The sequence below is a fragment of the Triticum aestivum genome, chromosome 7A (assembly GCF_018294505.1).
Source record: "Triticum aestivum cultivar Chinese Spring chromosome 7A, IWGSC CS RefSeq v2.1, whole genome shotgun sequence".
NCBI lineage: Eukaryota > Viridiplantae > Streptophyta > Magnoliopsida > Poales > Poaceae > Triticum > Triticum aestivum.
In genome coordinates, this window is record NC_057812.1 from 267,367,682 (window position 1) to 267,439,770 (window position 72,089).

General features: G+C 43.3%; 1 protein-coding gene and 1 non-coding gene across 2 annotated transcripts; one reads left to right on the forward strand and one right to left on the reverse strand.

Moving 5' to 3' along the window:
* The first annotated feature begins 32,998 nt into the window (after window positions 1-32,998).
* On the forward strand, window positions 32,999-34,799 carry LOC123150292 (cysteine protease 1). Its single transcript, XM_044570128.1, has 2 exons — window positions 32,999-34,440; window positions 34,576-34,799. Exons 1-2 carry the CDS (start codon window positions 33,118-33,120, stop codon window positions 34,675-34,677), a joined length of 1,425 nt encoding a protein of 474 aa, XP_044426063.1. The 5' UTR covers window positions 32,999-33,117; the 3' UTR covers window positions 34,678-34,799.
* A 2,192-nt stretch (window positions 34,800-36,991) lies between these two features.
* On the reverse strand, window positions 36,992-37,072 carry TRNAL-AAG (transfer RNA leucine (anticodon AAG)). The gene has a single exon. It is a non-coding gene; the product is annotated as a tRNA-Leu (tRNA).
* Between the last annotated feature and the right edge of the window lie 35,017 nt (window positions 37,073-72,089).

Consider the following 72,089-nt stretch of genomic DNA (forward strand, 5'->3'; position numbering starts at 1 on the left):
CCATTGCGAAGGTTCGTTGTTTCGAAGCACCACATGATGATCGGGTGTGGTAGATTCTAATGTTTGCATACAACGGGTGTAAGACAGATTTACACATGCGAAACACTTAGGTTGACTTGACGAGCCTAGCATGTACAAACATGGCCTCGGAACACAAGAGACCGAAAGGTCGAACATGAGTCGTATAGTAGACGCGATCAACATGGAGATGTTCACTGTTGATGACTAGTCCGTCTCACGTGATGATCGGACACGACCTAGTCGACTTGGATCATGTATCACTTAGATGACTAGAGGGATGTCTATCTGAGTGGGAGTTCATTAAATAATCTGATTAGATGGACTTAATTATCATGAACTTAGTCTAAAATTATCTTTACAATCTATCTTGTAGATCCAATGGCCCATGCTAATGTTGCCCTCAACTTCAACGCGTTCCTAGAGAAAACCAAGCTGAACGACGATGGTAGCAACTATACGGACTGGGTCTGTAACTTGAGGATCATCCTCATAGCTGCCAAGAAAGCATATGTCCTTCAAGCACCGCTAGGTGACGCACCTATTTTCCCAGCAACTCAAGACACTATGAACGCCTGGCAGTCGTGTAGTGATGATTACTTCCTGGTTCAGTGCGGCATGCTTTACAGCTTAGAATAGGGGCTCCAAAAGCATTTTGAGCAACACAGTGTTGGGGAACATAGTAATTTCAAAAAAATTCCTACACACACTTAGGATCATGGTGATGCATAGCAACGAGAGGGGAGAGTGTGTCCACGTACCCTCGTAGACCGAAAGCGGAAGCATTATCACAACGCGGTTGATGTAGTCGTACGTCTTCACAATCCGACCGATCCAAGTACCGAACGCACGGCACCTCCGAGTTCTGCACACATTCAACTCGATGACGTCCCGCGAGCTCCGATCCAGCAAAGCTTCACAGGAGAGTTACGTCGGCACGACGGCATGGTGACGGTGATGATGATTCTACCGACGCAGGGCTTCGCCTAAGCACCTCTACGATATAACGGAGGTGGAATATGGTGGAGGGGGCACCGCACACGGCTTGAATAGATCAACTGATCAACTTGTGTGTTCTAGGGTGCCCCCTACCCCGTATATAAAGGAGCAAGGGGGGAGGCGGCCGGCCAGGAGGAGGGCACGCCAGGGAGGGAGTCCTACTCCCACTCGGAGTAGGACTCCTCCTTTTCCTTGTTAGAGTAGGAGAGGGAAGGAAGGGAGAGAGGAGGAGAAGGAAAAAGGGGGGCGTCACCCCCCCTCCTTGTCCAATTAGGACAAGAGGGGGAGGGGGCGTGCAGCTGCCCTGGCCGCCCCTCCTCTTCTCCCACTAAGGCCCATGAGGCCCAATTAACTCCCCGGTGGGTTCCGGTAACCCCTCAATACTCCAGTTTTTATCCGAAACCACTCGGAACACTTCTGGTTTCCGAATATAGTCGTCCAATATATCGATCTTTACATCTCGACCATTTCGAGACTCCTCATCATGTCCGTGATCATATCCGGGAATCCGAACTACCATCAGTGCATCAAAACACAAAAACTCATAATACCGATCGTCACCAAACTTTAAGCGTGCGGACCCTACGAGTTCGAGAACTATGTAGACATGACCGATACACGTCTCTGGTCAATAACCAATAGCGGAACCTGGATGCTCATATTGGTTCCTACATATTCTACAAAGATCTTTACCGGTCAAACCGCATAACAACGTACGTTGTTCCCTTTGTCATTGGTATGTTACTTGCCCGAGATTCTATCGTCGGTATCTCAATACCTAGTTCAATCTCGTTACCGGCAAGTCTCTTTACTCGTGCCATAATGCATCATCCCGCAACTAACTCATTAGTCACATTGCTTGCAAGGCTTATAGTGATGTGCATTACCGAGAGGGCCCAGAGATACCTCTCCGACAATCGGAGTGACAAATCCTAATATCGAAATACGCCAACTCAACAAGTACCTTCGGAGACACCTGTAGAGCACCTTTATAATCATCCAGTTACATTGCGACGTTTGGTAGCACACAAAGTGTTCCTCCGGTAAACGGGAGTTGCATAATCTCATAGTCATAGGAACATGTATAAGTCATGAAGAAAGCAATAGCAACATACTAAACAATCAAGTGCTAAGCTAACGGAATGGGTCAAGTCAATCACATCATTCTCCTAATGATGTGATCCCGTTAATCAAATGACAACTCATGTCTATGGCTAGGAAATATAACCATCTTTGATCAACGAGCTAGTCAAGTAGAGGCATACTAGTGACACTTTGTTTGTCTATGTATTCATACATGTATTATGTTTCCGGTTAATACAATTCTAGCATGAATAATAAACATTTATCATGATACAAGGAAATAAATAATAACTTTATTATTGCCTCTAGGGCATATTTCCTTAAGTCTCCCACTTGCACTAGATTCAATAATCTAGATTACATAGTAATGATTCTAACACCCATGGAGCCTTGGTGCTGATCATGTTTTGCTTGTGGAAGAGGCTTAGTCAATGGGTCTACAACATTCAGATCCGTATGTATCTTGCAAATCTCTATGTCTCCCACCTAGACTTGATCCCGGATGGAGTTGAAGCATCTCTTGATGTGCTTGGTTCTCTTGTGAAATCTGGATTCCTTTGCCAAGGCAATTGCACCAGTATTGTCACAAAAGATTTTCATTGGACCCGATGCACTAGGTATGAAACCTAGATCAGATATGAACTCCTTCATCCAAACTCCTTCATTTGCTGCTTCCAAAGCAGCAATGTACTCCGCTTCACATGTAGATCCCACCACGACGCTCTGTTTAGAACTGCTCCAACTGACAGCTCCACCATTCAATATAAACACGTATCCGGTTTGCGATTTAGAATCGTCCGGATCAGTGTCAAAGCTTGCATCAACGTAACTATTTACGATGAGCTCTTTGTCACCTCCATAAACGAGAAACATATCCTTAGTCCTTTTCAGGTACTTCAGGATGTTCTTGACCGTTGTCCAGTGATCCACTCCTGGATTACTTTGGTACCTACATGCCAAACTAATAGCAAGGCACACATCAGGTCTGTTACACAGCATTGCATACATGATAGAGCCTATGGCTGAAGCATAGGGAACATCTTTCATTTTCTCTATCTTCTGCAGTGGTCGGGCATTGAGTCTTACTCAACTTCACACCTTGTAACACAGGCAAGAACCCTTTCTTTGCCTGATCCATTTTGAACTTCTTCAAAACTTTGTCAAGGTATGTGCTTTGTGAATGTCCAATTAAGCATCTTGATCTATCTCTATAGATCTTGATGCCCAATATGTAAATAGCTTCACCGAGGTCTTTCATTGAAAAACTCTTATTCAAGTATCCTTTTATGCTATCCAGAAATTCTATATCATTTCCAATCAACAATATGTCATCCACATATAATATTAGAAATGCTACAGAGCTCCCACTCACTTTCTTGTAAATACAGGCTTCTCCAAAAGTCTGTATAAAACCATATGCTTTGATCACACTATCAAAACGTTTATTCCAACTCCGAGAGGCTTGCACCATTCCATAAATGGATCGCTGGAGCTTGCACACTTTGTTAGCACCTTTTGGATCGATAAAACCTTCAGGTTGCATCATATACAACTCTTCTTCCAAAAATCCATTCAGGAATGCAGTCTTTACATCCATTTGCCAAATTTCATAATCATAAAATGCGGCAATAGCTAACATGATTCGGACGGACTTAAGCATCGCTGCAGGTGAGAAGGTCTCATCGTAGTCAACTCCTTGAACTTTTCGAAAACCTTTCACAACTAGTCGAGCTTTGTAGACAGTAACATTACCATCAGCGTCTGTCTTCTTCTTGAAGATCCATTTATTCTTGATGGCTTGCTGATCATCGGGCAAGTCAACCAAAGTCCACACTTTGTTCTCATACATGGATCCCATCTTAGATTTCATGGCCTCAAGCCATTTTGCGGAATTTGGGCTCATCATCGCTTCCTCATAGTTCGTAGGTTCATCATGGTCTAGCAACATGACCTCCAGAACAGGATTACCGTACCACTCTGGTGCAGATCTTACTCTGGTTGACCTACGAGGTTTACTAGTAACTTGATTTGAAGTTTCATGATCATCATCATTAGCTTCCTCACTAATTGGTATAGATGTCACAGGAACCGGTTTCTATGATGAACTACTTTCCAATAAGGGAGCCGGTACAGTTACCTCATCAAGTTCTACTTTCCTCCCACTCACTTTTTCGAGAGAAACTCCCTCTCTAGAAAGGATCCATTCTTAGCAACAAAAGTCTTGCCTTCGGATCTGTGATAGAAGGTGTACCCAACTGTTTCTTTTGGGTATCCTATGAAGACACATTTTTCCGACTTGCGTTCAAGCTTATCAGGTTGAAGCTTTTTCACATAAGCATCGCAGCCCCAAACTTTAAGAAACGACAACTCTGGTTTCTTGCCAAACCATAGTTCATAAGGTGTCGTCTCAACGGATTTTGATGGTGCCCTATTCAACGTGAATGCAGCCGTCTCTAAGCATAACCCCAAAACGATAACGGTAAATCAGTAAGAGACATCATATATCGCACCATATCTAGTAAAGTACGATTACAACATTCGGACACACCATTATGCTGTGGTGTTCCAGGTGGCGTGAGTTGCAAAACTATTCCGCATTGTTTCAAATGTAGACCAAACTCGTAACACAAATATTCTCCTCCACAATCAGATCGTAGAAACTTTATTTTCTTGTTACGATGATTTTCCACTTCACTCTGAAATTCTTTGAACTTTTCAAATGTTTCAGACTTATGTTTCATTAAGTAGATATACCCATATCTGCTCAAATCATCTGTGAAGGTGAGAAAATAACGATACCCGCCGCGAGCCTAAATATTCATTGGACCACATACATCAGTATGTATGATCTCCAACAAATCTGTTGCTCGCTCCATTGTTCCGGAGAACGGCGTCTTAGTCATCTTGGCCATAAGGCATGGTTCGCAAGTACCAAGTGATTCATAATCAAGTGATTCCAAAAGTCCATCAGTATGTAGTTTCTTCATGCGCTTTACACCAATATGACCCAAACGGCAGTGCCACAAATAAGTTGCACTACCATTATCAAATCTGCATCTTTTGGCTTCAACATTATGAATATGTGTATCACTACTATCGAGATTCAACAAAAATAGACCACTCTTCAAGGGTGCATGACCATAAAAGATATTACTCATATAAATATAACAACCATTATTCTCAGATTTAAATGAATAACCATATCACATCAAACAAGATCCAGATATAATGTTCATGCTTAACGCTGGCACCAAATAACAATTATTTAGGTCTAAAACTAATCCCGAAGGTAGATGTAGAGGTAGCATGCCGACGGTGATCACATCGACTTTGGAACCATTTCCCACGCGCATCGTCACCTTGTCCTTAGCCAGTCTTCGCTTAATCCGTAGTCCCTATTTCGAGTTGCAAATATTAGCAACGGAACCAGTATCAAATACCCAGGTGCTACTGCGAGCTCTGGTAAGGTACACATCAACAACATGTATATCACATATACCTTTGTTCACCTTGTCATCCTTCTTATCCGCCAAATACTTGGGGCAGTTCCGCTTCCAGTGACCAATCTATTTGAAGTAGAAGCACTCAGTCTGAGGCTTAGGTCCAGATTTGGGTTTCTTCTCCTGGGCAGCAACTTGTTTGATGTTCTTCTTGAAGTTCCCCTTATTCTTCCGTTTACCCTTTTTCTTGAAACTGGTGGTCTTGTTGACCATCAACACTTGATGCTCCTTCTTGATCTCTACCTTCGCTGCCTTTAGCATTGCGAAGAGCTCGGGAATTGTCTTATTCATCCCTTGCATATTATAGTTCATCACGAAGCTCTTATAGCTTGGTGGCAGTGATTGAAGAACTCTAGCAATGGCACTATTAACAGGAAGATTAACTCCCAGTTGAGTCAAGTGATTATGATACCCAGACATTTTGAGTATATGTTCACTGACCGAACTATTCTCATCCATCTTGCAGCTATAAAACTTATTGGAGACTTCATATCTCTCAGTCTGGGCATTTGCTTGAAATATTAACTTCAACTCCTGGAACATCTCATATGCTCCAAGACGTTCAATACGTCGTTGAAGTCCCGGTTCTAAGCCGTAAAGCATGCCACACTGAACTATCGAGTAGTCATCAGCTTTACTCTGCCAGACGTTCTTAACATCATCAGCAGCATCTGCAGCAGGCCTGGCACCCAGCGGTGCTTCTAGGACGTAATTCTTCTGTGCAGCAATGAGGATAATCCTCAAGTTACGGACCTAGTCCGTGTAATTGCTACCATCATCTTTCAACTTTGCTTTCTCAAGGAACGCATTAAAATTCAACGAACAACAGCACGGGCCATCTATCTACAACCAACACAAACAAGCAAAATACTATCAGGTACTAAGTTCATGATAAATTTCAGTTCAGTTAATCATATTACTTATGAACTCCCACTTAGATAGACATCCCTCTAATCATCTAAGTGATCACGTGATCCAAATCAACGAAACCATGTCCGATCATCACGTGAGATGGAGTAGTTTTCAATGGTGAACATCACTATGTTGATCATATCTACTATATGATTCACGCTCGACCTTTCGGTCTCAGTGTTCTGAGGCCATATCTGCATATGCTAGGCTCATCAAGTTTAACCCGAGTATTTTGCATGTGCAAAACTGGCTCGCACCCATTGTAGATGAACGTAGAGCTTATCACACTCGATCATCATGTGGTGTCTCGGCACGACGAACTTTGGCAATGGTGCATACTCTGGGTGAACACTTTTATCTTGAAATTTAGTGAGAGATCATCTTATAATGCTACCGTCAATCAAAGCAAAATAAGATGCATAAAAGATAAGCATCACATGCATTCAATATAAGTGATATGATATGGCCATCATCATCTTGTGCTTGTGATCTCCATATCTGAAGCACCGTCATGATAACCATTGTTACCGGCGTGACACCTTGATCTCCATCGTAGCATCGTTGTCGTCTCGCCAACTATTGCTTCTACGACTATCGCTACCGCTTAGTGATAAAGTAAAGCAATTACAGGGCGATTGCATTGCAAACAATAAAGCGACAACCATATGGCTCCTGCCAGTTGCCGATAACTCGGTTACAAAACATGATCATCTCATACAATATAGCATCATGCCTTGACCATATCACATCACAACATGCCCTGCAAAAACAAGTTAGACGTTCTCTACTTTGTTGTTGCAAGTTTTGCGTGGCTGCTACGGGCTTAGCAAGAACCGTTCTTACCTACGCATCAAAACCACAACGATAGTTCATCAAGTTAGTGTTGTTTTAACCTTCTCAAGGACCGGGCGTAGCCACACTCGGTTCAACTAAAGTTGGAGAAACTGACACCAGCTAGCCACCTATGTGCAAAGCACGTCGGTAGAACCAGTCTCGTGTAAGCGTATGTGTAATTGTTGGAAATATGCCCCAGAGGCAATAATAAAAGCATTATTATTATATTTCCTTGTTCATGATAATTGTCTTTATTCATGCTATAATTGTGTTATCCTGAAATCGTAATACATGTGTGAATAATAGACACCAACATGTCCCTAGTAAGCCTCTAGTTGACTAGCTCGTTGATCAACAAATAGTCATGGTTTCCTGACTATGGACATTGGATGTCATTGATAATGAGATCACATCATTAGGAGAATGATGTGATGGACAAGACCCAATCCTAAACATAGCATAAGATCGTATAGTTCGTTTGCTAGAGTTTTTCCAATGTCAAGTATCCTTTCCTTAGACCATGAGATCGTGTAACTCCCGGATACCGTAGGAGTGCTTTGGGTGTACCAAACGTCACAACGTAACTGGGTGACTATAAAGGTATACTACGGGTATCTCCGAAAGTGTCTGTTGGGTTGACACGGATCAAGACTGGGATTTGTCACTCCGTATGACGGAGAGGTATCACTGGGCCCACTCGGTAATGCATCATCATTATGAGCTCAAAGTGACCAAGTGTCTGGTCACGGGATCATGCATTACGGTACGAGTAAAGTGACTTGCCGGCAACGAGATTGAACGAGGTATTGGGATACCGACGATCGAATCTCGGGCAAGTAACATACCGATTGACGAAGGGAATTGTATACGGGGTTGCTTGAATCCTCGACATCGTGGTTCATCCGATGAGATCATCGAGGTGCATGTGGGAGCCAACATGGGTATCCAGATCCCGCTGTTGGTTATTGACCGGAGAGCAATCTCGGTCATGTCTACATGTCTCCCGAACCCGTAGGGTCTACACACTTAAGGTTCGGTGACGCTAGGGTTGTAGGGATATGTATATGCAGTAACCTGAATGTTGTTCGGAGTCCCGGATGAGATCCTGGACGTCACGAGGAGTTCCGGAATGGTCCGGAGGTAAAGAATTATATATAGGAAGTGCTATTTCGGCCGTCAGGACAAGTTTCGGGGTCACCGATATTGTACCGGGACCATCGGAAGGGTCCCGGGGGTCCACCGGGTGGGGCCACCTATCCCGGAGGGTCCCATGGGCTGAAGTGGGAAGGGATCCAGCCCAAAGTGGGCTAGGGCGCCACTTCCCCTAGGGCCCATGCGCCTAGGGTGGGGGAAACCCTAAAGGGGGGGCGCCCCCTTGCTTGCGGGGCAAGCCCCCCACCCCGTGGCCGCCGCCCCCCTAGGAGATTGCATCTCCTAGGGCCGGCGCCCCCCTAGGCCCCCCTATATATAGTGGGGGGGATGGAGGACCTCTGACCTTTGGTGCCTAGGCCCCCCTCACGTAGGTAAGAAAACGTTCTTGCTAGAACCCTATTGCAGCCACGTAAAACTTGCAACAACAATTAGAGGACGTCTAACTTGTTTTTGCAGCAAGTGTTTTGTGATGTGATATGTCCAAAGTTGTGATGAATGATGAGTGATATATATGTGATGTATGAGATATTCATGCTATTGTAATAGGAATCACGACTTGCATGTCGATGAGTATGACAACCGGCAGGAGCCATAGGAGTTGTCTTTATTTTTTGTATGACCTGCGTGTCATTGAGAAACGCCATGTAAATTACTTTACTTTATTGCTAAACGCGTTAGCCGTAGTAGTAGAAGTAATAGTTGGCGAGCAACTTCATGGAGACACGATGATGGAGATCATGATGATGGAGATCATGGTGTCATGCCGGTGACAAGATGATCATGGAGCCCCAAGATGGAGATCAAAGGAGCTATGTGATATTGGCCATATCATGTCACTATTATTATTTGATTGCATGTGATGTTTATCATGTTTTCTACATCTTGTTTACTTAGAACGACGGTAGTAAATAAGATGACCCCTCGTAATAATTTCAAGAAAGTGTTCCCCCTAACTGTGCACCGTTGCGACAGTTCGTTGTTTCGAAGCACCACGTGATGATCGGGTGTGATAGATTCCAACATTCACATACAACGGGTGTAAGACAGATTTACACTTGCAAACACTTAGGTTGACTTGACGAGCCTAGCATGTACAGACATGGCCTCGGAACACAGAAGACCGAAAGGTCGAACATGAGTCGTATAGAAGATACGATCAACATGAAGATGTTCACCGACGTTGACTAGTCCGTCTCACGTGATGATCGGACACGGCGTAGTTAACTCGGATCATGTTATACTTAGATGACTGGAGGGATGTCTATCTGAGTGGTAGTTCATTAAATAATTTGATTAGATGAACTTATTTATCATGAACTTAGTCTAAAATATTTACAATATGTCTTGTAGATCAAATGGCCAACGTAGTCCTTAACTTCAACGCGTTCCTAGAGAAAACCAAGCTGAAAGACGATGGCAGCAACTACACGGACTGGGTCCAGAACCTGAGGATCATCCTCATAGCTGCCAAGAAAGATTATGTCCTACAAGCACCGCTAGGTGATGCACCTGTTCTCCCTGCAGAACAAGACGTTATGAACACTTGGCAGGCACGTACCGATGACTACTCCCTCGTTCAGTGCGGCATGCTTTACAGCTTAGAGCCGGGGCTCCAAAAACGTTTTGAGAGACACGGGGCATATGAGATGTTCGAAGAGCTGAAAATGGTTTTCCAAGCTCATGCCCGGGTCGAGAGATATCAAGTCTCCGACAAGTTCTTCAGCTGTAAGATGGAGGAAAACAGTTCTGTCAGTGAGCACATACTCACTATGTCTGGGTTGCATAACCGCTTGACTCAACTGGGAGTTAATCTCCCGGATGACGCGGTCATTGATAGAATCCTTCAGTCGCTTCCACCGAGCTACAAGAGCTTTGTGATGAACTTCAACATGCAGGGGATGGAAAAGACCATTCCTGAAGTGTTTGCAATGCTGAAATCAGCAGAGGTAGAAGTCAAAAAGGAACATCAAGTGTTGATGGTGAATAAAACCACTAAGTTCAAAAAGGGCAAGGGTAAGAAGAACTTCAAGAAGGACGGCAAGGGAGTTGCCGCGCCCGGCAAGCAAGCTGCCGGGAAGAAGCCAAAGAATGGACCCAAGCCCGAGACTGAGTGTTTTTATTGCAAGGGAAGTGGTCACTGGAAGCGGAACTGCCCCAAATACTTAGCGGACAAGAAGGCCGGCATCACAAAAGGTATATGTGATATACATGTAATTGATGTGTACCTTACCAGTACTCATAGTAGCTCTTGGGTATTTGATACCGGTGCAGTTGCTCACATTTGTAAGTCAAAGTAGGAGCTGCGGAATAAGCGGAGACTGGCGAAGGACGAGGTGACGATGCGCGTCGGGAATGGTTCCAAGGTCGATGTGATCGCCGTTGGCACGCTGCCTCTTCATTTACCTACGGGATTAGTTTTAAACCTCAATAATTGTTATTTAGTACCAGCTTTGAGCATGAACATTGTATCAGGATCTCGTTTAATACGAGATGGCTACTCATTTAAATCCGAGAATAATGGTTATTCTATTTATATGAGAGATATGTTTTATGGTCATGCTCCGATGGTGAATGGTTTATTCTTAATGAATCTCGAGCGTAATGCTACACATATTCATAGTGTGAGTACCAAGAGATGTAAGATTGATAATGATAGTCCCACATACTTGTGGCACTGCCGCCTTGGTCACATAGGTGTCAAACGCATGAAGAAGCTCCATGCAGATGGACTTTTAGAGTCTCTTGATTACGAATCATTTGACACATGCGAACCATGCCTCATGGGTAAAATGACCAAGACTCTGTTCTCAGGGACAATGGAGCGAGCGACCAACTTATTGGAAATCATACATACTGATGTGTGTGGTCCAATGAGTGTTGAGGCCCGCGGTAGCTATCGTTATGTTCTCACCCTCACTGATGACTTGAGTAGATATGGGTATATCTATTTAATGAAACACAAGTCTGAAACCTTTGAAAAGTTCAAGGAATTTCAGAGTGAGGTTGAGAATCAACGTGACAGAAAAATCAAGTTTTTGCGATCAGATCGTGGAGGAGAATACTTGAGTCATGAATTTGGCACACACTTAAGAAAATGTGGAATAGTTTCACAACTCACGCCGCCTGGAACACCTCAACGTAATGGTGTGTCCGAACGTCATAATCGCACTCTATTAGATATGGTGCGATCTATGATGTCTCTTACCGATTTACCGCTATCTTTTTGGGGCTATGCTTTAGAGACTGCCACATTCACTTTAAATAGGGCTCCGTCGAAATCCGTTGAGACGACAACGTATGAATTATGGTTTGGGAAGAAACCTAAGCTGTCGTTTCTAAAAGTTTGGGGATGCGATGCTTATGTCAAGAAACTTCAACCTGAAAAGCTCGAACCCAAGTCGGAAAAATGCGTCTTCATAGGATACCCTAAAGAAACTATTGGGTATACCTTCTACATCAGATCCGAAGGCAAGATCTTTGTTGCCAAGAATGGATCCTTTCTAGAGAAAGAGTTTCTCTCGAAAGAAGTAAGTGGGAGGAAAGTAGAACTTGATGAAGTATTACCTCTTGAACCGGAAAATGGCGCAACTCAAGAAAATGTTCCTGAGGTGCCTGTACCGACTAGAGAGGAAGTTAATAATGATGATCAAGATACTTCTGATCAAGCTCCTACTGAAATTCATAGGTCCACAAGGACACGTTCCGCACCAGAGTGGTACGGCAACCCTGTCTTGGAAATCATGTTGTTAGACAACGGTGAACCTTCGAACTATGAAGAAGCGATGGCGGGCCTGGATTTCGACAAATGGCTAGAAGCCATGAAATCCGAGATAGGATCCATGTATGAAAACGAAGTATGGACTTTGACTGACTTGCCCGTTGAGCGGCGAGCCATAGAAAATAAATGGATCTTTAAGAAGAAGACAGATGCGGATGGTAATGTGACCATCTATAAAGCTCGGCTTGTCGCTAAGGGTTATCGACAAGTTCAAGGCGTTGACTACGATGAGACTTTCTCACCGGTGGCGAAGCTAAGGTCCGTCCGAATCATGTTAGCAATTGCCGCATTCTATGATTATGAGATATGGCAAATGGACGTCAAAACGGCATTCCTTAATGGTTTCCTTAAGGAAGAATTGTATATGATGCAGCCGGAAGGTTTTGTCGATCCTAAGAATGCTAACAAGGTGTGCAAGCTCCAACGCTCAATTTATGGGCTGGTGCAAGCATCTCGGAGTTGGAACATTCGCTTTGATGAGATGATCAAAGCGTTTGGGTTTACGCAAACTTATGGAGAAGCCTGCGTTTACAAGAAAGTGAGTGGGAGCTCTATAGCATTTCTCATATTGTATGTAGATGACATACTTTTGATGGGAAATGATATAGAACTTTTGGACAGCATTAAGGCCTACTTGAATAAGAGTTTTTCAGTGAAGGACCTTGGAGAAGCTGCTTATATATTAGGCATCAAGATCTATAGAGATAGATCAAGACGCCTCATAGGTCTTTCACAAAGCACATACCTTGATAAGATATTGAAGAAGTTCAATATGGATCAGTCTAAGAAGGGGTTCTTGCCTGTGTTGCAAGGTGTGAAATTGAGCTCAGCTCAATGTCCGACCGCGGCAGAAGATATAGAAGAGATGAGTGTCATCCCCTATGCCTCAGCCATAGGTTCTATTATGTATGCCATGTTGTGTACCAGACCTGATGTAAACCTTGCCGTAAGTTTGGTAGGAAGGTACCAAAGTAATCCCGGCAAGGAACACTGGACAGCGGTCAAGAATATCCTGAAGTACCTGAAAAGGACTAAGGAAATGTTTCTCGTTTATGGAGGTGACGAAGAGCTCATCGTAAAGGGTTACGTCGACGCTAGCTTTGACACAGATCTGGATGACTCAAAGTCACAAACCGGATACGTGTATATTTGAATGGTGGGGCAGTAAGCTGGTGCAGTTGCAAGCAGAGCGTCGTGGAGGGATCTACATGTCAAGCGGAGTACATGGCAGCCTCGGAGGCAACACATGAAGCAATTTGGGTGAAGGAGTTCATCACCGACCTAGGAGTCATACCCAATGCGTCGGGGCCAATCAAACTCTTCTGTGACAACACTGGAGCTATTGCACTTGCCAAGGAGCCCAGGTTTCACAAGAAGACCAGGCACATCAAGCGTCGCTTCAACTCCATTCGTGAAAATGTTCAAGATGGAGACATAGATATTTGTAAAGTACATACGTACCTGAATGTAGCAGATCCGTTGACTAAACCTCTCCCTAGAGCAAAACATGATCAACACCAGAATTCCATGGGTGTTCGATTCATCACAATGTAACTAGATTATTGACTCTAGTGCAAGTGGGAGACTCTTGGAAATATGCCCTAGAGGCAATAATAAAAGCATTATTATTATATTTACTTGTTCATGATAATTGTCTTTATTCATGCTATAATTGTGTTATCCAGAAATCGTAATACATGTGTGAATAATAGACACCAACATGTCCCTAGTAAGCCTCTAGTTGACTAGCTCGTTGATCAACAGATAGTCATGGTTTCCTGACTATGGACATTGGATGTCATTGATAACGAGATCACATCGTTAGGAGAATGATGTGATGGACAAGACCCAATCCTAAACATAGCATAAGATCGTATAGTTCGTTTGCATGAGTTTTTCCAATGTCAAGTATCCTTTCCTTAGACCATGAGATCGTGTAACTCCCGGATACCGTAGGAGTGCTTTGGGTGTACCAAACGTCACAACATAACTGGGTGACTATAAAGGTATACTACGGGTATCTCCGAAAGTGTCTGTTGGGTTGACACGGATCAAGACTGGGATTTGTCACTCCGTATGACGGAGAGGTATCACTGGGCCCACTCGGTAATGCATCATCATTATGAGCTCAAAGTGACCAAGTGTCTGGTCACGGGATCATGCATTATGGTACGAGTAAAGTGACTTGCCGGCAACGAGATTGAACGAGGTATTGGGATACCGACGATCGAATCTCGGGCAAGTAACATACCGATTGACGAAGGGAATTGTATACGGGGTTGCTTGAATCCTCGACATCGTGGTTCATCCGATGAGATCATCGAGGTGCATGTGGGAGCCAACATGGGTATCCAGATCCCGCTGTTGGTTATTGACCGGAGAGCAATCTTGGTCATGTCTACATGTCTCCCGTAGGGTCTACACACTTAAGGTTCGGTGACGCTAGGGTTGTAGGGATATGTATATGCAGTAACCCGAATGTTGTTCGGAGTCCCGGATGAGATCTCGGACGTCACGAGGAGTTCCGGAATGGTCCGGAGGTAAAGAATTTTATATAGGAAGTGCTATTTCGACCGTCGGGACAAGTTTCAGGGTCACGGTATTGTACCGGGACCACCGGAAGGGTCCCGGGGGTCCACCGGGTGGGGCCACCTATCCCGGAGGGCCCCATGGGCTGAAGTGGGAAGGGATCCAGCCCAAAGTGGGCTGGGGCGCCACTTCCCCTAGGGCCCATGCGCCTAGGGTGGGGGAAACCCTAAAGGGGGGGCGCCCGCTTGCTTGGGGGGCAAGCCCCCCACCCCTTGGCCGCCGCCCCCCTAGGAGATTGCATCTCCTAGGGCCGGCGCCCCCCCTAGGCCCCCCTATATATAGTGGGGGGATGTAGGACCTCTGACCTTTGCCTTTGGTGCCTCCCTCTCCCTCTTCAACACATCCTCCTCCTCCATAGAGCTTGGCGAAGCCCTGCCGGAGTACTGCAACTCCATCACCACCACGCCGTCGTGCTGCTGCTGGAGCCATCTTCCTCAAACTCTCCTTACCCCTTGCTGTATCAAGAAGAAGGAGACATCACGCTGACCGTACGTGTGTTGAACGCGGAGGTGCCGTCCGTTCGGCGCTAGGATCTCCGGTGATTTGGATCACGTCGAGTATGACTCCCTCATCCCCGTTCTTTGAACGCTTCCGCTCGCGATCTACAAGGTATGTAGATGCATCCAATCACTCGTTGCTAGATGAACTCATAGATGGATCTTGGTGAAACCGTAGGAAATTTTTTGTTTTCTGCAACGTTCCCCAACAGTGGCATCATGAGCTAGGTCTATGCGTAGTTCTCTATGCACGAGTAGAACACAATTTGTTGTGGGCGTTGATGTTGTCAACTTTCTTGCCGCTACTAGTCTTATCTTGCATCAACGGTATTGTGGGATGAAGCGGCCCGGACCAACCTTACACGTACGCTTACGTGAGACCGGTTCCACCGACTGACATGCACTACTTGCATAAGGTGGCTGGCGGGTGTCTGTCTCTCCCACTTTAGTTGGAGCGGATTCGATGAAAAGGGTCCTTATGAAGGGTAAATAGAAGTTGACAAATCATGTTGTGGCTTTCACGTAGGTAAGAAAACGTTCTTGCTAGCACCCTATTGCAGCCACGTAAAACTTGCAACAACAATTAGAGGACGTCTAACTTGTTTTTGCAGCAAGTGTTCTGTGATGTGATATGGCCAAAGTTGTGATGAATGATGAATGATATATATGTGATGTATGAGATATTCATGCTATTGTAATAGGAATCACGACTTGCATGTCGATGAGTATGACAACCGGCAGGAGCCATAGGAGTTGTCTTTATTTTTTGTATGACCTGCGTGTCATTGAGAAACGCCATGTAAATTACTTTACTTTATTGCTAAACGCGTTAGCCATGGTAGTAGAAGTAATAGTGGGCGAGAAACTTCATGGAGACACGATGATGGAGATCATGATGATGGAGATCATGGTGTCATGCCCGTGACAAGATGATCATGGAGCCCCAAGATGGAGATCAAAGGAGCTATGTGATATTGGCCATATAATGTCACTATTATTATTTGATTGCATGTGATGTTTATCATGTTTTGTACATCTTGTTTACTTAGAACGACGGTAGTAAATAAGATGATCCCTCGTAATAATTTCAAGAAAGTGTTCCCCCTAATTGTGCACCGTTGCGACAGTTTGTTGTTTCGAAGCACCACGTGATGATCGGGTGTGATAGATTCCAACGTTCACATACAACGGGTGTAAGACAGATTTACACATGCAAACACTTAGGTTGACTTGACGAGCCTAGCATGTACAGACATGGCCTCGGAACACAGAAGATCGAAAGGTCGAACATGAGTCGTATAGAAGATACGATCAACATGAAGATGTTCACCGACGTTGACTAGTCCGTCTCACGTGATGATCGGACACGGCCTAGTTAACTCGGATCATGTTATACTTAGATGACTGGAGGGATGTCTATCTGAGTGGGAGTTCATTAAATAATTTGATTAGATGAACTTAATTATCATGAACTTAGTCTAAAATATTTACAACATGTCTTGTAGATCAAATGGCCAACGTAGTCCTTAACTTCAACGCGTTCCTAGAGAAAACCAAGCTGAAAGACGATGGCAGCAACTACACGGACTGGGTCTAGAACCTGAGGATCATCCTCATAGCTGCCAAGAAAGATTATGTCCTACAAGCACCGCTAGGTGATGCACCTGTTCTCCCTGCAGAACAAGACGTTATGAACGCTTGGCAGGCACGTACCGATGACTACTCCCTCATTCAGTGCGGCATGCTTTACAGCTTAGAGCCGGGGCTCCAAAAACGTTTTGAGAGACACGGAGCATATGAGATGTTCGAAGAGCTGAAAATGGTTTTCCAAGCTCATGCCCGGGTCGAGAGATATCAAGTCTCCGACAAGTTCTTCAGCTGTAAGATGGAGGAAAACAGTTCTGTCAGTGAGCACATACTCACTATGTCTGGGTTGCATAACCGCTTGACTCAGCTGGGAGTTAATCTCCCGGATGACGCAGTCATTGATAGAATCCTTCAGTCGCTTCCACCGAGCTACAAGAGCTTTGTGATGAACTTCAACATGCAGGGGATGGAAAAGACCATTCCTGAAGTGTTTGCAATGCTGAAATCAGCAGAGGTAGAAGTCAAAAAGGAACATCAAGTGTTGATGGTGAATAAAACCACTAAGTTCAAAAAGGGCAAGGGTAAGAAGAACTTCAAGAAGGACGGCAAGGGAGTTGCCGCGCCCGGCAAGCAAGCTGCTGGGAAGAAGCCAAAGAATGGACCCAAGCCCGAGACTGAGTGTTTTTATTGCAAGGGAAGTGGTCACTGGAAGCGGAACTGCCCCAAATACTTAGCGGACAAGAAGGCCGGCATCACAAAAGGTATATGTGATATACATGTAATTGATGTGTACCTTACCAGTACTCGTAGTAGCTCTTGGGTATTTGATACCGGTGCAGTTGCTCACATTTGTAACTCAAAGCAGGAGCTGCGGAATAAGCGGAGACTGGCGAAGGACGAGGTGACAATGCACGTCGGGAATGGTTCCAAGGTCGATGTGATCGCCGTTGGCACGCTGCCTCTTCATTTACCTACGGGATTAGTTTTAAACCTCAATAATTGTTATTTAGTACCAGCTTTGAGCATGAACATTGTATTAGGATCTCGTTTAATACGAGATGGCTACTCATTTAAATCCGAGAATAATGGTTATTCTATTTATATGAGAGATATGTTTTATGGTCATGCTCCGATGGTGAATGGTTTATTCTTAATGAATCTCGAGCGTAATGCTACACATATTCATAGTGTGAGTACCAAGAGATGTAAGATTGATAATGATAGTCCCACATACTTGTGGCACTGCCGCCTTGGTCACATAGGTGTCAAACGCATGAAGAAGCTCCTTGCAGATGGACTTTTAGAGTCTCTTGATTATGAATCATTTGACACATACGAACCATGCCTCATGGGTAAAATGACCAAGACTCCGTTCTCAGGGACAATGGAGCGAGCGACCAACTTATTGGAAATCATACATATTGGTGTGTGTGGTCCAATGAGTGTTGAGGCCCGCGATGGCTATCGTTATGTTCTCACCCTCACTGATGACTTGAGTAGATATGGGTATATCTATTTAATGAAACACAAGTCTGAAACCTTTGAAAAGTTCAAGGAATTTCAGAGTGAGGTTGAGAATCAACATGACAGAAAAATCAAGTTTTTGCGATCAGATCGTGGAGGAGAATACTTGAGTCACGAATTTGGCACACACTTAAGAAAATGTGGAATAGTTTCACAACTCACGCCGCCTGGAACACCTCAGCGTAATGGTGTGTCCGAACGTCGTAATCGCACTCTATTAGATATGGTGCGATCTATGATGTCTCTTACCGATTTACCGCTATCTTTTTGGGGCTATGCTTTAGAGACTGCCACATTCACTTTAAATAGGGCTCCGTCGAAATCCGTTGAGACGACACCGTACGAATTATGGTTTGGGAAGAAACCTAAGCTGTCGTTTCTAAAAGTTTGGGGATGCGATGCTTATGTCAAGAAACTTCAACCTGAAAAGCTCGAACCCAAGTCGGAAAAATGCGTCTTCATAGGATACCCTAAAGAAACTATTGGGTATACCTTCTACCTCAGATCCGAAGGCAAGATCTTTGTTGCCAAGAATGGATCCTTTCTAGAGAAAGAGTTTCTCTCGAAAGAAGTAAGTGGGAGGAAAGTAGAACTTGATGAAGTATTACCCCTTGAACCGGAAAATGGCGCAACTCAAGAAAATGTTCCTGAGGTGCCTGCACCGACTAGAGAGGAAGTTAATAATGATGATCAAGATACTTATGATCAAGCTCCTACTGAAATTCGTAGGTCCACAAGGACACGTTCCGCACCAGAGTGGTACGGCAACCCTGTCTTGGAAATCATGTTGTTAGACAACGGTGAACCTTCGAACTATGAAGAAGCGATGGCGGGCCCGGATTCCGACAAATGGCTAGAAGCCATGAAATCCGAGATAGGATCCATGTATGAAAACGAAGTATGGACTTTGACTGACTTGCCCGTTGAGCGGCGAGCCATAGAAAATAAATGGATCTTTAAGAAGAAGACAGACGCGGATGGTAATGTGACCATCTATAAAGCTCGGCTTGTCGCTAAGGGTTATCGATAAGTTCAAGGAGTTGACTACAATGAGACTTTCTCATCGGTGGCGAAGCTAAAGTCCGTCCGAATCATGTTAGCAATTGCCGCATTCTATGATTATGAGATATGGCAAATGGACGTCAAAACGGCATTTCTTAATGGTTTCCTTAAGGTAGAATTGTATATGATGCAGTCGGAAGGTTTTGTCGATCCTAAGAATGCTAACAAGGTGTGCAAGCTCCAACGCTCAATTTATGGGCTGGTGCAAGCATCTCGGAGTTGGAACATTCGCTTTGATGAGATGATCAAAGCGTTTGGGTTTATGCAAACTTATGGAGAAGCCTGCGTTTACAAGAAAGTGAGTGGGAGCTCTGTAGCATTTCTCATATTGTATGTAGATGACATACTTTTGATGGGAAATGATATAGAACTTTTGGACAGCATTAAGGCCTACTTGAATAAGAGTTTTTCAATGAAGGACCTTGGAGAAGCAGCTTATATATTAGGCATCAAGATCTATAGAGATAGATCAAGACGCCTCATAGGTCTTTCACAAAGCACATACCTTGATAAGATATTGAAGAAGTTCAATATGGATCAGTCTAAGAAGGGGTTCTTGCCTGTGTTGCAAGCTATGAAATTGAGCTTAGCTCAATGTCCGACCGCGGCAGAAGATATAGAAGAGATGAGTGTCATCCCGTATGCCTCAGCCATAGGTTCTATTATGTATGCCATGCTGTGTACCAGACCTGATGTAAACCTTGCCGTAAGTTTGGTAGGAAGGTACCAAAGTAATCCCAGCAAGGAACACTGGACAGCGGTCAAAAATATCCTGAAGTACCTGAAAAGGACTAAGGAAATGTTTCTCGTTTATGGAGGTGACGAAGAGCTCGTCGTAAAGGGTTACGTCGACGCTAGCTTCGACACAGATCTGGATGACTCAAAGTCACAAACCGGATACATGTATATTTTGAATGGTGGGGTAGTAAGCTAGTGCAGTTGCAAGCAAAGCGTCGTGGCGGGATCTACATGTGAAGCGGAGTACATGGCAGCCTCGGAGGCAGCACATGAAGAAATTTGGGTGAAGGAGTTCATCACCGACCTAGGAGTCATACCCAATGCGTCGGGGCCAATCAAACTCTTCTGTGACAACACTGGAGCTATTGCACTTGCCAAGGAGCCCAGGTTTCACAAGAAGACCAGGCACATCAAGCGTCGCTTCAACTCCATTCGTGAAAATGTTCAAGATGGAGACAAAGATATTTGTAAAGTACATACGGACCTGAATGTAGCAGATCCGTTGACTAAACCTCTCCCTAGAGCAAAACATGATCAACACCAGAATTCCATGGGTGTTCGATTCATCACAATGTAACTAGATTATTGACTCTAGTGCAAGTGGGAGACTGTTGGAAATATGCCCTAGAGGCAATAATAAAAGCATTATTATTATATTTCCTTGTTCATGATAATTGTCTTTATTCATGCTATAATTGTGTTATCCGGAAATCGTAATACATGTGTGAATAATAGACACCAACATGTCCCTAGTAAGCCTCTAGTTGACTAGCTCGTTGATCAACAGATAGTCATGGTTTCCTGACTATGGACATTGGATGTCATTGATAACGAGATCACATCATTAGGAGAATGATGTGATGGACAAGACCCAATCCTAAACATAGCATAAGATCGTATAGTTTGTTTGCTAGAGTTTTTCCAATGTCAAGTATCCTTTCCTTAGACCATGAGATCGTGTAACTCCTGGATACCGTAGGAGTGCTTTGGGTGTACCAAACGTCACAACGTAACTGGGTGACTATAAAGGTATACTACGGGTATCTCCAAAAGTGTCTGTTGGGTTGACACGGATCAAGACTGGGATTTGTCACTCTGTATGACGGAGAGGTATCACTGGGCCCACTCGGTAATGCATCATCATTATGAGCTCAAAGTGACCAAGTGTCTGGTCATGGGATCATGCATTACGGTATGAGTAAAGTGACTTGCCGGCAATGAGATTGAACGAGGTATTGGGATACCGACGATCGAATCTCGGGCAAGTAACATACCGATTGACGAAGGGAATTGTATACGGGGTTGCTTGAATCCTCGACATCGTGGTTCATCCGATGAGATCATCGAGGTGCATGTGGGAGCCAACATGGGTATCCAGATCCCGCTGTTGGTTATTGACCGGAGAGCAATCTCGGTCATGTCTACATGTCTCCCGAATCCGTAGGGTCTACACACTTAAGGTTCGGTGACGCTAGGGTTGTAGGGATGTATATGCAGTAACCCGAATGTTGTTCGGAGTCCCGGATGAGATCTAGGATGTCACAAGGAGTTTCGGAATGGTCCGGAGGTAAAGAATTATATATAGGAAGTGCTATTTCGACCGTCGGGACAAGTTTCGGGGTCACCGGTATTGTACCGGGACCACCAGAAGGGTCCCGGGGGTCCACCGGGTGGGGCCACCTATCCCGGAGGGCCCCATGGGCTGAAGTGGGAAGGGATCCAGCCCAAAGTGGTCTGGGGCGCCACTTCCCCTAGGGCCCATGCGCCTAGGGTGGGGGAAACCCTAAAGGGGGGCGCCCCCTTGCTTGGGGGGCAAGCCCCCCACCCCTTGGCCGCCGCCCCCCCCCCCCTAGTCCCCCCTATATATAGTGGGGGGGGATGGAGGACCTCTGACCTTTGCCTTTGGTGCCTCCCTCTCCCTCTCCAACACATCCTCCTCCTCCATAGAGCTTGGCGAAGCCCTGCCGAAGTACTGCAGCTCCATCACCACCACGCCGTCGTGCTGCTGCTGGAGCCATCTTCCTCAAACTCTCCTTGCCCCTTGCTGGATCAAGAAGAAGGAGACGTCACGCTGACCGTACGTGTGTTGAACGCGGAGGTGCCGTCCGTTCGGCGCTAGGATCTCCGGTGATTTGGATCACGTCGAGTACGACTCCCTCATCCCCGTTCTTTGAACGCTTCCGCTCGCGATCTACAAGGTATGTAGATGCATCCAATCACTCGTTGCTAGATGAACTCATAGATGGATCTTGGTGAAACCGTAGGAAAAATTTTGTTTTCTGCAACGTTCCCCAACAGTAATGTCGGTCCGGGCCGCTTCATCCAACAATATCGCTGAACCAAAGTGTGACATGCTGGTAAGCAGTATGACTTGTATTTCCCACAACTCACTTGTGTTCTACTCGTGCATATAACATCTACGCATAAAACCTGGCTCGGATGCCACTGTTAGGGAACGTAGTAATTTCAAAAAAAATCCTATGCACACCCAGGATCATGGTGATGCATAGCAACGAGAGGGGAGAGTGTGTCCACGTACCCTCGTAGACCGAAAGCAGAAGTGTTAGCACAACACGGTTGATGTAGTCGTATGTCTTCACAATCCGACCGGTCCAAGTACCGAACGCACGGCACCTTCGAGTTCTGCACACGTTCAACTCAATGACGTCCCGCAAGCTCCAATCCAGCAAAGCTTCACATGAGAGTTTCGCCAGCACGACGGTGTGGTGATGGTGATGATGATGCTACCGACGTAGGGCTTCGCCTAAGCACCGCTACGATATAACCGAGGTGGAATATGGTGGAGGGGGGCACCGCACACGGCTGGAATAGATCAACTGATCAACTTGTGTGTTCTAGGGTGCCCCCTGCCCCCGTATATAAACGATCAAGGGGGAGGCGGCCGGCCAGGAGGAGGGCGCGCCAGGGAGGGAGTCCTACTCCCACCGGGAGTAGGACTCCTCCTTTTCCTTGTTGGAGTAGGAGAGGGAAGGAAGGGAGAGAGGAGGAGAAGGAAAAAGGGGGAGCCCCCCTTCTTGTACAATTCGGACTAGAGGGGCAGGGGCGCGCGGCTGCCCTGGCCGCCCCTCCTCTTCTCCCACTAAGGCCCATGAGGCCCAATTAACTCCCCGGGGGGTTCCGGTAACCCCTCGGTACTCCGTTTGTTATCCGAAACCACTCGGAACACTTCCGGTGTCCGAATATAGTCGTCCAATATATCGATCTTTACGTCTCGACCATTTTGAGACTCCTCGTCATGTTCGTGATCATATCCGGGACTCCGAACTACCTTAGGTACATCAAAGCACAAAAACGCATAATACCGATCGTCACCAAACTTTAAGTGTGCGGACCCTACGGGTTCGAGAACTATGTAGACATGACCGAGGCACGTCTCCAGTCAATAACCAATAGCGGAACCTGGATGCTCATATTGGTTCCTACATATTTTACGAAGATCTTTATCGGTCAAACTGCATAACAACATACGTTGTTCCCTTTGTCATGGGTATGTTACTTGCCCGAGATTCGATCGTCGGTATCTCAATACCTAGTTCAATCTCGTTACGGGCAAGTCTCTTTACTCGTTCCGTAATGCATCATCCTGCAACTAACTCATTAGTCACATTGCTTGCTAGGCTTATAGTGATGTGCATTACCGAGAGGGCCCAGAGATACCTCTCCGACAATCAGAGTGACAAATCCTAATCTCGAAATATGCCAACTCAACAAGTACCTTCGGAGACACCTGTAGAGCACCTTTATAATTACCCAGTTACGTTGTGACGTTTGGTAGCACACAAAGTGTTTCTCCGGTAAACAGGAGTTGCATAATCTCATAGTCATAGGAACATATATATAAGTCATGAAGAAAGCAATAGCAACATACTAAATGATCAAGTGCTAAGCTAACGGAATGGGTCAAGTCAATCACATCATTCTCCTAATGATGTGATCCCGTTAATCAAATGGCAACCCATGTCTATGGCTAGGAAACATAACCATCTTTGATCAACGAGCTAGTCAAGTAGAGGCATACTAGTGATACTTTGTTTGTCTATGTATTCACACATGTATTATGTTTCCAGTTAATACAATTCTAGCATGAATAATAAACATTTATCATGATATAAGGAAATAAATAATAACTTTATTATTGCCTCTAGGGCATATTTCCTTCACACAGAGCATATGAGATGTTCCAAGAGCTGAAAATGGTTTTCCAAGCTCATGCCAGGGTCGAGAGGTATGAAGCCTCCGACAAGTTCTATAGTTGTAAGATGGAGGAAAACAGTTCTGTGAGCGAGCATATACTCAAAATGTCTGGGTTGCCCAACCGCTTGTCTCAGCTAGGAGTTAACCTTCCAGATGACTCGGTCTTTGAAAGAATTCTCCAATCACTTCCACCTAGCTACAAGAGCTTTGTGATGAACTACAATATGCAAGGGATGGAGAAGTCCATTCCTGAGTTATATTCGATGCTGAAATCAGTGAAGGTGGAGATAAAAAAGGAACATCAAGTTTTGATGGTGAATAAGACCACTAGTTTCAAGAAAGGCAAGGGTAAGAAGAACTTCAAAAAGGACGGTAAGGGAGTTGCCGCGCCCAGTAAGTCAGTTGCCAGGAAGAAGCCAAAGAATGAACCCAAGCCTGAGACTGAGTGCTTTTATTGCAAGGGAAATGGTCACTAGAAGCGGAACTACTCCAAGTACTTAGCGGATAAGAAGGCCGGCAACGCCAAAGGTATATATGATATACATGTTATTGATGTGTACCTTACCAGCGCTCATAGTAGCTCCTGGGTATTTGATACCGGTGCGGTTGCTCATATTTGTAACTCAAAACATGAGCTACGGAATAATAACCGTATCTAAAATTTACCAAAAAAATCTACAATAATGGTAAATTTTAGATAACAATAATTTTTAGAAGTTTACACGTGACCCCTTTGATAAATATTTTACATTTTTCCATGTGACTGGTATAATTTTTCTTCATTTGCCGTGCCACATAGAGATTTTTTTTCATATCAACGTACTATGTTCTTTTTGAGTTTGCCATCAACTAGAGAACCAAAATTCTAAATTTTCCATGACAGAAAGTTTTCTATATTTTCCATGAATTAGAGATCATTCAATGTCATATTCCAGGGCAAATTGCATTGATAGACCATGGCAATTTTATCCAAAACATGGCAAAAAAACATAACCATCACAATTTGGTTTTCCCTTGGACCGTGGCAAATTTAATGTCAATTCCATGGCAAATTTATTTTTTAGAGCCACGACAAATTAATTTCTTCCTCAAACATGGCAATTTTTATTTTCTAATCCATGGCAACTTTATTGCAAAGACATGGTAACTTTATTTTCATAGTCATGGCAATTTTGTTTTCAGAAGCATGGCTTGGACCCATGGCAAAATTATTTTCAGAACCATGGCAATTGTTTTTCTTTGCCTATGTTTTGCAACGTTCTGATCTTAACCACAAAAGGTTTTTGGTACATTACAGGGCAATTTTATTATTTCTACTATGGAAACTTATTATTTTCAGTCCATGCAATTTATATGTTATGACAAAGAAAATATAGAGCACGGCAATTTTATTATAAGATCTTGCCAAATTTCATGTACGTATTTTTATTATTTAATATTCAAATTTTCCATATACATGGAGATTTTAGATGTTGTGGCAAATTAAATTTCAGAGCTATGTCGATTTATTTTTCTACGCATTGGGCAATTTTTCATACACATCAAATTACATGCATTATATGTATTGTCATATTTAATCGCTGGCTATGTAGTAGTTTTATTGTAAGACAGATGACATAACTATTTTTTTAGCTTTTTCAAAGTCTTTTTCTTTGTAGTGCTATAAAACTAAGCCATTCTTTTGTCCTCTTTCCTTGCCCTGTGCTTTTGGGCGCCTCTATGTCTCGCTTATAGCAAGACGTAGAGAATCCTCACGTCAAGGGGAGTTTGAGATGGGCTAGCCAAGGAGTGAGGGAGGTCACAACCTCATTTTTTTAATTTTATGTTTTCATTTTTTGCTTTTGTTTTTTCACTTTTGTTTATACATCCAAATATTCTAAATAAATTTATTACAAGAAACTTCTCTATCTTTTTACTTATCTCTTACTACTTAAAAGGACTCCCGTTTCACCCTCTCCTTCGTCCAACCTATCTATGTCCTACCTATCCCTTTTCATGTATGACTTTTTCTTCCATTTATGATTTTCATCCTAAATAATAGTAATATTCTTGGGTAAGTCAATAAGTTCTTACCAAATAACTGCTTAACAATAAGATGACATATTTCTCTCATCTCTGATCTTTCTCTTAAATAATATTTCTTTGGTAATTCAAAAAATTCATACCAAATAAGTGTTAACAATAAGATGACAGCTAAATCATGGCAATTGCATACGAAATCTTGCTAATATTTTAGTGCACAAATGTAATAGTAGACATGCAATCACGGGCTAATCTATTAGAATGTTCATAGCCCCGTTGTAACGCACGGGCAATTATCTAGTATACATAAAAGAATGTAAGGTTTCATGTTTCACTTTTCTTTCCATCACCCCTTCGTCCAACCGTCCCCGTATGATAATCAAACACCTTAATTTACTTACCTTCTGAATTAATTTCACTTTAGTTTACTAACCAAACTTCTCATCAAAATATAAGGTAATCACATACAGGATTTGATAAGCATTTATTTACACAATCGTATTAATACGGGATTAGTGGCTAACATACTAGAATATTAATATACATTGCAACGCACATGCATTTCCTAGTTACATAAGAAAATTGAAAAAAATTAACCAAGCGTCTAAAAAGTGCTAAAGGTGTACAGATAAAATGTTTCTCATGTATACGAAAACTTTATACATAAAATATACAGCGGGTGTGTGAAAAAGGTCCGTGTATTTAAAAATGTTAATCTTGTATTTGGAAAATATTAACCAAGCATTTGAAAAAAGAATGTGTACAGAAAACTTGTTGACCACATATTGGAGAATTTTATTAGAAAAAATGTATTAGATGTATAAAAATGGACAATTTGTATGAAATAATTGGACATAAAAAAATATAAGTTTTCAAAGCAATAATAATCATGTATTTTAACATGGTAAACGAGTATATAAAAATGTTTTTGATGAATACAAACTTTTTTGAATGTGTACTCAATTTTTTTGACATGTGTTGGACAAGAAAGAAGCTGGTAAAATCGATAAAGAAACTAAGAAAAAGGAAGGAAACTAGTAAAAACCAAAAGGAAAAAAACAAAAAATGAAAATGAAAAGTAAAGAAAACCAATGCAAAAGAATGGCAACCGAGAACGAAAAGAGAAAAACAAAGAAAAACAATTAAAACCAAGAAGGAAAAAGGAAAAACAAACAAATTGAAGAAAGAAAAGCATAAAATAGGGAAAACCGAGAAAGAACAAATGAAAAGAAAGAAAGAAAAGAAGGAAAAACTAGTGAAAATCGTGAAAGAAACGAAGATAACTGGTGAAAAAACAAAGAAAATAGAAAATAAAAAGAATAAGAAACAGATAAAATCAAAATAAAAAACATAACAAAATGAAAAAGGGGGAAAAAGAGACCAAACCTATCATGTGCACAGTGTGAGACTACAACCGGCGATTGTTGAACGTACATGGATCGAGAAAAATAAACAAATGGGCCGGCCCAGCTACAACACGGAGAGCCGAAAGTTTCAGCGAGACTGAATGATTTCTCGCTATGAGCCAAATATAGTCCTACTGGTTTCTTAAAGAGTTCACCAAGCGGGTCCATCAGACGAAATGTTGCTCGTTCTTGGGAATGGTTCGACAAAATCAACAGTTAAGTGGTATCCCTTGCAAAGATCACTCCCAAATCATTATGTGCTGACAAGTGGCAATCTGGGAGTTTCCTTTTTCATAAATTGGAACTCAAAACATTTTATCCTTTAAACCATGTGTCCAAATTATCAACCGTTTTAACTGTTGGATTTCACGCGTCGAGATATTCAAAACTAAATCACATTGTACTAGGTTTTGATGCACTTTTTCACAAAAAAACCAATAGAAAAAACTATGGTCGGAACATTTTTTATTCCTTTTCTTTCCAAGAGGCACAACTATGCTTCCCGCAGAAGCAAATTTGTGCCTCTCATGGTAAGCATTTTTTTCCTCTTTCGAGAAGCACAATTGTGCCTCTCAAGGAAGCAAACGTGTACCTCCACAATAAGCAAAACATGTGTCTCTCGGGAAAGAAAAAAATACATATTTTTATCCTTTCTTTTCGAGAGGCAGCCTCTCGCGAAAGGAAATATGTGCCTCTGTGAGAAGCAAATTTGTTTCTCTCGTGAAAGCAAAAAAAATACTTTGTTTTCCTTTTCTGAGAAGCATATATGTGCCTCTCGCAGAAGCAAATATGTGCCTACACAAAAGGCAAACATGTGCATCCACAAGAAGCAAACATGTTCCTCTTATGAAAGCAAAAAAACACGCTTTTTTTCCTTTTCGAGAGGCACAAATGTGACTCTCATGGAAGCAAAAAAGAAACTCTTTTTGTGTTTTTTTAATCTCCAAAATCTTGTGAAAACCTGGCGGAAACTGAAAAGCCAAAAAAGCCATCTAAACCCTGAAAACACATACAATTTTTTTTCAAAAACAAAATTCTAAGAGAGTGCCCAAAAGCAACACGTGACGACGGCTGAGAGGGCGCGAAGTGATACGATGTCAGCCCACGGGGACATATCGGGTGCACCAACGCAATTGGTGCTACCTACGCACTGGTCCCCCGTTGCACATTAAAAGTGTTAGAAAAAATCTGACAAAAATTTAGTGCATTGACACAACACCAATGTATATTGTCACAAAAATTCCAATTAAAATTTGAACAAAATATGTATGTGGCAACCGTGTGACAGATTGCAAAACTACCACATGGTTCCCAAGCCCTTCGATCGGCATCCCAGGCATGATCCTCTTTTCCCGTTTTCTGATTTTGCATATCCCGGTCATGTTCCTCCCGTCTTCCTCCCCCACGCCTAGCCGACGGCGCCTTACTCCACTTCCTCCTCCCGGGCTTCAAACCTGAGCCTGCGGTCGTGTCTGGACCCAACGCCTCATCATGCCCCAGCCAGATCCATTCCCTGGTGCCCGCCCCAGCGAGCGCCTCTTCATCCTGCCCCCACGTGACTCCTACCGCCGCACGCCCATACCTTTTCTCAATCCCTCCGACGCGGCCCGCTCCACCAGCCGGCGCCCAGCCATGGCGGCGCCCAACGCGGGTGGCTTCACCGGCTGGAGTCCCCCGGTGAGGTGAAGGGCCGGGGATTTTTGTCGGGAGCATGGCTCATGCATGTAGGCGAGAGACAGGTATGGACCTCGCCCTGAAACCGAACAGAGGCGAGGACAACGTCGGGGCCAGGCGAGCTGCTACGACGCTGCAGAGGGAGATGATGGTGTGGGTTGTCATGGAGAGGAAGGGCGGGAGTGGCGGCAGCGACACCGATGACCAGGCGGCCATGACCAGGGGACGTTCCAATCTTTGGCGACTTGGTCTCTTCGACCTCTCCTACTTCGCCGTTCCACAAGTTGATTCCATTCTTCTGCAAATGCATATACTGCTCTTGCTTGAGGTTGCTCTGCTCTACTCAGGTCCCTATGATGGATTTCTCTGAAGTTTAGGTTTCTCCGTCTTTCAAATAGGTGTTTGTTTTCAGAGCATTACTATCTGTTCAACCGAGAGTCTTGTCTTCCTGGTTGATGGTGGTTGATGGTACCATCAAGATTAATAAAAGAAGCTGGGCTATGGATTTGGACCTCTCATTCTGCATGATTTTGTTTCCTCCAAGGCGACTCAAGATAATGCGATTTCTGAATCTACTGAAGTCTGAACTATTTGTCTGTTTGTGCCTAATGGTGAGATGGCATATGCTAATATGCAGATGATGAGTGTCCCCTTACATGTACCTAATCTTGTCAATGCTAAAGAAGATCAGTAAGGAGCAGATCAACAATGTAAATATCAGCACTTTGCAATGTGCTCCTCTGGTTATTACAGTAGTAGTAAAGAAAAAATCATAACACTCATTTGGATGTGTAACATGCATCTTTTTTTGGATCCATGATGATGAATTGCTGTTGTTTTTGGTTCATGCATGACATGGCTTGCAGCTCCAATACCGTACCTAGTTCATGAAAATATACCACCGTGTAACTTCTGTGTAAATATGACGGTACTATACAGGCCACAAAGCTCATAAATCAGGTACAAACATCTGGTAATTTTTTGCCCAGGAAAAAATTGTTTAAAAATTTACCCCGGTAACTTCTATGTAAATACCTTGATAATATGCACAGTACCGATATGATAATTTGCACACGAACACCTTGGTAACATTTTGGCCCCGAAGGAAAAAAGATATCAAAAATATACTCCCGGTAACTTATGTGTAAATAGCAAGATTATATACACATTGTATGCGTAGTAACTTACTTAGCCTACGTATAACTTTTGCTCTAGAAAAAAATTGTTTAAGAACCCCCATCCTAGTAAATTCCGTGTTACGTGTGTAAACTTTGGGCCAGGGAAAAAAGTTGTTTAAAAACATATCACGGTAACTTATGTGTAAATACGTTGATAATATGCACACCACATATATGATAACTTGCACATGAACACCCGATGAATTTTTAACTCTAGAGGGAAAATTGTTTGAAAACATACCCCGATAATTTCGGTGTAAATTGTATGCTAATATACGCATCACAGACTCGATAACTCACGGACAAACACAATGGTAATGTTTTTGACCGAGAAAAAGTAGTTGAAAAAATACCTCATAACTTATCTGAAAATAGCACGGTAATATATGAAACACATACTCGATAACTTACATACAAACACCGTAGTAACTTTTTTTGACAGGGAGAAAAACTTGTTGAATAATATAACCTCAGTGACGTACATGATAACTTAGTACACACACTATGGTAACTTTTTAGACCGGGAGAAAAAAATTGTTGAAAACATATACCCCAGATAACTTATGTGAAAATAACATAATAATATACGAACTGCATGCTCGATAACTTACGTATAACAACGCGGTAATTTTGACCAAAAGGAAAATAGTTCTTGAAAAACATACTCTCTTCCTCGCGGTAACTTATGTGAAAATAGCACGGTGATATGTGAACCATATACCCGACAACTTACGAGAAACACCACGGTATTTTTTGAGAGAAAAGGTTGTTCAAAACATACCCCGATAACTTATGTGAAAATAGCACGGTAATATACGAACCACATACCCGATAATTTACGTACAAATACCACGGTAACTTTTGACCAAGGAAAAAAAGTTGTTGAAAAACATCCTCCAATAAATTATGTGAAAATAGCATGGTAATATATGAATCACTTACCTGATAACTTAAGTACAAACACCGCGGTAACTTTTGACAAGGGGGCAAAAGTTGCTAGAAAATATAACCCTGATAACTTATGTGGAAATACCACGGTAGGTTGCATATTCCAGGCATGCTAACTTATGTAGCCGAGGTGTGATAACTTCTGATTCAAAAAAAGTCGTTGGAACATACCAACATGGGATCTAGTTTCGAAGATTTCATCGCGATGAATCTTTTATGTGAATACGATTTTTACATCGAACCGACGGTTTGAGCTACAAAACATTTTAAAATTTGAAAACAAGGAAAATCTAGGATGAGATCTACTTTTTTGTCTTCTAGCGATGCATGTAATTAGAGAAAAGAATACACGTGGAATAAGAGTGATTCATCCTAATAATACAATTATGCATGTATTTAGATGGAAGAAAGGTGTGTGGTACTTTTAGCTATATGGCACACGTGTGCCAAATATCAAGGTTCAAATTTGAAACATTGTTTGAGATATAAAAATAATAAATTTGACATTGAATAGTATATAACACAAGTTGAGCTTTAGTTTAGGCCCATTAGCACATTGATGTTAAATTTGTCATTTTTATCTCAAGCAATGTTGTGAACTTTGATTTGAATTTTTATGACAACATACATTGATGGTGTGTCAATTGAATAATTTGTTGTAAATTTTTTAAAACTTTTTAATGTGCAACAGGGACCGATGCACCGGTACTACCAATTGCCCCGTGCATCAAATACGTTCCCGTCAGCCCACCCCTCAGTTAGTTGCTCTCACGATTCGTTTGTTCTAGACCTGCTCGGATCCGACACATTGGAGTCCAAAGAAAATCGATGTAGTAACCAAACCACCTTCCTTGTGCTAATTCGGCCTTGCAACTATACCTGGCCATGGGCAGCCCGGCCCGGTCGGCCCGACCTTGTCCATGGGCCGGGCTCGGGCCTAAATTTTGAGCCCGAAGCCCGGGCCGGGCTGGGCCCGGGCCCGTCAATTTCACCATTTAAGGAAGAGGCTTGGCCCGTGGCCCGAGGCCTGACGGGCTTTTAGTGTGATGGGCCGGTCTTGGACCCGATTTTTAGGCCTGACGGCCGGGCTCGGGCCTGGTTTTTTTTGCGTCGGGTTTTGGTTGGCCCGGCCCGAGGAATGGCCAGGTATACTTGCAACCTGCTACGTACGCGTTTCAAAACAAAACCTCTTACGAACGCTGACTGGAATCCGATCGCAACTCTACCAGCCCCGATCCTATATACTACATCGCCGGGGCCGACGCATCAGCCTCCCGAAACACGCAACACGAGCCAAGCCAGAGCAACTCGTACCGTCGTGCGCACTCTCGCCGTGAATCCATAGCTCTCGATCATCGACTGTCGACGACCTACCAAGACAAGCGCGACACCTGCGCGACCATGGCGGGCGGCAGCAAGGCCGCGGCCGCCGTGGCCGTGGTCTTGGCCTTCCTACTCTTCGCCCTCGCCTCGTCAGCAGCAGCCGCCGCACCCGACATGTCCATCGTCTCGTACAACTCGGCGCACGCCGTCCGTGGGCTGGAGCGGACGGAGGCCGAGGTGCGCGCGATGTACGACCACTGGCTGGCGCGGCACGGCCGCTCGTACAGTGCACTCGGCGAGTACGACCGCCGCTTCCAGGCGTTCTGGGACAACCTCAGGCTCGTCGACGCCCACAACGCCGACGCCGACGCCCACGGGTTCCGCCTCGGGATGAACCGCTTCGCCGACCTCACCAACGACGAGTTCCGCGCGGCCTACCTCGGCGCCATCCCGAGCGGCCAAGGCCGCCACGCCGTCGGCGAGAGGTACCTCCACGACGGCGCCGAGACGCTGCCGGAGTCCGTGGACTGGAGGACAAAGGGCGCCGTGGCGCCCGTGAAGAACCAGGGCCAGTGCGGCAGCTGCTGGGCGTTCTCGGCGGTCGGCGCGGTGGAAGGCATCAACAAGATCGTCACCGGCGACCTGGTGACGCTGTCGGAGCAGGAGCTGGTGGAGTGCGCGAGGAACGGGCAGAACAGCGGGTGCAACGGCGGGATGATGGAGGACGCGTTCGACTTCATCGCCCGGAACGGCGGCATCGACACGGAGGAAGACTACCCCTACACCGCCAGGGACGGCAGGTGCGACCTCGCCAAGAGGGGCCGCACGGTGGTGTCCATCGACGGCTTCGAGTCCGTGCCCGAGAATGACGAGCTGTCGCTGAAGAAGGCGGTGGCGCACCAGCCCGTGAGCGTGGGCATCGAGGCCGGCGGCCCCGAGTTCCAGCTGTACGAGTCGGGGGTGTTCACCAGCAGGTGCGGCACGGAGCTGGACCACGGCGTGGTGGCGGTGGGGTACGGGACCGACAATGGCAGGGACTACTGGAGCGTGCGCAACTCATGGGGCCCGGACTGGGGCGAGGGCGGCTACATCCGGATGGAGCGCAACGTCACCGCGCGCACCGGCAAGTGCGGCATCGCCATGATGGCGTCCTACCCCGTCAAGAACGGGCCCAACCCGGCACCCAAGCCGCCAAACCCGCCGAAGCCGAAGCCGGTGGCCTGCGACCGCCACAGCAAGTGCCCGGCGGGGAGCACCTGCTGCTGCACCCACGGCGTCAGGAAGACGTGCTTCGTCTGGGGGTGCTGCCCTGCCAAGGGCGCCACCTGCTGCAAGGACGGCGCCACCTGCTGCCCGTCCGACTACCCTGTCTGCAACGCCGAGAACCGCACTTGCTCCAAGGTACCAAACAACGACTATCCAATCTCCAATCTATTCCTCTCGATGTGTTGATTTCTGGGACTAATTTGCATTGCACGAATTTCGTTGAGTTTGTGCTGATATTTTTGCATGGATGGTTTTGGTTTTGTTTGACAGAGCAAGAACAGCCCGTACACCGTGGAGGCGCTCATCCGTACTCCGGCCAAGCGAAGCAGGACAACGACGCTTGATTTAGTGTTCTCCGAATTGGACATCTAGGCTTTTTTTTCCTTATTATTTTTTAGCGCATACTCCTTAGTTACAATAGTACTAGGACTAGTATATTAAATTTGTATTAGGACTATATATGTACATACGAGATACGAGAATTTCTACCTTTATTGAAGATCAAACACTCCTTCTATTATTGTCATGACTTAAATTGGGTGTTTAAAGAAAATGAATTTATTACAGAAGCCCATCGAAAGTATAAAGCAAGCATAATAAGAATTACATCGAGATCTTTGGACAATCGAACAACCACTACCGCCGTCAGAACAAGTTGCCAAAGCGTTGTTGTCGCCACTCCCTTACCGAACTTTGTCAATGATAGCCTCCAAGACTTTGTGCACGTGGCCGTAAATACCCCACAGTCGTTGTTGTTGAACCATTGAAATGATTTGAAGTACCTGACACCAAATATTGTCATCGCCCACGCGCGATGATAACCCTAACCTTGCCAATCTCACCATTGTCAACACACGATGAGAACCCTAACCTCGCCTCCCCAAGAAGACGACATGAATCTATCTCGAAGCTTTGTCCAAATGAATGAACTCAAGGAGGCCCAGAATACTAACTCGAAGATGAAGTGTTGTCATCCGCGCGAGCGTCGACCTTGCAAGGACTAAAACCCTTAACCTAAACTACTAGCCAGATCCGAGGCATCGGGATTCTCCTACCGGCCACTGAAATTCTCCTATCGGCCGTCGGAACGATAGGTGAATCCATGTGCTCGCTGAGGAGAGCCTTGAAGGGTGAGTTTGCCCTAACTGCTAAATTGGGTACTTATTCATTAATAGTATGTACGTCATCAGTCATGATGGGAAAATTCATATAAAACCTGGTCGTGGGCTTCAGATATATAGACTAACTCCATTGAGCGACACCTAGCAATACGATTTTTTTTTTTAAAAAAAACTAGGCGATATATCCTGGCCCAACCCTTTCCCAAAACTTGATTCCAAGTTTAGTGTGCTCGCCCCAACGGTGATATCATCACGGCAAAGACGGCGGTGACACAACCAGATGGCGGCATTCAATCGCCTGACTCCATTGTCGTCTTGTCAGACTGTTTGAATTTTTCTAGATTGCTTTGGTGCCAAGACCAAGCGAGAGGACTCGTGACACGACAACCAGCATCGTACTTGTCCGACATCAAGAAGCCTGGCCACAACCAGTGGTAGGAGGAGCGTAATTGTGCAGGATTATAAATCCGGACGGAGTTTGACCAAAATGCAATGGAACTTATAAATCCGGACGGAGATAGTACTAGGTAAGTTCTCTATTCAAGAAAACAAAAAGAACAAATTGATCAGAGTGGAATTTGATCTAGATTAATCATGATTTGAATACTATATTTAAGTGCAGGATTTTTTTAGAAAAAGTAGAATATTTATTTATTATTGTAATCAATGGTGCGGCCCTACCGGGGGACTCCTTTTTGAAGAAAATAAAAAAAGGCAAATATGACCAGAGTTTTTCGGGCCTAGTTTACCCTTTGTATTTTGTGTTGAGCTTTGATCCTTAATTTAACTAATAAAATATAACTTTTATATATTTAAAATAATATCATTAAAACTGCTTTAAATACGAATCCAATGCTATAAATTTTATGGTGTATAACTTATATTTTGCTAGTTAATTTTTTGGTCAAAATTTGACCCAAAATGCACTGGGACTTACAAATCCGGACAGAGATAGTACTCCGTAAGTTCACTATTTGAGAAAAAAACAAATTGATCAGGCTTGAATTTGATCTGGATTAGTCATGACTTGAATACTATATTTAAGCGCAATATTTTTTTATATAAAAAGTGGAGTATTTATTCATTATTGTAATCAATGCTATAGCCCTACCGGGGGAATCCTTTTGAAGTAAATAGAAAGAAAATACAAATAATTTAAACTCCTTCAAATATGAATTATTGTAATCCTTTTGAAGAAAATAAAATATATCCTTTATGTATTTGAAATAATATCATTTAAACTCCTTCAAATACGAATCCAATGCTATAAATTTCATGATGTATTACCTATATTTTTGCTGCTTAATATTTTGGTCAAAAGTTTGACCAAAATGCAATGGAACTTATAAATCCGGACGGAGATAGTACTCGGTAAGTTCTCTATTCAAGAAAACAAAAAGAACAAATTGATCAGAGTGGAAATTGATCTAGATTAATCATGATTTGAATACTATATTTAAGTGCAGTATCTTTTAGAAAAAGTAGAGTATTTATTCATTATTGTAATCAATGGTACGGCCCTATCGGGGGACTCCTTTTTGAAGAAAATAAGTAAAAAGGAAATATGACCAGAGTGGGATTTGAACCCACGCCCTTTCGGACCAGAGCCTTAATCTGGCGCCTTAGACCAACTCGGCCATCTGATCATTGTGCTTATTTGAACACTAAGCACCCTTTTAATTGTCTTGTCGAACAAAACGAAGACCAGACCATTTTCGCAATAATGATGCCCAACAAATAAACGACGGACCACAACAGAATATGGGCCGCCGTAAATAATAAAAAAAAACAGGATATGGGTATGCGAATATCGGCTTGAATCTTGGATGATTCGATGACGCTCTAAAGCCCATCTACTTCGCGATTCCTTTTTTTTTTCTACACAAGGTAGGATAGACCTTGTTTGCAAAAAAGGTTATTAGTATCCTTTTGCGTCCAAATAAAGGTTATTTTTTGAATTCACAAATAAAGGTTATTAGTACCTGTTTAGGTAATCATCTTTTTTGCTGGGCCTACATATGCTTACATACACGCCATGCATTTGCCCTTATAAACACAACCACGCAGATCCTACATATATGAGCATTTTCGAGATATTGAGCCGGCATAACATCTTAAAATTGATGAAGTCATCGGAGACGTCTCGTAGTCGACGGAAATGTCTTTTCTTGAACGAACATCGCCAGAAAATCTAAAATAAATCCAGAAAAATGCGACCATTAGTGCCAAGAGGAGTTGAACCTAGTGAGCTAGTTCCACCACAAGAAACATAATCATCAATTTGTGCGGGTCTTTCTATAATCAATATTCTGATTACTCTCGTAATGATGTAAAATCTCAAACCTTTTTGGCTACTAAATTGAGTTTTTTGTTTCCAAAATACATGATATCGTGACTTGGCCAGAGTTGATGGGGCTTGATTGCCAAAGGTAGCGCTACCCTTGAAAAAAGGAGGTAATGCTTGTTTCGCTATTGGTTATTCCTACGTTACCGTTATTTAGGGCATCTCCAGCCGGCCCCCCAGGATGCCCCCACGAGCACATTTTGCACGTCGGCGCTTAATTTTTCTTCCAGTCGGGACCCCAAAAGCTCAGTTTTCGCCGGATTTGGCTAAAAATAGAGCCGGCAGTCCCGGGCGAAACCCAGCCCACCGGGGGGCACTTGGGGGTGGAGAGAGAAGATTTTGCATGCGTTTGGCCCACATTCAGCCTCCCACTCCCTCTCTCTCCAACCTTTTTCTCTGCCCGGACCCGCCTCCCCACCTGTCGCCTCCCCGCCTCGCTCGCCGCCTCCACGCCAGGAACCCGTCATCCTCGTTCGTGTCGCCGCAGCCGAAGGCCATGCCGGGGAGCTCCGTCTTGGCCAGCGTCAAGGACTCGGCGGCCAGGAAGTCGTGGTCTAGGCGGCCAGGAAGCCCTGCCTCGACGAGGCGTGCGGCCGTGGTCCAGGCGGCTGGCGACGCTATGGGCGGGCGCGGGCGGCAAGGCCTGCCACGGGCGGCCCCAGCACCGGGCGCAGCGGCCACGGGCAGCCCCGACCCCGAGCGTGGCGACCATGGGTGCTGCGTCTTTGACGCCGGCGCCGAGGGGGATGGCGCGGCCGCCTTGGACGCATTCGCCATGGCTGTGGCGAACGGGTCGAAGTCGTGCCCGTGCCCGTGCCCGGCCAGGCCCCCAAGCCGAGGAGACCACATGGCGGACCTGGCGACGAGCCGACCATGTCGACAAGACGACGCTGCCATCGTCTAGCGGACGCGACGGAAGTGGTGGGCTTCAGCGGCCGGATCTTGCCTTCGTCGAAGAGCTCGTCGGAAGCTGATCCGGCTCGCGAGCGGCCAGGCGCAGGCGGCCGGACGCAAGCGAGCGCACAAGCGACCAGGATCTAGCCCGTACCCCGCGGGGCACCAACCCGCTGCCGGCTGGGGCGTCGCCCTCGGGGGCGAGGTCGCTGGTGCTGCTCCTCGCCAGCACGCCCGGGTCCGCCGGCGGGCCCGTGTGGAGTAGGCAGCGGGCAGGCGGCAGCATGGCATGGGGCTTGGGAGGGAGGGGGAGCGGAGCCGGGGCTGCGGCCGCGCGGGCGAGCGGGCTGACGCCGGCGAGCGGGCCGAGGTTGTTGCCGCGCAGTCGAGCGGGAGAGGCTGACGGGGGCGAAGAGGAGTCGGCCGGGTCGCGGGCGCGAGGCTGCAGAGCGGGGCGGTGGCGAGAAGGCGTGCTTGGGCGGTGGGGAGGGGCAACGAGTGGATAGCATTCGACCCTCAGGATAAAATTTTCGCCGGCAGCCCACCAAGGGGCGAAAAAATGCCTCCCGGGGGGCTAAACGGCTGGAGATGCCCTTAAGCTCAATATAGTCCTAGCAAGTCTTTTTTGATAGTCTTGCTTACTAGTGTTTCCTTGCGCCATATAAAGTGATTCGCATGTGCTTTTTTAGATAAGTTACATGCCCACATTTCACTAAATCAAACAAACTGGTTAACAATCAGTCAGCTATTCACCCCTCTAATCAACACTCTTGATCCTTTAAGAATAGATTTCTTGACCTTAAAAAAAGAATAGATTTCTTTTTAACATATCATTTGTAAAACACCACCTAGAGGAGAAAGAAAACAATTGTAAACAAATGAGACCAGAACTTGTTTGCTCGACACTCTTGCTTATTTGTAGTCTAGGCGACTGGGAGCACTTCCTTCATTAACATTACTGAAAAAGACTTTCACCCGCTTTATAAATAAAGCAAACCACTACAGCCATAAAGAATCCCAAAGGGTACCACACACACACCCAAAGTCACACAACATAGAGTATAATAGGGTTCTGCTAAGAGCACAACTCAAACAAGCCCTGAAAAAGAAAACAAAGACAGAGACACCGCGGCTAAGAAGCTAATCTGGCTCAGGTGGTGGTAGAGGAGGCGGCTAATGCGGCTTGAATCTACGTCGGTATTTCTCCAAAGAGGAAGGGATGATGCAGCACAGCGACGATAGGTATTTCCCTCAGTGATGAAATCAAGGTTATCGAACCAGTAGGAGAACCAAGCAACACTTCGTAAATAGCACCTGCACACAAATAATAAATAATGACAACTCGGCGTGTTAAAGGTGTTGTCAATCCCTTTCGCTTAACGGTACCACAAATTGATAAACGGACGTGAGAGAGTTGTAGATATTGATGGATCGAACGCTAAATAAAATAAATTTCAGCAAGATATTTTTGTATTTTTGGTTTAATAGATCTTAAAATAAAAGGCAAATAAAATAGATCGAAAAGGCAAATAATATAAGAAAGAGACCCGGGGGCCATAGGTTTCACTAGTGGCTTCTCTCGAGAAAAATAGCAAACGATGGGTAAACAAATTACTATTGGGCAATTGATAGAACTTCAAATAACCATGACGATATCCAGGCAATGATCATTATATAGGCATCACATCCAAGATTAGTAGACCGACTCCTATCTGCATCTACTACTATTACTCCACACATCGACCGCTATCCAGCATGCATCTAGTGTATTAAGTTCATGGAGAAACGGAGTAATGCAATAAGAACGATGACATGATGTAGATGATAACCCACAAGTATAGGGGATCGCAACAGTTTTCGAGGGTAGAGTATTCAACCCAAATTTATTGATTCGACACAAGGGGAGCCAAAGAATATTCTCAAGTATTAACAGTTGAGTTGTCAATTCAACCGCACTTAAAAGATTTAATATCTACAACAAAGTATTTAGTAGCAAAAATAATATGGAAGTAACGGTAACGGTGACAAAAGTAATAGTATTGGTTTTGTAGTGACTGTAACAGTGGCAACGGAAAAGTAACTAAGCAAAGATCAATATGTGAAAAGCTCGTAGTCAATGGATCAATGATAGATAATTATGTCGGATGCGATTCCTCATGCAATAGTTATAACATAGGGTGACATAGAACTAGCTCCAGTTCATCAATGTAATGTAAGCATGTATTTAGAATATAGTCATACGTACTTATGGAAAAGAACTTGCATGACATCTTTTGTCCTACCCTCCCGTGGCAGCGGGGTCCTATTGGAAACTAACGGATATTAAGGCCTACTTTTAATAGAGTATCGGAACAAAGCATTAACACTTAGTGAATACATGAACTACTCAAACTATAGTCATCACCGGGAGTGGTCCCGATTATTGTCACTTCGGGGTTATCGGATCATAACACATAGTAGGTGACTATTGACTTGCAAAATAGGATCAAGAACTCACATATATTCATGGAAACATAATAGGTTCAGATCTGAAATCATGGCACTCGGGCCCTAGTGACAAGCATTAAGCATAGCAAAGTCATAGCAACATCAATCTCAGAACATAATGGATACTAGGGATCAAACCCTAACAAAACGAACTCGATTACATGATAAATCTCATTCAACCCATCATTGTCCAGCAAGCCTACGATGGAATTACTCACGCACGGCGGTGAGCATCATGAAATTGGTGATGGAGGAAGGTTGATGATGACGATGGTGACAGATTCCTCTCTCCGGAGCCCCGAAAGGACTCCAGATGAGCCCTCTCGAGAGAGATTAGGACTTGGCGGCGGCTCCGTATCGTAAAACGTGATGAATCCTTCTCCTTGATTTTTTTCTCCCCGAACGTGAATATATAGAGTTGGAGTTGAGGCCGGTGGAGCCTCAGGGGGCCCACGAGACAGGGGGCGCGCCCCCACCCTCATGGATAGGATGTGGGCCCCCTAAAGTTGATTCTTTCGCAAGTATTTTTTATATATTCCAAAAATATTCTCTGTGAAGTTTCAGGTCATTCCAAGAACTTTTATTTCTGCACAAAAATAACACCATGGCAATTCTGCTGAAAACGGCGTCAGTCCGGGTTAGTTCCATTCAAATCATGCAAGTTAGAGTCCAAAACAAGGTCAAAAGTGTTTGGAGAAGTAGATACGATGGAGATGTATCAACTCCCCCAAGCTTAAACCTTTGCTTGTCCTCAAGCAATTCAGTTGAGAAACTGAAAGTGATAAAGAAAAACTTTTACAAACTCTGTTTGATCTAGTTGTTGTAAATATGTAAAGCCAGCATTCAAGTTTTCAGCAAAGATTATGAACTAACCATATTCATAATAACATTTAGGTCTCATGTTTACTCGTATCAATGGCATAATCAACTAGCGAGCAATAATAGTAAATATCGGATGACAACACTTTCTCAAAACAATCATAATATGATATAACAAGATGGCATCTCGCTAGCCCTTTCTGAGACCGCAAAACATAAATGCAAAGCACCTCTGAAGATCAAGGACTGACTAAACATTGTAATTCATGGTAAAAGAGATCCAGTCACGGTCATACTCAATATAAACTAATAGTAATATATGCAAATGACAGCGGTGCTCTCCAACTGGTGCTTTTTAATAAGAGGATGATGACTCAACATAAAAGTAAATAGATAGGCCCTTCTCAGAGGGAAGCATGGATTTGTAGAGGTGCCAGAGCTTGATTTTGAAATAGAGATGAATAATATTTTGAGTGGTATACTTTCATTGTTAACATAACAACCGAGACATCTCGATATCTTCCATGCTACACACATTATAGGCGGTTCCCAAACAGAATGGTAAAGTTTATACCCCCCTACCACCAACAAATATCAATCCATGGCTTTTCCGAAATAACGGGTGCCTCCAACTAACAACAATCCTGGGAGAGTTTTGTTTGCAATTATTTTAATTTAAGCATGGGCTGGGCATCCCGGTTACCAGCCATTTTCTCGTGAATGAGGAGCAGAGTCCACTCCTCTTGAGAATAACCTACCTAGCATGGAAGATATAGACATCCCTATTTGATACATGAGCTATTCGAGCATACAAAACAGAATTTCATTTGAAGGTTTAGAGTTTGGCACATACAAATTTACTTGGAACGGCAGGTAGATACCGCATATAGGAAGGTATGGTGGACTCATATGGAATAACTTTTGGGGTTTATGGAAGTGGATGCACAAGCAGTATTCCTGCTTAGTACAAGTGAAGGCTAGAAAGAGACTGGGAAGCGACCAGCTAGAGAGCGACAACAGTCATGAACATGCATTAAAATTAATCAACACTGAGTGCAAGCATGCGTAGGATATAATTCACCATGAACATAAATATCGTGGAGGCTATGTTGATTTTGTTTCAACTACATGCGTGAACATGTGCCAAGTCAAGCCACTCGAATTATTCAAAGGAGGATACCACCCTATCATACCACATCACAACCATTTTAATAGCATGTTGGCATGCAAGGTAAACCATTATAAACTCCTAGCTAATTAAGCATGGCATGAGCAACTATAATCTCTAATTGTCATTGCAAACATGTTTCATTCATAATAGGCTGAATCGGGAACGATGAACTAATCATATTTACAAAAACAAGATAGGTCGAGTTCATACCAGCTTTTCTCATCTCAATCAGTCCATCATATATCGTAATTATTGCCTTTCACTTGCACAACCGAACGGTGTGGATAATAATAATAGCGCACGTGCATTGGACTAAGCTAGAATCTGCAAGCATTCAATACAAGGGAGAAGACAAGGTAATATGGGCTCTTTGTTAGATCAATAATAATGCATATGAGAGCCACTCAACATTTTCATCATGGTCTTCTCCTCTCGACCCCAAAGAAAAGAAAAGACACAAAACTATTTACACGGGAAAGCTCCCAACAAGCAAAAGAAGAACGAGAAATCTTTTTGGGTTTTCTTTAATTTATTACTACTACAAGCATGGAAAGTAAACTAGCTAAAAGCTACAACTATTTTTATGGTTTTTCTTAAGGTTTTTCAAACACAGAAGAAGAATGCTGGAAAAGAAAATAAACTAACATGGATAGTACATTGAAAAAGTATGATCACCGACAACTGGAATGAGTGTGTGAACATAAGTGTAATGTCGGTGAGAAATACGTACTCCCCCAAGCTTAGGCTTTTGGCCTAAGTTGGTCTATGGCCACGGCTGGCCTAGTGGATATCCAAAGTTGTAGTTGGGGTCGTACTGAGATGCAGCAGCTACTGCTTGACGAGCTACAGCTTGGAGGTGAGCTACCTCCGTCCTCCTCTCGTACTCGTTCGCCTCCTCCCTGGTTATAACATATCTCCTTTTTGCCTTAAAGTCAAAAAAGCAGGAGTAGGGAGAGCAACATGGACGGTGCGTCGTTTGTCAAAGATTAGTCGGTACTGGATGAATTGTTCATTCCTCTCAACAAACTGATGGCGAACCATAGCATTATAATCTAGATAAGCAGGAGGTAACTCAATATCATTTCCACGTATGGGTATATCAAGATAGTTAGCTACACGAGTTGCATAAATTCCACCAAACAAATCTCCACTTATATTGTTGTGATGCAACATACTTGCAACAATAGCCCCCAAGTTATATTGTTTATCACCTAATACCGCACTCTTGAGGACACTAAGATCTGGAACGCACATGTGACAAGCCTCATCTTTCCCGTTAATGCATCTACCAATGAAGAGAGCAAAATAATGTATGGGAGGGAAATGAATGCTCCCTATGGTAACTTGTGTGATTTCCCTAGGTTCCCCCACTATAATACTAGCAAGAAAGCCTTTATATTCAGATTTGCGAGGTTCACTAACATTGCCCCAGTGGGAGAGTTTACCAACAGTATTAAAATCTTCTAGGTCCATGGTATATGATTTATCATATAGATCAAATAAAACAGTGTGAGAATTGCGCGAGGATGTAAATTTAAACCTTCTCACAAATGAATCAGTTAGATAGAGGTATTGCCGGCACTTATCCGACACGAAGCTCTCAAGATCGGCGTTACGCACATACGCCTCAAATTCATCCTTGATGCCTGCTTGGACCATGAACTCCTTTGAGGCCATTCACAAGGCCACACTTGAGCTTTCCTTGGTAGTTCATTGTTCGGCTCACGTATCGCGAGCCTTGGGCCTTGCTTCCTTGAGGAACCACTTTGATACATTTTCCTAAACATATTTCTTCCTCTGAATTTTTTTTGAATTTTTTAGTGGCTCAAAATAAAAGTGAACCAAACTCAACAAGATTGATAGCAACTACTCCTACAAGTGGCTAGAGGCCATATCATGCATTAAAACTACTTTTCACCACATAAATTTGACATGCAAGCTCAAGAATAGGGTCACCTAAGAAGAAGAAAATTGCAATAAATAAAGCACTAGAACAAAAACTAATTGGATCATTGGAGGAGTCACATACCGAAGAACAATCCCCCAAAGTAGTTTTGTGAATGGAGCTTTGAGCAAGGAGATCGAAAATGGCAGCAAGATGAGATAGAACTCGGGGTTTGAGCTGGTGGGTGAATTTTTCTGGAGGAAGACGAAGTGTGTGGGTGCAAGAATAAGTGGAGGGGGCCCATGAGGCAGGGGGCGCGCCCAGGGGGGTAGGGCGCGCCCTCCACCCTCGTGGGCACATGGTGAGCCCCCCTGGTGTGTTCTCAGTGCCAAAATTCTTAAATATTCTACAAAAAATCATATAAAATTTTCAGGGCATTTGGAGAACTTTTCTTTTCGGGGTATTTTTTTATTGCAAGGATAATTGAGAAAACAGACAGAAAATACTATTTTTGCTTTATTTAATCTAAATAACAGGAAGTAAAAGGAGGGTACAGAGATTTGTGCTTTCTAACTTCATCCATCTCATGCTCATCAAAAAGGAATCCACTAACAAGGTTGATCAAGTCTTGTTAACAAACTCTTTTCGAATAACATGAAACCATAGAATTTTCGAATAACACTAAGTTACCTCAACGGGGATATGCACATCCCCAACAATAAGAATATCATATTTCTTATTGACAGTAGGTAGAGGAAATTCAAAACCTCCAATAGTAATCGTTGGAATTTTTCCAATAGAATTTATATTGTGGACTTGAGGTTGTTTCCTCGGAAAGTATACCGTATGCTCATTACCGTTAACATGAAAAGTGACATTGCCTTTGTTGCAATCAATAACAGCCCCTGCAGTATTCAAAAAGGGTCTGCCAAGAATAATAGGCATACTATCGTCCTCGGGAATATCAAGAATAACAAAGTCTGTTAAAATAGTAATGTTTGCAACCACAACAGGCACATCCTCACAAATACCGATAGGTATAGCAGTTGATTTATCAGCCATTTGCAAAGATATTTCAGTAGGTGTCAACTTATTCAAATCAAGTATATGATATAAAGAGAGAGGCATAACACTAACACCGGCTCCGAGATCACATAAAGCAGTTTTAACATAGTTTCTTTTAATGGAGCATGGTATAGTTGGTACTCCTTGATCTCCAAGTTTCTTTGGTATTCCACCTTTAAAAGTATAATTAGCAAGCATGATGGAAATTTCAGCTTCCGGTATCTTTATTTTATTTGTGACAATATCTTTCATATACTTAGCATAAGGATTCATTTTAAGCATATCAGTCAAACGCATACGCAAAAAGATAGGTTTAATCATTTCAGCAAAGCGCTCAAAATCCTCATCATCCTTTTTCTTGGATGGTTTAGGAGGAAAAGGCATGGATTTCTGAACCCATGGTTCTCTTTCTTTACCGTGCTTCCTAGCAACGAAGTCTCTCTTGTCATAACGTTGATTCTTTGATTGTCGGTTATCAAGATCAACAACAGGTTCCATCTCTACATCATTGTTATTGTTAGGTTGAGCATCAACATGAACATCATCATTAACATTATCACTAGGTTCATGTTCATTACCAGATTGTGTTTCAGCATCAGAAATAGAAATATCATTGGGATTCTCAGGTGTGTCAACAACAGGTTCACTAGAATCATGCAAAGTCCTATCATTTTTCTTTTTCTTCTTCTTAGAAGAACTAGGTGCATCAACATTAATTCTCTGAGAATCTTTCTCAATTTTCTTGGGGTGGCCCTCAGTATACAAAGGTTCCCGAGTCATTTTACCCCCTCTAGTCACAACTCTAACATCATTATCATTTTTTAATTCATTGAGCAAATCATTTTGAGCTTTAAGTACTTGTTCTACTTGAGTGGTAACCATAGAAGCATGTTTACTGGTAAGTTTAAGTTCACCTTTAACTCTAGACATATAATCACTCAAGTGTTCAATCATATAAGCATTATGTTTCAATTGTCTACCAACATAAGAATTGAAGTCTTCTTGTTTAACCATAAAATTATCAAACTCATCCAAGCATTGGCTAGCAAATTTAGTAGGTGGGACTTCACCCTTATCAAATTTATAGAGAGAATTTACCTTTACTACCTGTGTCGGGTTATCAAGACCATGTATTTCTTCAATAGGTGGCAAATTCTTAACATCTTCAGCTTTAATATCTTTTACTTTCATAGATTTCTTTGCCTCTTGCATATCTTCAGGACTGAGAAATAGAATACCCCTTTTCTTCGGAGGTCTCTTAGGAGTTGGTTCAGGAAGTGTCCAATCATTTTCATTACTCAACATATTATTCAATAGAAATTCAGCTTGATCAACATTTCTTTCCCTGAAAACACAACCAGCACAACTATCCAGGTGGTCTCTGGAAGCATCGGTTAGTCCATTATAAAAGATACCAAGTATTTCATTTTTCTTGAGAGGATGATCAGGCAAAGCGTTAAGTAATCAGAGAAGCCTCCCCCAAGCTTGTGGGAGACTCTCTTCTTCAATTTGCACAAAATTATATATTTCCCTTAAGGCAGCTTGTTTCTTATGAGCGGGGAAATATTTAGCAGAGAAGTAATAAATCATATCCTGGGAACTACGCACACAACCAGGATCAAGAGAATTAAACCATATTTTAACATCACCCTTTAATGAGAATGGAAATAACTTAAGGATGAAGTAATAGTGAGTTTTCTCATCATTAGTGAACAGGGTGGATATATCATTTAATTTAGTAAGATGTGCCACAACAGTTTCAGTTTCATAACCATGGAAAGGATCAGATTCAACCAGAGTAATTAACTCTGGATCGACACAGAAATCATAATCCTTATCAAAGATACAGATAGGTGAAGTATCAAAAGCAGGGTCATGTTTAATTTTAGTATTCAAGGATTCTTCTTTCAACTTAGCTAACAATTTCTTAAGATCATATCTATCATTGCAAGCTAAAAAGTCTCTAGAAGTTTCTTCATCCATAACATAACCCTCAGGCACAACAGGCAATTCATATCTAGGAGGAGAATCTTCATCATCACTTTCATCAATATTATTAGTTTCAATAATATCATTCTCTCTAACCCTAGCAAGTTTTTCATCAAGAAATTCACCTAGTGGCACAGTGTTATCAAGCATAGAAGTAGTTTCATCATAAGCGTCATGCATAGCAGAAGTGGCATCATCAATAACATGCGATATATCAGAATGAATAGCAAGAGTAGGTGTCGCAAGTGTACTCATAATAGAAGGTGAATCAAGTGCAGAGCTAGATGGTAGTTCCTTACCTCCCCTCGTAGTTGAGGTATAAACCTTGGTTCTTTCATCTTTCAAGTTCCTCATAGTGATCAGCAGATATAAATCCCAAGTGACTCAAGGAATAGAGCTATGCTCCCCGGCAATGGCGCCAGAAAATAGTCTTGATAACCCACAAGTATAGGGGATCACAACAGATTTTGAGGGTAGAGTATTCAGCCCAAATTTATTGATTCGACACAAGGGGATCCAAAGAATATTCTCAAGTATTAACAGTTGAGTTGTCAATTCAACCGCACCTGAAAGACTTAATATCTGCAGCAAAGTATTTAGTAGCAAAAGTAATATGGAAGTAACGGTAACGGTGGCAAAAGTAATAGTATTGGTTTTGTAGTGATTGTAACAGTGGCAACGGAAAAGTAACTAAGCAAATATCAATATGTGAAAAGCTCGTAGGCAATGGATCAGTGATGGATAATTATGTTGGATGCGATTCCTCATGCAACATTTATAACATAGGGTGACACAGAACTAGCTCCAGTTCATCAATGTAATGTAGGCATGTATTTCGAATATAGTCATACATGCTTATGGAAAAGAACTTGCATGACATCTTTTGTCCTACCCTCTCGTGGAAGCGGGGTCCTATTGGAAACTAAGGGATATTAAGGCCTCCTTTTAATAGAGTACCTGAACAAAGCATTAACACTTAGTGAATACATGAACTCTTCAAACTATAGTCATCACCGGTAGTGGTCCCGATTATTGTCACTTCAGGGTTACCGGATCATAACACATAGTAGGTGACTACTGACTTGCAAAATAGGATCAAGAACTCACATATATTCATGGAAACATAATAGGTTCAGATCTGAAATCATGACACTCGGGCCCTAGTGACAAGCATTAAGCATAGCAAAGTCATAGCAACATCAATCTCAGAACATAATGGATACTAGGGATCAAACCCTAACAAAACTAACTCGATTACATGATAAATCCCATCCAACCCATCACCGTCCAACAAGCCTATGATGGAATTACTCACGCACGGCAGTGAGTATCATGAAATTGGTGATGGAGGAAGGTTGATGATGATGATGGCAACGGATTCCCCTCTCCGGAGCCCCGAACGGACTCGAGATCAGCCCTCCCGAGAGAGATTAGGGCTTGGAGGCGGCTCCGTATCATAAAACGCGATGAATCCTTCTCCTTGATTTTTTTCTCCCTGAACGTGAATATATAGAGTTGGAGTTGAGGTCGGTGGAGCCTCAGGGGGCCCACGAGACAGGGGGCGCACCCCAGGGGGGTGGGCACACCCCCACCCTCATGGACAGGGTGTGGGCCCCCTGACGTTGTTTCTTTCGCCAGTATTTTTTATATATTCCAAAAATATTCTCCGTGAAGTTTCAGGTCATTCCGAGAACTTTTATTTCTGCACAAAAATAACACCATGGCAATTCTGCTGAAAACAGCGTCAGTCTGAGTTAGTTCCATTCAAATCATGCAAGTTAGAGTCCAAAACAAGGTCAAAAGTGTTTGGAAAAGTATATACGATGGAGACATATCAGTAGACAAGATCTATTTATGTAGAAATATAGACCACATCATTTTATCCTTAGTAGCAATGATACATACGTGTCGGTTCCCCTTCTGTCATTGGGATCAAGCACCGTTAGACCGAACCCACTACAAAGCACCTCTTCCCATTGCAAGATAAATAGATCAAGTTGTCCAAACAAATCCCAAATATCGAAGGAGAAATACGAGGCTATAAGCAATCATGCATATAAGAGATCACAGAAACTCAAATAACTTTCATGGATAAAAAGATAGATTTGATCAGAAACTCAAAGTTCATCCGATCCCAACAAACACACTGCAAAAAGAGTTACATCAAATGGATCTCCAAGAGACCATTGTATTGAGAATCAAACGAGAGAGAGGAAGCCATCTAGCTACTAACTACGGACCCGAAGGTCTACAAAGAAGTACTCACGCATCATCGAAGAGGCACCAATGGAAGTGGTGAACCCCTCCGTGATGGTGTTTAGATTGGATTTGGTGGTTCTGGACTCTGCGGCGGCTGGAATTGATTTTCGTTGACTCCCTTAGGGTTTCTGGAATATTGGAGTATTTATAGAGCAAAGAGGCGGTCTGGGGGGTACCCGAGGTGGGCACAATCCACCAGGGTGTGCTTGGGCCTCCTGGCGTGCCCTGGTGGGTTGTGCTCCCCTCGGAGCACCCCCAGGCACTTCTCTGGCCCATTGGATGTCTTCTGGTCCAAAAAAATCCACAAAAAGTTTCGCTGCGTTGGACTCCGTTTGGTATTGATTACATGCGATGTAAAAAACATGCAAAAACAACAACTAGCACTTGGCACTTTGTCAATAGGTTAGTAACAAAAAATGATATAAAATGATTATCAAACATCGAAGAATGATAATATAACAACATGGAACAATCAAAAATTGTAGATACGTTGGAGACGTATTAGCATCCCCAAGCTTAATTCCTGCTCGTCCTTGAGTAGGTAAATGACAAAAACAGAATTTTTGATGTGGAATATTGCCTAACATGGCATCTCATATTCTTTTCTTTATAGCATTGACATTTGGACTTTTATATTGTTCAAAGCAATAGTCTAGTTTCGGGGAGGCGATACTAGTTATCAGGTCAGAGAGAGGCCTGGCCCGTAAGCTGGCCCCCTTTAAAAGCCATTCCTTATTAATAAGGAAATATGGCCTAGAGGCAATAATAAAGTTGTTATTTTATATTTCCTTATATCATGATAAATGTTTATTATTCATGCTAGAATTGTATTAACCGAAAACTTGATACATGTGTGGATACATAGACAAAACACAGTGTCCCTAGTAAGCCTATTATAGACTAGCTCGTTAATCAAAGATGGTTAAGTTTCCTAACCATAGACATGTGTTGTCATTTGATGAACGAGATCACATCATTAGGAGAATGATGTGATGGACAAGACCCATCCTTTAGCTTAGCATAATGATCATTAAGTTTTATTGCTATTGCTTTCTTCATGACTTATACATATTCCTTTGACTATGAGATTATGCAACTCCCGAATACCAGAGGAATACCTTGTGTGCTATCAAACGTCCCAACGTAACTGGGTGATTATAAAGATGCTCTACAGGTATCTCCGAAGTTGTTTGTTGGGTTGGCATAGATCAAGATCAGGATTTGTCACTCCGAGTATTGGGGAGGTATCTCTGGGCCCTCTCGATGATGCACGTCATAATAAGCCTTGCAAGCAATATGACTAATGAGTTAGTTACGAGATGATGCATTACAAAGCGAGTAAAGAGACTTGCCGGTAACGAGATTGAACTAGGTATGAAGATACCGACAATCGAATCTCGGGCGAGTAACATACCGATTACAAAGGGAATAACGTATGTTGTCATTACAATACGACCGATAAAGATCTTCGTAGAATATGTGGGAACCAACATGAGCATCTAGGTTCCGATGTTGGTTATTGACGGGAGAGGTGTCTCGGTCATGTCCACATAGTTCTCGAACCCGTAGGGTTCACACGCTTAACGTTCGATGACGATTTTGTATTATATGAGTTATGTGATTTGGTGATCGAATGTTGTTTGGAGTCCCGGATGAGATCACGGACATGACGAGGAGTCTCAAAATGGTCAAGAGGTAAAGGTTCATATATTGGATGATGATATTCGGATACGGAAGTGTTCCGGGGGCACCGGGTGCATATCGGGTCACCAGAAGGTGTTCCGGGCATCCCCTCCGCAACTACATGGGCCTTAATGGGCTAAGAGGGGGACAGACCAGCCCCTAAGGGGCTGCTGCGCCCCTCCCATATGGGCTGGCCAAATTGGAGTAGAAAAGGGGAGGGAGGAAAGGAAAAAGGGAATAGGATTCCCCCCTTCCCCCTCTTCCCTTCCTACTCCGAATAGGAATAGGAAAGGGGGGAGGCCGAATTGGGAGGACCCAAGTAGGATTCCTCCTACTTGGGGCGCCCCCTTGGCTGCCTCTCCTCCCCTCCAACCTATATATATGAAGGGGCACCGCTAGAACACACATCAACAATTGTTAGCCGTGTGCGGTGCCCCCCTCCATAGTTTACGCCCCTGGTCATATCTTCGTAGTGCTTAGGCGAAGCCCTGCACGGATCACTTCACCATCACTGTCACCACGCCGTCGTGCTGACGGAACTCTCGCTCGACACCTTGCTGGATCAAGAGTTCGAGGGACGTCATCCAGCTGAACGTGTGCAGAACTCGGAGGCGCCGTATGTTCGGTGCTTGATCAGTCGAAACGAGAAGAACTTCGACTACATCAACCGCGTTGTCAAACGCTTCTGCTATCGGTCTACGAGGGTACGTGGACACACTCTCCCCCTCTTGTTTCTATGTATCTCCTAGATAGATCTTGCGTGAGCGTAGGAATTTTTTTAAATTGTATGCTACGTTCCCCAATAGTGGCATCCGAGCCAGGTCTATGCGTAGATGATATGCACGAGTAGAGCACAAAGAATTGTGGGCGATGATAGTCATACTGCTTACCACCAACATCTTATTTTGATTCGGTGGTATTGTTGGATGAAGCGGCCCGAACCAACCTTACATGACCACGTTCATGAGACCGGTTCCACCGACAGACATGCAACTTGTTTTGCGTAAAGGTGGCTGGCGGGTGTCTATTTCTCCAACTTTAGTTGAATCGAATTTGACTATGGCCAGTCCTTGTTGAAGGTTAAAACATCAAACTTGATGAAACATCGTTGTGGTTTTGATGAATAGCTAAGAACGGTTCTTACTAGAATCCCATAGCAGCCACGTAAAACTTGCAACAACAAAGTAGAGGACGTCTAACTTGTTTTTGCAGGGAATGTTGTGATGTGATATGGTCAAGACATGATGCGATATACGTTATTGTATGAGATGATCATGTTTTGTAAAAGTTATTGGCAACTCGTAGGAGCCTTATGGTTGTTTCTTTATTGTATGAAATGCAATCGCCATGTAATTCATTTACTTTATCACTATGCGTTAGCGATAGTTGTGGAAGCAATAGTTGGCGAGACGACAATGATGCTACGATGGAGATCAAGGTGTCAAGCCAGTGACGATGGAAATCATGATGGTGCTTTGGAGATGGAGATCAAAGGCACAAGATGATGATGGCCATATCATGTCACATATTTTGATTGCATGTGATGTTTATCTTTTTATGCATCTTATTTTGCTTAGTACGGTGGTAGCATTATAAGATGATCCCTCACTAAAATTTCAAGGTATAAGTGTTCTCCCTGAGTATGCACCGTTGCAACAGTTCATCATGCCGAGACACCACGTGATGATCGGGTGTGATAAGCTCTACGTTCACATACAATGGGTGCAAGACAGTTTTGCACGTGCGGAATACTCGAGTTAAACTTGACGAGCCTAGCATGTACAGACATGGCCTCAGAACACTGGAGACCGAAAGGTCGAATGTGAATCATATAGTAGATATGATCAACATAGAGATGTTCACCATTGAAAACTACTCCACCTCACGTGATGATCGGACATGGTTTAGTTGATATGGATCACGTGATCATTTAGATGACTCGAGGGATGTCTATCTAAGTGGGAGTTCTTAAGTAATATGATTAATTGGACTTAATTTATCATGAACTTAGTCCTAATAGTATTTGCATATCTATGTTGTAGATCAATAGCTCACGTTGTAGCTCCCCTATGTTTTGATATGCTCCTAGAGAAAACTAAGTTGAAAGTGATAGTAGCAATGACGCGGACTGGGTTTGTGATATGAGGATTATCGTCATTGCTGCACAAAAGAATTATGTCCTTGATGCACCGCTAGGTGACAGACCTATTGCAGGAGCAGATGCAGACGTTATGAACTCTTGACAAGCTCAGTATGATGACTACATGATAGTTTAGTGCACCATGCTTTACGACTTAGAACCTGGACTTCAAAATGTTTTGAATGCCATGGAGCATATAAGATGTTCCAAGAGTTGAAATTGGTATTTCAGACTCATGCCCATGTCGAGAGGTATGAGACCTGTGACAAGTACTTTGCCTACAAGATGGAGGAGAATGGCTCAGCCAGTGAGCATGTACTCAGAATGTCTGGGTAGTACAATCGGTTGAATCAAGTGGGAGTTAATCTTCTAGATAAGATAGTGATTGACAGAGTTCTCTAGTCACTATCACCGGGATACTAGAACTTCATAATAAACTATAATATGCAAGGGATGACAAAAATGATTCCCGAGCTCTTAGCGATGCTAAAATCGGTGAAGGTAGAAATCAAGAAAAAGCATCAAGTGTTGATGGTTGACAAGACCACTAGTTTCAAGAAAAAGGGCAAAGTAAAAGAAAGGGAACTTCAAGAAGAATGACAAGCAAGTTGTCACTCCCATGAAGAAGCCCAAAGCTAGACCTAAGCCTGAAACTGAGTGCTTCTACTGCAAAAGAGAATGGTCACTGGAAGCGGAACTATCCCAAATACTTAGCGGATAAGAAGGATGGCAAAGTGAACAAAGGTATATTTGATATACATGTTATTGATGTGTATTTTACTAGTTTTCATAGTAACCCCAGGGTATTTGATACCAGTTCAGTTGCTAAGATTAGTAACTCGAAACAGGAGTTACAGAATGAACAGAGACTAGTTAAGGGTGAGGGGACGATGTGTGTTGGAAGTGATTCCAAGGTTGATAAGATCACCATCGCACACTCCCTCTACCTTCAGGATTAGTATTGGACCCAAATAAATGTTATTTGGTGTTTGCATTGAGCATGAATATGATTGGATCATGTTTATTGCAATACGGTTATTCGTTGAAGTCAGAGAATAATTGTTGTTCTGTTTACATGAATAAAACCTTCTATGGTCATACACCCAATGTGAATGGTTTATTGAATCTCGATCATAGTGATACACATATTCATAATATTGATGCCAAAAGATGCAAAGTTGATGATGATAGTGCAACATATTTGTGGCACCATCGTTTAGGTCATATTGGTATAAAGCGCATGAAAAAGCTCCATGCAGATGGACTTTTGGACTCACTTGATTATGAATCATTTGATACTTGCGAACCATGCCCATGGGCAAGATGACTAAAACTCCGTTCTCCAGAACAATGGAGCGAGCTAATGACTTATTGCAAATAATACATACCGATGTATGTGGTCCGATGAGTGTTGAGGCTCGCGGTGGGTATCATTATTTTCTGACCTTCACAGTTGATTTAAGAAGATATGGGTATATCTACTTGATGAAACACAAGTCTGGAACATTTGAAAAGTTCAAAGAATTTCAGAGTGAAGTGGAGAATCATCGTAACAAGGAAATAAAGTTTCTACGATCTGATCGTGGAGGCGAATATTTAAGTTACGAGTTTGGCCTTCATTTAAACAATGTGGAATAGCTTCACAACTCACGCCACCTGGAACACCACAGCATAATGGTGTGTCCGAACATCGTAACCGTAATTTATTAGATATGGTGCGATCTATGATGTCTCTTACCGATTTACCACTATCATTTTGGGGTTATGCATTAGAGACAGCTCCATTCACTTTAAATAGGGCACCGTCTAAATCTGTTGAGACGACACCATATGAACTATGGTTTGGCAAGAAACCAAAGCTGTCATTTCTTAAAGTTTGGGGTTGCGATGCTTATGTGAAAAACCTTCAGCCTGATAAGCTCAAACACAAATTGGAGAAGTGCGTCTCCATAGGATACCCAAAAGAAACTGTTGGGTACACCTTCTACCACAGATCTGAAGGCAAGATCTTTGTTGCTAAGAATGGATCCTTTCTAGAGAAGGAGTTTCTCTTGAAAGAAGTGAGTGGGAGGAAAGTAGAACTTGATGAGATAATTGTACCGTCTCTCGAATTGGAAAGTAGCCCATCACAGAAATCAGTTCCAGTGATGCCTACACCAACTAGAGAGGAAGTTAATGATAATGATCATGAAACTTCAGATCAAGTTACTACCGAACCTCGTAGGTCAACCAGAGCACAGTCCGCACCAGAGTGGTACGGTAATCCTGTTCTGGAAGTCATGTTACTAGACCATGATGAACCTACGAACTATGAGGAAGCGATGATGAGCCCAGATTCCGATAAATGGCTTGAGGCCATGAAATCCGAGATAGGATCCATGTATGAGAACAAAGTGTGGATTTTGGTTAACTTGCCCGATGATCAGCGAGCCATAGAGTATAAATGGATCTTCAAGAAGAAAACTGACGCTGATGGTAATGTTACTGTCTATAGAGCTCGATTTGTTGCGAAAGGTTTTCGACAAGTTCAAGGAGTTGACTACGATGAGACCTTCTCACCCATAGTGATGCTTAAGTCTGTCCGAATCATGTTAGCAATTGCCGCATTTTATAATTATGAAATCTGGCAAATGGACGTCAAAACTACATTCCTTAATGGATTTCTCAAAGAAGAGTTGTATATGATTCATCCAGAAGGTTTTGTCGATCCTAAAGGTGCTAACAAATTGTGCAACCTCTAGCAATCCATCTATGGACTGGTGCAAGCATCTCGGAGTTGGAATATGCGCTTTGATAATGTGATCAAAGCATATGGTTTTATACAGACTTTCGGATAAGCCTGTATTTACAAGAAAGTGAGTGGGAGCTCTGTAGAATTTCTAATATTATATGTGGATGACATATTGTTGATTGGAAATGATGTAGAATTTTTGGAAAGCATAAAAGGATACTTGAACAGAAGTTTTTCAATGAAAGACCACGGTGAAGCTGCTTATATATTAGGCATCAAGATCTATAGAGATAGATCAAGACGCTTAAATTGGACTTTCACAAAGCACATACCCTGATAAAGTTTTGAAGAAGTTCAAAATGGATCAGTCAAAGAAAGGGTTCTTGCCTGTATTGCAAGGTGTGAAGCTAAGTAAGACTCAAAGCCCGACCACGGCATAAGATAGAGAGAGAATGAAATTCATTCCCCATGCCTCAGCCATAGGTTCTATAAAGTATGCCATGATGTGTACCAGACCTATTGTGTACCTTGTCATAAGTTTGGCAAGGGGGTACAATAGTGATCCAGGAGTAGATCACTGGACAACGGTAAAAAAATTATCCTTAGAGAACTAAGGAAATGTTTCTCGATTATGGAGGTGATAAAGAGTTTGTCGTAAAGAGTTACGTCAATGCAAGCTTTGACATTGATCTAGATGACTCCAAGTATCAATCTAGATACGTATTGAACATGGGAGCAATTAGGTAGAGGAGCTACGTGTGGAGCATTGTAGACATAGAAATTTGCAAAATACATATGGATCTGAATGTGGCAGACCAGTTGACTAAACTTCTCTCACAAGCAAAACATGATCACACCTTAGTACTCTTTGGGTGTTAATCACATAGCGATGTGAACTAGATTATTGACTCTAGTAAACCCTTTGGTGTTAGTCACATGGCGATGTGAACTATGGGTGTTAATCACATAAAGATGTGAACTACTGGTGTTAAATCACATGGCGATGTGAACTAGATTATTGACTCTAGTGCAAGTGGGAGACTGAAGGAAATATGCCCTAAAGGCAATAATAAAGTTGTTATTTTATATTTCCTTATATCATGGTAAATGTTTATTATTCATGCTAGAATTGTATTAACCGAAAACTTGATACATGTGTGGATACATAGACAAAACACAGTGTCCCAAGTAAGCCTCTTCTAGAGTAGGTCGTTAATCAAAGATGGTTAAGTTTCCTAACCATAGACATGTGTTGTCATTTGATGATTGGGATCACATCATTAGGTGAATGATGTGATCGACAAGACCCATCCGTTAGCTTAGCATAATGATCGTTAAGTTTTATTGCTATTGATTTCTTCATGACTTATACATATTCCTTTGACTATGAGATTATGAAACTCCTGAATACCGGAGGAATACCTTGTGTGCTATCAAACTTCACAACGTAACTGGGTGATCATAAAGATGCTCTACATGTATCTCCGAAGGTGTTTGTTGGGTTGGCATATATCAAGATCAGGATTTGTCACTCCGAGTATCGAAGAGGTATCTCTGGGCCCTCTCGGTGATGCACATCATAATAAGCCTTGCAAGCAATGTGACTAATGAGTTAGTTACGGGATCATGCATTACGGAACGAGTAAAGAGACGTGCCGGTAACGAGATTGAACTAGGTATGAGGATACCGACGATCGAATCTCGGGCAAGTAACATACCAATGACAAAGAGAATAACATATGTTGTCATTACGGTACGACCGATAAAGATCTTCGTAGAATATGTGGGAACCAATATGATCATCCAGGTTCCGCTGTTAGTTATTGGCCGGAGAGGTGTCTCGGTCATGTCTACATAGTTCTCGAACCCGTAGGGTCCGCACGCTTAACGTTCGATGACGATTTTGTATTATATGAGTTATGCGATTTGGTGACCTAATTTTGTTCGGAGTCCTAGATGAGATCACAGACACGACGAGGAGTCTCAAAATGGTCAAGAGGTAAAGATTCGTATATTGGATGATGATATTCGGACACCGGAAGTGTTCCGGGGGTACCGGGTGCATATCGGGTCATCAGAAGGGGTTCCGGGCATCCCATCGGCAACTACATGGGCCTTAATGGGCCAAGAGGGGGATAGAACAGCCCCTAAGGGGCTGGTGCACCCCTTCCATATGGGCTGGCCAAATTGGAGTAGAAAAGGGGAAGGAGGAAAGGAAAAGGGGAATAGGATTCCCCCATCCCCCTCTTCCCTTCCTACTCTGAATAGGAATAGGAAAGGGGGAGGCCGAATTGGGAGGACCCCAAGTAGGATTCCTCCTACTTGGGGCGCCCCCTTGGCTGCCTCTCCTCCCCTCCAACCTATATATAATTATATATGAAGGGGGGCACCGCTAGAACACACACCAACAATTGTTAGCCGTGTGCGGCGCCCCCCTCCATAGTTTACCCCTCCGGTCATATCTTCATAGTGCTTAGGCGAAGCCCTGCACGGATCACTTCACCATCATCGTCACCACGCTGTCATGCTGACGTAACTCTCCCTCGACACTTTGCTGGATCAAGAGTTCGAGGGACGTCATCGAGTTGAACGTGTGCGGAACTCATAGGTGTCGTATGTTCGGTGCTTGATCGGTCAGAACGAGAAGAAGTTCGACTACATCAACCACGTTGTCAAACGCTTCCGCTTTCGGTCTACGAGAGTACGTGGACACACTCTCCCCCTCTCATTGCTATGCATCTCCTAGATAGATCTTGCATGAGCATAGGAGTTTTTTAAAAATTGTATGCTATGTTCCCCAACATAGTTTTGACATGATAGTTTAGATACTCAAGCATACCAACAAGCAACCATGTCTTTCAAAATATCAACGCTAAAGTAAGTTATCCCTAGCCCATCATGCTCAATCATTGATCCATTCATGAAACACACTCGCATATTAACCAACCAATGCTCAAGTACGATCATAGTGCCTCCTAGTTGGTGCTTTATAAGAGAAGATAGAGACTCAAATTCAAAATAAAAATTGCATAAAGTAAAAGAAAGGCCCTTCGCAGAGGGAAGTAGGGATTTGTAGAGATTTGTAGAGGTGCCATAGCTCAAAGCGAAAATTGAGAGATAAAAACATTTTGAGAGGCATACTATTCCCACCAATGAAAACGACTTAGAGTTCCCAACACTTTCCATGCTAGATATATCATTGGCGGTTCCCATAGAGAAATTAAAGTTTATTCTTTTTTCCACCATACTTTCACTTTCCATGGCTAACCGTATCCACGGATGCCTTCCATACCAACACTTTCCAATGAATTTATTATTTGACAACATAAAGTAAAATCATTTTTCATTTTGGGACTGGGCATCCCTAATACCTTTGCCTTACTCTCATGCAATGACAAGTGAATAAACACTCATCATGAGAATAACACATCTAACATGGAAAACATTAGCCATCCCTCACCGCCTCGCGAGCTGTACGAGCACACAAAAGAGAAATTTATTTTGAACACTAGAGATGGCACATACAAATTTGCTCAGAACGGCAAAAGAATGCCGCATATAGGTAGGTATAGTGGACTCATGTGGCAAAACTGGTTTAAAGGATTTTGGATGCACAAGTAGTGATCATACTTAGTGCAAAATGAAGGCTAACAAAAGATTGAGAAGCTACCAACCAAGAAACGAATAATCTCATAAGCGGGCATTAACCATAATTAACACCGAATAATGCACCACAAGTAGGATATAATTTCATTGCATAACTATTGACTTTCATGCTTGCATAGGGAATCACAAACCTTAACACTAACATTCTTACTAAAGCATAATTACTCATCAACATGACTCGCATATCACATCATCATATCTCAAAACTATTACTAAGAATCAAGTTTATTTTGTCCAATGATCTTCATGAAAGTTTTTATTATATCCGTTGATATCTATCACTTTGGAACTAATTTCATGTGTTGCTTTTGATAAGCTTGTAACATCCCAAATTTCCAATTTGGAATGTTATACATAGGTCATCATATGCATATCATATTTTATTTGCATTTTGGTCTTTGATCCTAAAATCCTAAGCAACTCAAGGACCCACGGAGAGAGTTGGGGATTTTATTATTTTCATATTTGAATTTTCTCAAATATTGAAAAGGGGATCACTTTGGTTTTAATTATTTTTTCTCTCCAAATAATATTTCCAATATTAAAAATATATGAGAGGAGATAATATGACTTCACCAAAATAAAGAAATATTGGAGGAAAAATGTTAAAATTAAATAAAGTATTTTATCTGGATTTTATTGCTATTTTATTTGAATTAGGAAAATGTGCATTTTTTAAAATTGCATTCTTTGCCCAAATAAATGTTCACTTCGTTTGGTATTTTTTAGAATTGCATCCGAAATATTATTAGAGGATCGTGAAAATTTATTTCAGGATTTTTGGACTTCGTTTGGTATTTATTTTACTTCGTATGTTTAAAAAAACGAACCGACCTATGGGCCGTGCCCCAGCCGAACTTCCCCGGCCGACTCCTTTAAGAGACGAGGCCCGACCGCCCTGCCAGCCCAAGCCGCCAGCCCCGCCGCCCGAAACCCTAGCCGCCGCCGCGCCTCGTTTTCCATGCCGCCGCCGCCGCCGGAGCCCCACCGGAGTTAGCCGCCGCCGTCACCGGTATTTTCGCCTAGTTAGGTAAAAACCGTCTCGTTTTTTTGTTCAGAAAAACCTAGATCGTTTTTTATAGACCGTTTCGGTTTTTCATCGGTTTATTTATTTAGCGGACGTTCGTCTGTTCGTTCGTTTTAACGAACGTTGTTTGCCGGATAAGTTCAGACATCGGACGTTCGTTCGTTAGTCTTTTCTTTTTATTTTATTTTCAGCCAGGGACCTACCTACGATTATTTTTATTGCAGATTAGACTCTGATATTCAAACCCTCGTCGTTTCTTAACCGTTTGTCCAAATCCAGTGAAACCAATGCCAAAATCTTCCCCTCAAACCCCCCTTTCTGTTTAATCAACTTGAACAGGGTTTTTTACAAATTAAAGTTTGATTGCAAGCAGATTTGCATTCGAAGTTCTTTTGACCGTAGTTTTAGTTCCATACCTCCGATTTGATCGATTCTTTTTGCAAATCGAACCTCTTCAGTTGAACTTTCAGTTTGGATCTTCTTATCTGAAGTTTTACCCTTGCATCTTTGCCTGTGTGTTTATGTATGCTATTTTTTGTTTGCGATAGAATTTCTGGAGTGCACAGAGTGCTACTACGAGTCACTAGGTTTTGCGGATCATCAACAAGGCAAGTAACACATTGATCATACCCTTTTATTACCCAGTTTTTATGCATTAGTTACAACCCTCAAACATTGCATGAGTAGGATCTCTTAACATGTGGGTTTTGGGAAGTAGTTGATGAGGTAGAACTTATGCACATAGATTTGGCCGTCTGAGGTCGGATCGCTACAAGATGGTATCACGGCACACGCTGAATGTAGTACGCGACCACTAAGATGAGCCATAGGTCACTCTTCTCTACCCATTTCTGACTCCTCTCCTTTTTTCTACTCTATAGGATGTCGGACACAAGGAACAAGTTTACACAGCCGGATGAAGACACACCTTTTGGACGACACTTGAAGGAAGTCACTAGGTACCTGAACATTGAAATACCAAGCTTCACCGGGACCTACACCGCCACTTTACCAGAAGAAGAGCATTGGATGATTCAAGTTCAAGTTCCAGGAAGGACATTCACGCCAGTAACTGAACCCATAGAATTTTCCTTCAATGCACCAACTTGGAGTCTAGGAAAGAGCATGGTAGCCCACATTGCCGTAGGACGCATCGGTGAAGTTTATCACAAGGATCTTAAGGACACTATCTACCAGATATGTGGGCACCGAGATGAGCAATGGGAGATGATCAGCACCAGGAGGGACAGGGCCATTGCAGCCTTCATTCAGGAGTTAAACCAGCACATCCGACGCCAGGAGAACCAAATATGCGCAAACATGGTAGATCTAAAGAAGTTGATGACTAGGAACATGGAGCTGGAAGAGGAACTCAAGTCTATACGCGACGGATATGAGGAGGAAATCACAATACTAGTGGAGACGAATGACGACCTGGCAAGGAAGCTAGGAGTATTCATGGGAGACCCTGCGCTAGGAGGAGATGACGACCATCCTAAGGATTACATCATCATCGACGACACCGACTCCGACCCCAATGCCGATGATTATGAAGACGAAGCTGGAGCAGATATCATGGAGTCTTCTACCGATCAAATTTTTTAGTAGTCCACCATACTATTAGTAGTATTTCCCCATGTATATATTAGTAGTCCGAGCACTGTACCGATAGTTAGATCGATTGTATGCCCTTGCTTGAAATTGTTTTGGAGTGATATGTTTGTGTTTGTCTCATGTGCATATGGGTAGTGTTTTCTCACTAGACCTCATTCTATTCTAATCTCTCCCCTCTAAACCCATCAGATGCCTCCGAGATGTGACCCCGGATTTGCTTTCCCACCGGAGCTCACTCAGTTGATTCAACAGCAGAATACACTAATGCAATTGCTAGTCCAGAACCAAGGCAACAACAACAACAATAACAACAACCCACCACCACCCCCTCCAGTTGACAACTTAGCCTGTTTTCCGAGGTTACAACCGCTGGTGTTTTCCAGTAGCACCAAGCCCATAGTTGCTGATGACTGGCTACGTAGGATTGGAAGGGAGTTAACCACTGCAAGTTGCACAGATGCTGAGAAGGTGCGTTTTGCCGCACACCAATTGGATGGACCCGCAACCTCATGGTGGGAGAATTATACAGTCACCTCCCCTATAGCCAATGTTACTTGGGAGCAGTTTCAACAAGCGTTACGCACTGCTCATGTATCAACTAGAGCTATGAGCATGAAGAAGCATGAGTTTCGCAACTTACGCCAGGGCAACAATACTGTGGGGCAGTATGTGGATGAGTTTAGTAAGTTAGCCCGCTATGCCTCAGATGATATGGCCATAGATGCCGCGAAGCGAGAGAAGGTTATGGAAGGGCTGAATGACAAGATGAGTATGAAGTTAATGGTGGCGACATTTAACAACTACTAGGAGTTGGTAGATAAGGCTCTTATGATTGAAGGGAAGCAACAGCAGATTGAGAGCCGCAAAAGAAAGAATGGACAAGGGAGGTACAATTCAGGAGCTCAGCAGAAACCTCGGTTCACCCCGAACTCGGGAGGATATACCCGTAACCATGGAGGCCATAACCACAATGGAGGAAGTTCGCATAACCACAATGGCTCTAGGAATGGAAAGGGAGTGGAGCAAGCAGTCAGAATCGCTCAAACCCAAGCACACCCGCCAAGAAGGACCAAAGTCATGTTACTTGTTTCAAGTGCGGGAAGAATGGACACTATGCCAATGAGTGTCCTGAATTCAAGAATGGAAATGGAAATAGAAGCTCTGGGAATAAGCCCAACCCTTTCAATAAGGGCCATGTGAACCACGTGCACGTGGAGGAGGTTGAAGAGCAGCCAGATGCAGTTAACGGTAAGTTTTTGGTTAAGTCATTTACCACTCTCGTTCTTTTCGATACTGGTGCATCACATTCATACATTTCAAGGGGATTTGTGGACAAGTTTAAGTTACCCACCTTAGCCCTTAGGACACCCTTGTTAGTAAGCTCACTAGGAGCAGAGTATATGGCCAGCCGATGGTGCGACCGGATACCCTTAAACATTGGCAGCCATATTTTCCCCTCAGACCTAGTAATTCTGGAGTCATAAGGATTGAATGTGATATTGGGTATGGATTGGCTATCGAATTATGGAGGAAACATTGATTGTGCTAGTAGGTCAATTCTACTCACCACCCCGGAGGGAAAAAGGATTAAGTATGTATCCACGCATACCCCAAAGAGGACTCACCTAAACTCCCTCATGGACGTTGTTCAGGAGGAAGTGCCTATAGTGAAGGATTACCTGGATGTATTTCCAGAGGAACTACCAGGCATGCTGCAGGATCGAGACATTGAATTTTTGATAGAGCTGTTGCCAGGCACCGGACCAATATCGAAGAGACCATACCGGATGCCCGCGAATGATCTGGAGGAGATTAAGAAACATATTAAGGAGTTATTGGAGAAATGTTGCATTCGACAAAGCTCGTCACCATGGGGAGCCCCAGTACTCTTGATTGAGAAGAAGGATAAATCTCTGAGAATGGTGGTTTATTATCGTGCATTGAATGAAGTGACGATCAAGAACAAGTACCCACTGCCGATGATCAATGATTTGTTTGACCAGCTGCATGGAGCTAAAGTATTTTCCAAGATCGATCTTCGATCAGGATACCACCAACTAAAGATCCAAAAACAGGATATACCCAAGACAACCTTCACCACAAGGTACGGGCTATATGAGTACACGGTTATGTCATTTGGACTGACAAACGCCCCTGCCTATTTCATGAGTATGATGAATAAGGTGTTCATGGAGTTCTTGGATAAATTTGTCATGGTGTTTATTGATGACATTTTGGTGTACTCGAAGAATGAAGAGGAAAACAAGGAGCATTTGCGTTTAGTTCTCGAGAAGCTCAGGGAACATCAGTTATATGCCAAATTCAACAAATGTGAGTTTTGGTTAAAGGAAGTTGGATTCCTTGGACATGTTATATCAGGAGAAGGTAAAGCAGTAGACCCTACTAAGGTTCAGTCAGTCACTGAGTGGTTGGCACCCACCTTAGTTGGAGAGATCCGCAGTTTTCTTGGACTCGCGGGATATTATCGGAGATTCATTGAGAATTTCTCTAAGATAGCAAAGCCCATGATGGAGTTGTTGAAGAAAGACACCAAGTTCAAGTGGATAGATGAATGTGAGGCAAGTTTCCAAGAGTTGAAGAAACGTTTGGTTACAGCCCGAGTGCTGATTCTACCGGATATACACAAGGATTTCCAAGTGTATTGCGACACATCTCGCTTAGGACTTGGAGGCGTACTTATGCAAGACGGAAGACTTGTTTCATATGCCTCATGTCAGCTTCGACCGCATGAGTTAAATTATGCCACGCATGATTTGGAGTTAGCAGATGTAGTGCATGCACTCAAGACCTGGAGACATTTTCTTATTGGAAATCATTGTGATGTGTACATGGATCATAAGAGTTTGAAGTACATTTTCACACAGAAGGAGTTGAATCTCAGGCAGAGGAGATGGTTGGAGCTTATAAAGGATTATGATATGAAGTTGCACTATCATCCAGGCAAGACCAAAGTCGTAGCAGACGCTTTGAGCTGGAAGAGTTACGCCAATACCCTCGTAAGCGGAGTATTGCCAAAGGAGTTAGCTGAAGATCTCAGGGAGCTATGCTTGGATATAGTCCCTAGAGGATTTTTTGTCGCATTGGAAATTCAGTCGACATTATTGGGGAAGATTCAAGAAGCTTAGAAGGATGATAAGGAAATTGCTGAGATAAAGGAGAAGATGAGCAAAGGAAAGGCCAAGGGTTTTTGTGAGGATGAGCACGACACCGTGTGGTTTGAGGACCGTGTGTATGTACCCAATAATGTAGAGATCAGGAAGTTGATACTTCAGGAGGCTCATGACTCGCCATACTCGATACACCCCAGAAACACCAAGATGTATTTGGATTTGAAGGAGCGTTTCTGGTGGACTGGTATGAAGAAGGATATTGCCGATTATGTAGCCGTATGTGATGTATGTCAGAGAGTGAAGGCAGAACATCAAAAGCCAGGAGGATTACTACAGCCTATGCCGATACCCGAATGGAAGTGGGACAAGCTTGGCATGGATTTCATCATCGGATTACGCAGGACCCGATTGGGATACGATTCTATTTGGGTAGTAGTGGATCGTTTGACCAAAGTGGCTCACTTTATCCCAGTGAAAACCACCTACACGAGTGTGAAGTTGGCCAAGATATATATGACTAGGATTGTATGTCTGCATGGAGTTCCGAGGACCATCGTATCAGATAGAGGAACACAGTTTACTTCAAAGCTTTGGCACCAGCTGCACCAGACTTTGGGTACCAGGCTAGAGTTCAGTACAACCTTTCATCCACAGACAGATGGACAGACCGAGAGAGTCAATCAGATTCTGGAGGACATGTTAAGAGCCTGTGCGCTCGATTATGGATCTAGTTGAGATGATAATTTGCCTTACGTAGAGTTCTCATACAACAACAGTTATCAAGCTAGTCTGAAGATGGCACCTTTCGAAGCTTTGTATGGAGAAGATGCAGAATGCCGTTGATGTGGGATGAAGTTGGAGACCGCCAGTTGTTTGGAGTAGATTTGATCAAAGAGTCAGAAGAGAAGGTTAAGTTGATTCGAGACAGACTGAAGGTAGCTTAGTCTAGGCAGAAGAGCTATGCAGACTCAAAATGCAAGGGGTAGTCTATGAAATCAGAGACAGAGCATATCTTCGTGTGTCACCACTGCGAGGAGTTAAACATTTTGGAGTTAAGAGAAAGTCAGCCCCAAGGTTTATAGGACCATACCGAGTTTTGGAACGTATGGGAGAAGTAGCCTACAAGTTGGAGTTACCCGAAGGACTGTCAGGATTTCATGATGTGTTTCACGTTTCCCAATTGAAGAAGTGTCATGATGAGATGGCCGATGTTCCTCTGAGAGATACAGTGCCCCTGGAAGCAATTCAGTCGGATAGTGATATGACTTATGAGGAGATACCAGTCAAGATTCTCGAGTTTGCTAGCCGAGTCACACGCAGCAAGGTTATCAAGTTTTGCAAAGTTCAGTGGAGCCACCATACCGAGGATGAAGGCACCTGGGAATGAGAGGATGATCTACGGAAAGACCACCCATACCTATTTTCTAGCCAACCCGAATCTCGAGGGCGAGATTCACCTTAAGGGGGGTAGGTTTGTAACATCCCAAATTTCCAATTTGGAATGTTATACATAGGTCATCATATTCCTACCATATTTTATTTGCATTTTGTTCTTTGATCCTAAAATCCTAAGCAACTCAAGGACCCACGGAGAGAGTTGGGGATTTTATTATTTTTATATTTGAATTTTCTCAAATATTGAAAAGGGATCACTTTGGTTTTAATTATTACTTTTCTCTCCAAATAATATTTCCAATATTAAAAATATATGAGAGGAGATAATATGACTTCTTCAAAATAAAGAAATACTGGAGGAAAGTGTTAAAATCAAATAAAGTATTTTACCTGGATTTTATTGCTATTTTATTTGAATTCAAAAATATGCATTTTTTTAAATTGCAATCTTAGCCCAAATAAATGTTCTCTTTGTTCGAAATATTATTAGAGGACCGTTAAAATTTATTTCATGATTTTTGGACTTCATTTGGTATTTCTTTTATTTATTTTACTCCATCCGTTTAAAAAAACAAACCGACCTATGGGCCGTGCCCGATCCGGACTTCCCCGGCCGACCCCTTTAAAAGACGAGGCCTGACCGCCCAGCCAACCCTGCCGCCCGAAACCCTAGTCGCCGCCGCGCCTCGTTTTCCGTGCCGCCGCTGCCCGCGCCGCCGACGTCGCTGTCGTAGCCCCGCCGGAGTTAGCCGCCGCCGGTCTTTTCGCTCGGTTAGGTAAAAACCGTCTCGTTTTTTCAGAAAACCCTAGATCTATTTTTTATAGATCGGTTCGGTTTTTCGTCGGTTTATTTATTTAGCGGACGTTCATTCGTTTTAACGAACGTTGTTCGCGGGTTAAGTTCAGACAGCGAACGTTCGTTCATTAGTCTTTTCTTTTTCTTTTATTTTCGGCCAGGGACCTAGCCGCGATTATTTTATCATAGATTAGCCCCTGATCTTCGAACCCTTGCCGTTTCTTAACCGTTTGTCCAAATCCAGTGAAACCAACGCCAAAATCTTCGTCTCGAACTCCTCTTTCTGTTTAGTCAACTTGAACAGGGTTTTTGACAAATTAAAATTTGGTTGCAACCAGATTTGTATTCGAAGTTCTTTTGACCGTAGTTTCAGTTCCGTACCTCCGACTTGATCGATTCTTTTTGCAAATCGAACCTCTTGAGTTGAACTTTCAGTTTGGATCTTCTTATCTGAAGTTTTACCCTTGCATCTTTGCATGTGTGCTTATGTATGCTAGTGTTTGTTTGCGATAGAATTTCCGGAGTGCACAGCGTGCTACTACGAGTCACTAGGTTTTGCGGATCATCAGCAAGGCAAGTAACACATTGATCATACCCTTTTATTACCCGGTTTTTATGCATTAGTTACAACCCTCGAACATTGCATGAGTAGGATCTTTTAACATGTGGGTTTCGGGAAGTAGTTGATGAGGTAGAACATATTGCCATTTTATTATCAAACCCCTGGGAGTTACTTCTACATTATGCTATTTATTTCCATGCTATGCTCGTAGACGAGGATTGGGTTTGAGTGTATCCATGACAGATATGAGATTGTTAATTAATGGTTTACTTAACGTGGCTACTTAAACACACATCTGGGTGGATTAGTTGCGGGAACCTGGGGATATACCAGTGCTGTCCTTTTTGGTTCGGCACCCAGGTTCAAAGGGATCATAAGATTATTGATGCTAGAAACTTCTGTGTTCAGCCACAAGCTATTATGGGCTCTAGCATAGTGGAGTAAGTTGCATGACCTCTTCCAGTGGTAGGCTAGCAGATGTAGGGGATCTAGGTTGGTACTGTTTACCCGGGGTTAGAGTTAATGCTTCTGAAAGACTGTGTCTCGGTTATCCATTTCTCAAACACCATGTAGTGCGAGAATTCCAACGGAGGAGATCGAGTCTTGTGGGGAAAAGTGCGCAAACCTCTGCAGAGTGTACAAACTAATCATGGTTAGCCATGTCCCTGGTTATGGACATCTTGAGTATCTGGTTCTTGGATTATCATGTGGATCTCATCACCCTAAATTAATTTGTTGGGATGTTAATTACTTTTAATTGGGATTGAGATGGGTTTTTACCATTCTCAATGTTTTTCAACTACCATGGTAGTTAAATAAAATATATTCCTTTGTTGTAGGGAAAATTGGCTTTTTGCAAAAACATTATAACCATAGAGCCTCCACCAGCCATATATGCATGTAGTGATAGATTTACTTGGTTCTTTGCTCTACTGTGTTATCTTGCTAGCATATTCCATGTGATGGCCCATTTTGGGCTGCAACATATCATGTTGCAGACTTTTTAGACGAAGAGTAAGGTGCGCTAGGTCGTTTTCGTGCACTCAGCTATGCCGTAGGAGTTGATGGACTCACTTTACCTTCCAAACCTTCCCCTGTTATCTTTTAGATGGCCTTAAGCCATATTTATTGTAATAAGTTCTCTTTTGAGACATTCAATGTAATAAGTGTGTGATTGCCACTCTGTTATAAATCCTTCAAGTACTGTGTGTGTCAGCATTACAGATCCAAGGATGACACTTATGCACAGAGATTTGGTCATTTGTGGTCGGATCGCTACAAAGCTCAAACAAATATAAGTGAAGATCATGAGCATAATTTTTATTGCTCTCAAATTAATTAAAGTGAAGCAAGAGAGAATTTCTTGAAAATTTTAGTATCTCTCAAATAAATCTAAGTGAAGCAAGAGATCATTTCTTCAAAAATACTAAAGCACGCCGCGCTCAAAAAGATATAAGTGAAGCACTAGAGCAAATCCATAGCTCATAAAAATTGAAGTGAAGCATAGAGAGCAATTATAACAAGTCATGGCATAATTTTGGCTCTCTCAAATAGGTGTGTCCAGCAAGGAATCAAGACTAAAAACACAAAGCAAAACAAGTAAAGACTCATATCATACAAGACGCTCCAAGCAAAACACATAGTATCTGATGAATAAAAATATAGCTTCGAGTAAAATACCGTTGGTCGTTAGAAGAAAGAGGGGATGCCACTCGGGGCATCCCCAAGCTTAGTTGCTTGCTTCTCTTTGGATAACAACTTGGGGTGTCATGGGCATCCCCAAGCTTAGGCTCTTCTTACTCCTTATTCCCTCATCCATCGTAAGATAACCCAACACAGAAGTCAACAATACCTTTGTGAGATCCGTTAGTATGAGAAAACAAATCATTACTATAAGTATTGTAGCAAACCAATTCATATTTTATTCTTGCATTATATCTGTTGAGTAACGTGATTGTATTAGGAAACATAGGATAAATTAGAAATATCCTGGCTTGTCTTGTACTCCAAATAGATCATGTACTCCTATATATATGCCCATGAGGCTCAAGCAATACAAAAACTATTCCACCAATCCACTCTCTCCCTTCTAACATGGTATCTATCGCAAGTCGATCCTAAACCCTAGCCGCCGCCGCTTCCGCACTTGCGTGCCTCCCCCGGGGCGGTCGGCCTCCATGATCGCCACCGGGGGCCACGCCGCCCGTACCTAGGGTTCGTCCGCTGGCCGTGTTGGCCGGCTGCCCTAGAGAGTCTTTTTCCTGAGCCCTTACTCCGGGTTTTTCGCTCTTTTGCCGGTCGTTTTGATCGGCATTTTTCTTTTTGGTTTTCCGATCTAATCTTGATCGGTTTGCGTCGCCCAGCGCTACCGTCGACCCCGTACGCCTCTACTCCAACAACGACGTGATCGGCCGGCTTCTTAATCAACCCGGTGGCCTCGCGCGTCGTCTGCGCATCTGCCCACCGGTTGCCCCGACCTGGCAGCCTCGTGCGCCGTTCGCGCGTCTGCCCGCCGGTCGCCTCGACCCGGTGGCCTCGCGTGTCTGCCTGCCGGTCGCCCTGACCCGGTGGCCACGCGTCATGCGGCGACCCTTCCCCACCACCGTTTGCGCACCGGCCCGCCCGTCGATCTACGCCGACCGTCACCGCCGTGCTTTGACTGGGACTCCTGCATCACCCTGACCCGGTGGCCTCGGGCCATGCGGCGACCAATCATAGCCGCCCTGCCGCCCACCGTCGCCGGCTTCATATCGGACTCCGTCGCCACCCCGCCTCCACCAAGCGATGTCCCCGACCTCGCGCACGATCGGATGGATCACCCGCCCGCTGCCTCTATCCGCCTCAGCTACGTAGTGCGACGACCTGGCCCGTCGGTTGCGCGCTTCTTCGCAGGCCCCGTGAAGATCGTCGCCGAGTTCAGTGCGCCTCTCCACCGATCGAGCATCGGGCTGCCGCTGTGTCATCCCGTCGGGCCACAGCGCCGCCGCCCCGTGGTCCCCCCGCGG

Excerpts from the sequence above, each read along its gene's own strand:
- LOC123150292 (XM_044570128.1), top strand. The coding sequence starts at position 33,118 with ATGGCGGGCGGCAGCAAGGCCGCGGCCGCCGTGGCCGTGGTCTTGGCC. Across the intron at positions 34,441-34,575 it reads AGAACCGCACTTGCTCCAAG|AGCAAGAACAGCCCGTACAC; the intron begins GTACCAAACAAC and ends TTTGTTTGACAG.